The 72,089-nt window shown below is 40.8% G+C and overlaps 1 protein-coding gene and 1 pseudogene across 1 annotated transcript; one reads left to right on the top strand and one right to left on the bottom strand.

Annotated features, from left to right (window-relative positions):
- Positions 1-1,231: 1,231 nt before the first annotated feature.
- Positions 1,232-1,748, bottom strand: LOC140251635 (histone H2A-IV-like; annotated as a pseudogene).
- A 21,712-nt stretch (positions 1,749-23,460) lies between these two features.
- Positions 23,461-59,290, top strand: LOC140252830 (ovostatin-like). The gene is made up of 35 exons (XM_072337970.1): positions 23,461-23,525; positions 25,046-25,229; positions 25,853-26,009; positions 26,805-26,857; positions 27,305-27,325; positions 29,280-29,448; positions 30,644-30,728; positions 31,406-31,523; positions 32,289-32,409; positions 32,642-32,751; positions 33,282-33,440; positions 35,543-35,770; positions 35,989-36,046; positions 37,213-37,358; positions 37,772-37,921; positions 38,842-39,012; positions 39,595-39,727; positions 41,624-41,711; positions 42,079-42,307; positions 42,896-43,022; positions 45,045-45,166; positions 45,836-45,887; positions 46,185-46,268; positions 47,190-47,366; positions 49,022-49,103; positions 49,975-50,131; positions 50,617-50,691; positions 51,857-52,022; positions 52,859-53,079; positions 53,519-53,734; positions 53,866-53,990; positions 54,279-54,369; positions 56,289-56,360; positions 57,869-57,971; positions 58,921-59,290. The coding sequence occupies exons 1-35, from the start codon at positions 23,461-23,463 to the stop codon at positions 58,971-58,973; spliced, it is 4,368 nt and encodes a 1,455-aa protein (XP_072194071.1). The 3' UTR covers positions 58,974-59,290.
- Positions 59,291-72,089: the final 12,799 nt, after the last annotated feature.

Raw genomic sequence — 72,089 nt, 5'->3', positions numbered from 1 at the left:
GGTTTCGTTTGCTTTAGATTCTGTACTCAGAGTCTGTTTATATGGAGAGGGTTTGGCAGACTCTTGGAGACTCTCCCAGTTGTGCTTTAGTTGTTCTGTCATCACAGCTAAGTACAGCATCGCTCTCATTTCAGCAGTCTTCAGAGAACAAGGCATGTAAGGCATGATGATGTAAGGCATGATGATGTAAGGCATGATCAGGCTTCTGTCCCTGTCTCAAACACCATATATCATATCCATGGAATTTGGCTTAAAGTAACAGGATTCACTCTGAAAGCCAGTAAGGCTTAATTGTGCTAAGCTTAAACTTTAAGAAAACTAGGAATACAGGAAGTCTTGCTAGATAAGCATTTGCAACACTGTAATCACAGTGGTAATGGGGCCATTCACTGACTCTGAGACAGAATTGAACCTCATCTCTCTACAGTGTGTACCTTTCTCCTTGCCTAGTTTCTATTCCTGATTTGTATATTTTGGAAAAAACCCAAGAAAGATATGGTACCCTCTGTACCTCACATCTCACTGTGGTTGTTCTACACTTCAGGTGTACTTCCACCTTCTGCACCAGGCCCCCTCCCTCTCTTCCTCTGGTTCCATCCCCCTCTATCTCTCTCTTTCTCTCCATCTCCCTCTGTCTCCTTCTCTCTTACTCCCTCTGCTGCTCTCTTTATCTCTCTCTCCTTTTCCCTCTCCCTCCGCCTGTCTCACCCTTCCTCCCTCACTCTCCTTGTCCATCCCTCTCTTTTCCTCCATCTCTGTCCCTCTCTCCCCCTCACCCCATTTCTATCTATCTCCCTTCCTGTTCTTCTCCTTCTCTCCCATTCCCTCCCTATCCCTTTCTCCCTTCTTTCTTTCCCTGTAGCCACGCTTAGGCTCCTGTACAGGAACCATTTGGACAGTGAAGGCAAAGCAGCAAGAAGGCCCTGGAGGCTCAGCTGCTGGCAAAATGCCAGAAGGCAGTCATGGGTCCTGAGCAAACTTTCTGCAGGGTCTTCCCCACTGTGACACTGCCAGGTTCAACAAACGAGTTCACTGGCAGTGTGCCTCCTGCCCCTGAGGTAATTGCGGTCACTTGGCCTTGCTCTCCCTATGTTTCTGCCTAACACCTGCAAGGCATGCTCCATCACAGTATGGTAGTGCAAGGGCTTTTATTCAACTGTTAGACTACAGTGGATAATTTGACAAATGGGACAGCCCTTGACATGCCAATATAGGACAGGAGTTTCTGCTTTCACTTGACATTGACATCAGCAGTGGCGTGAGCAGGTGCAGCCTGTTGCCTGTCGCTTCTCTTCCTCCTCTTGGTCTTCTTCTTGGAGAGTGCCATGCACTGGCTTTGGGGGACAGCCCTACTGTGGTGCTTGGGCCCGCTTCCCAGAAGGTGCTTAAGTACAGAGCTGTTCTTCACAGCCATCTGCAAGTGGCACGGAGTTGCTCTTTTTGGAAATCCTCCCAGCCATGTCTATGGTCTTGTATGTCACCCACTGTAGCACAGCAGCCAGGTAGACAGGAGCCCTGGCTCCAAAACGCTCAGCAAACTGGCCTTTGCGCAGCTTCCTGACTATCCGGCTCACAGAGAAGAGCAGCCCAGCCCGGGAGGAGCGAGAGGAACGACTCTTTTTGGCCTTTGCTTCCTGGCTGTTGGAGGGCTCCCCCGAGTACATTGCCTCAGTCTCCCTCTTCTGCTTGGGTACAGTGCAGACCCCATCTGTTCTGGACCCGCTCCTTCTTCCCATAGGTCTCTCCATGCTGGGCAGCCTGATCTTCCTGTGCCTCTGCCTGCCTTTCCTGCCTGCTCTTGAAGTATTTGCTGGTCCTTGCTGGTGTTTTCTGCCTGCTGTGCTCCTACCAGCCCAGCCTAGTGGGGTCTGTGGCAGAGTGACCCCACGTGCTCTGGCTGAGCTTCCTTTTGGAAGGGCTACAGCTCAGGCTTTCTTCTCTGCAGGGTGATACCCTTTGCTCACCAGCCCAGTGGAAACCAGAGCACCCCTTGTGTGGTGGGGATCAATAGGAAAGAACTTCTTCTGTGATCTTATCTCCCCGCTTGTGACATCATTCCTGCTGGCCTCGCCACTTAGAATGAGCTCAGGGATGGCCTCTGATCCAACCTCTCCCATTTTCCCACGTCGGGGCTTTCCCAGTGTATGACTGTACAAGGCCACAGTGCTGCTAGCTAAGGAGAATCTTGAACTCTTCTCTTTCCCTGTTGTTTTTTGTGTTTTGTTTGTTTGTTTGTTTTTTCTTTTTCTAATTATCTACTGTGTATTCTCATACAAATCAAGGGATTTAGTGATACCCTTGGGAGTGTTTGTGGCAGCCTAATGAAATATAGAGGCTGTTCATGTCAAAGAAAGGATAGCTGGAGTTGCTTTCCATCCTTTCAGGCTACCTCTAGCAGAAGACCATGAATCAGGGACTCTGATATACATGATGTTCTCTTGAGCAACAGACACTTCTTAACCTAATAAATGTTTGGATGGCAATATCCTAAACTTACATTTGATTTTATTTCCTGGATTCCCTTAGCATACTGTAAAATAGAAACCTACATCTACAAGTAATAGTCAACATTCCTAAGGTTATACAATTCAGATAGTTCAGGTAAAAGACTAAATTTGGTAGTTTTCTTACACAACAGTAGAACTTGAAAAGATGTTTTTGAATCGCCACAAAGGTCTTCTGCCTATTAAGGCTATCACTACTTTATAGCTGTTAGGAGGATAAAGGTCTGAAACTTAGCTTTTGCCACAGCTTGCATAGAACTGAGTCCACTTGTTTGTCAAAAGCACTACAGGGAGACAGTGGCAGTGCTGCTTCTCTGAAAAGAAAGCTGGCACCTGATCTCTTGCTCTAGGAAAACAAAATCTCATCTCATCTGGGGCATAAGAGTTCAGACTTCCTCTTCTATTAATCATTCTGGAAAACAAACAAACAAACAAAGACACAAGAACCATAACTCAGTGATGGTTTCAGGGAACAACTTTGCTACATGTGAACATCTGATACCTCTGAATGGCCTAGCAAACAGAAGGGTGGCAGCAGGTATCACTGGGAGCATACATGGACAGCTCATCTCCTTCATGAGATTCAAGTGGTCCATGTCTGTACTACAGGCAATTATAAGCATGGAAGAAGAAAATGCTTATTTTAAAAATTCAGTTCCTTCTCCCTCACAGACAGACATCAGGTCTGGGAACATTAACACTCTGACCTCAAAGCTAGTGACTTCTTGACTTCTGCACTCAAACTTCTAGCCGTTTTCTATTTGTCAGTTACATCTTTGCTCTTTCTTTCTATCAATGTTTTGGTTTTGTTTTTTTAAGTGTTTGCCCCACACTAAAACCACAGAGAGATCTCTTACAGTGTTAAGGTTCAATGCTCTTTATGTTCCTCCCAGGAGCAGCTGGACATGATGACACTTCTGAGATGTCAGAAATTCAGCCCCCTTTCATGGAGGTGACATCACTGTGAAGCTACACAGATTGTGTTTTGAGATTTTCTTGCCTTGCTGCCTATGGTCAGTGGCATAAAATGACTCCTAAAGTTGGTCTAAGTAGGTCATATTCTCAAACCATTTTAAGCATAAACAAGTGCATAAAAACAAAACCTGATTGACAGAGGGTTGAAAGGCTGGAGAGCAGCCCAATGGAATGGGATCTGGGGATTCTAGTTGACAGGAAGTTTAATCTGAATCAGCAGTGTGTCCTGGAAACCAAAAGGGCCAACTCTGCCCTGGGGTGAATCAGACCCAGCAGCACAGTTAGCTGGTCGAGGGAAAGGATTGTCCTGCTCTGGTCTGTGCTGATGCAGCTTCACCTCAAGCCACTGTGCTCAAATTTGGGTGCCACAGTATGAGAAGGACATAATACAGGAAGCCTGCTGAGGTTTGTTCATCCTAGAGGAGACTGAAAGGAAGCATAATGGTGGCCTACAGCTTCCTTGTGAGGAGAATGGAGGGGCATGCGGGCAGGCTTTTCTCTCTGGCAATGGTGACAGGACCTGAGGGAACAGTGTGGAGTTGAAAAGGTTCTTCATCAGAAGGTTGCTGAGCACTGGAGCAGGCTTCTCTGGGCACTGGTCACAGATCCAAACTACCAGAGTTCAAGAAGAGTATGGACAACACTCTCAGGCATGGGGTTGGAATTTTGGCTGGTGTGAAGCCACAAATTGGACTTGATGATCCTTGTGGGTCTTTTCCAACTCAGGATATTTTATGATTTTGTGATTCTAATCTGCAGAGTACTGGGATGGAAATACTAAGTCAGGAATAAATGGAATCTGAATGGAAATAGATATGAAGAGGCAGCTGAATAACGAGTGTGGTAAGAGATAAAGGCATGTCATCATTAATGGGTGCAGAAATTTGTCATTAAACTAACTAGAAAACAAGAAGACTAATAACTTAGACCCATAAAAATACAGTGACAAAGGGCTGAGAAACAGGTTTGCAGCCATGAAGTACCCAGTCAGGAAAAGAAGGAACTCTGAGAGTCAGCAAGCTTTCCTCAGACTTTCAAGGGAAAAGTCAGGAAAAAGTCCTTATGAAATTTCTACTCATCAAAGATGTATAAGGCACAACCTAAACTCGGCTAATAATGATTAATATTTACTGCCAATCAAAAAGATGCTCCAAAGACATGATGAGAACTCAGCAGCTGCTGTCATCTCTTTCGTGCAGCAATACTGAGCCTTCCCAGAATACCTGGACACACATACCTTGGGAAGTGTAGGTATGAGAGCAAAATGAGTGAGCAAAATGAGTTTTGCTTAAGACAAACATCTTCTTCCACTTCTAGAAGGATTCACATTCAGCTTTCCTATAACAAATATAGTAGAAATAATATTATTTTTATATCTCTGGGGAGCAAAGCATAAAATTTTAGAGCACAGCTTCTACCCATTAAGTTTATAATGTTTTCTTTAATTTTTCAATTTCATGCTACACCTCTGCAGGTGCTTTCATTTTAAAAAGCTACTCTTTCAATGTGTCCATTTATAAATTAAGATTGATTCTTCTCTGGAAGAAAACTCAGAATAATCTAGTTCATCCATCTTCACTACCTTCATTTTACCTATTTTTCCCATCAGTTCCCTGTGGTTTAGCACCCAAAATTCCATACACCAGAAAAGCCCAGGAAGATTATGTCAAGGTGAAACAAATAAATAGCAGGAAATATCTCCTAAAAGCAAATTTTAATACAAGGTTAAAAAGCATCAGTGTTTGATCTCTACTAGTTTTGATTTAGTTTTAGATTCCAGCTAATTCCAGGTGGTGTAAAGCATGCAGATGTATGAATATTCCTACTTGAATCCTACAAAAATGCGCCTTTTCTTTTTCAGCTGAAAGTGAAACAAACAGTGTTAAAATCTCAAATAAACCACTGAGATTCAGGCACAACAGATGTTGGTCACATATCCAAATTCTTGTTACATTTAAAGACATCCACTTGCTTTATCTGCAGCAGTCAAGTCTTCCAATACCTCCTCTTCCTCCAGTTCATCTGAGACTGCAAACCCAGCCTATGTCGTTAGCAATTCTCAGTGTTTGCCAGGAGTGACCTAGAGTTGTCAGGACAAGCCTACCTCTGCCCCAACTTGTCCTCTAAACAGGTGCTTTGAGATGGGAGTGGTGTGCATGAATGTCCCCTGCCAAGATTTTTTCACAATTGCATTCAGAAAGCTGGAGACAAAGGGCAGCAGCTTCTGGAATGCTGAAACGTCCCTTTTCAAAGGAACCCATGCCACGTACAAATTTTCTCTCTATGAGTCTGCTAGAATCTCAAAACTGAACCAGTTACTTGGTAAATGCCACACATGCTTGCTTATGTCTTTAGATGAATGTTCTCTTTCAGACAGGAAGAACACTCAGAGCATGGGAAGGCTGGGAAATAGTATTTGTTTTTTGTCTTAGAGCTGATGAGGAAGAGAGAAGGTCAATAAAGGTAGAGCAAAATCAGTACCGGTGAATAGCTCCATCCAATTAGAATCAGTGTCAACATTAGCAGTTAGAGTGATCTCTGAAAATACCTGGCACATGCTATTCCAGTGAGTCCTGTTATTATTCTTACAGTGGCCTGGCCCTGCCATAAAAATAGCATAACCTTCTCATGCTCAGTGAGCAAGGAAAATGGATGTTTCTTGGCTGATATCTCAAGTTGTAACAGACAGGCCCGCACCTCTTCAACTTCAATATGTCCTTCCTCCTGTCAGGTTTGGTCTTTTTTTTTTATTTTTTATTTTTTTTTTTTTTCAGAAACTGATGCCAATATATGCTGTTGGTCAAGATAACAACTGAAATTTCTTGCACTGAAATTTCATACAAAACACCGGTCTTTTAATTAACTACATGTGGTGCAGACTAGCTCCAGGAATACAGAAAGGTTTGGCAACTCTGTTACTGCTCTCCCAGTTTGATGACGGAGCGTATGATTCAACTTAAGTCAGGCTTTTTTTAAAGCAAAGTTTGAATGTTCAAAAAGTTAAGATGTGCTGGGTGTTGCTCATGGGCACGATAGATCAATCAGTCTTAAAGAGATACCAGTCTGCATCTGATGCTCTAATTCCTGTCTCAATGAGTCTTACTCAGGATTGCCTTCTGAAAAGCAGCCTATGCTATTCGAGCTTGAGAAAATAAAAAGTCAACTGAAATGCAAATATTTCACAACTGTGAGCTCCCAACTTCAAATATTTTTGTGGTTCATTTCCATCAGTCACTCAGAGAGGAGGTGAGATCTCTACAATCAAAAGCTACGTGTGTAGAAAGTGTCATACATTTGAGCCTGGTATGCTCTTGCCACTGTTCCTTTTCAGGATTATTTGAAACCAAAGACTCTCTTAATGTCCCCCAACAGTGAAATCCCTGTTCCACTGCATTAGGAGTATTTGTAGGTAGAGTTCTCTTTGAGACTTGCCTTGTCGGAGGTACAGAAGCAGCTTGTTGATGGCTGGAACAGAGCAAAAGGAAATGGTCTTTGCTTTGTTCAGTGCCCATGTGGAAAAACGGGTCAGTCTCACCTAGCATTTGACCCTCTTGGGTGAGGTGAAACAAAGCCTTTCTTGTCCATGTTGAGATCAGGATAACAGAAATTTATCTTCATGGGAGAGAAAAACCTGCCTGTAATTGGGCAGGCTTCCTAAATGACCACTTGTCACCTGTCTACTTCTGGCGTCAGTTCTGCAGGTGCTGTCAAACCACTATGGTACTCTGCAAATAACATCCCTGCAAGATTATTCTTCTTTCGCTCAGTTCAACCTAGGGCAAATATTTCTCTGTTGTACAAGGAGACAGCATAAGGAAAAATGACAGTCTGAGTATCACTAAGCTCATAGCTATAAGAAAATTAGTCAGTCCAGCACTTCAGACTGGTGAGAGCCATTGCCAACAGCTTAGAGGGTCTCTGTGCAATGATGTGTTAGGTCTTCCTGGAACCTAGTCTCAAAATTGAGACCTGATTCTAAGCTGCATCAGAGACTTTCTAGATAACTAGTTCCTTTCTAGATAACAGCTATGCCAAGAAAGAAATTAAGATGATGATGTCTGGTAGCTGGCCTGCTGCAGGTAGTTTGCCTACAGCACTGTGATTTCCACAAACTTATGGCAAAAGTGGGATTCAGTTGCAAATATTGCCTCTAGCATAATACATAACAACATAAAATAATACACATTTTCAAATGGAATAAAACCACATGAAATGGTGAAACTACTGGAGCCACATCTTTCCCTGATAGGTCATACTGATACATAGTCACATACTTGCAGCCTCAGTTCTCCTGCCTTGCATAAACACAAGTACAGCTCATGTCTACTGAGAATTCTGAATAGTAAGTGTAATTCAGGTGTAAGTCAGAATCCTCCCAAAGATCAAGCAGCAGAACAATGGAACAACCTCCTTTTGTTGGGTGACAATACTTTAAAATCGTGACAAAGAAAACTCAGGTGAGCAGTTTTGTCACAGGGATATTGTTTCAAAGCAGATGATCATGAGTGCCAAACGCAGGTAAGAACAAAGGCAAAGGCAGTTCTGTAGAGATTGCAACACACAGAACAGCTCTAATTTCAACAGACTGTAGGCAGCTTTCTTTTACTTATAAAACACTGTCATTTTTAGATAACTGGCTACTTTAATAAGAATTTAAAACAGGAGAGAGAATTGAAAACCCAGTGTTAGATAGATGAGCCAGGAGTTTGAGAAGTGTACCCCTGTCCACCCTTATTGTAGTGCTGAGTGTGTTGGAGTTACCATGACCCTCTTGCATTTCTTCTGTAGCTCACTGAGACTGCAATTTCAATCAATGCTGCATGTCAGCTAGTTGTCAACTAGTTCTACTTGTTGGAAACAGGTACAGTGACTTGGACACACACACTTGCAGTGGATGTTTAAAGATCAGAGCTCAACTAATTGACATTAACATTTTTGCACTCCAGCAGGGTGAGGAAACCAAACTTTCAAACACAGTATCACTGAATCCCTTGGAAGCCATATTTGCAGCATCTTTTTGCTGCATGTTAAACAGATCACTGAAGGAGACTCAAAATGCACTTTGAATCAGCCAAAAGGCAGCACATCAGAATCCAGGCTGTCCAAAATAAAGAAGTTAAAGAAAAGTTTTAAAGACTGCAGGCAGAGAGCCACTAAGTTGGAAACCTAGCCCATGCTGCAAATCTCTTCCTTGTCTCTATCCAGTCATCTTGCAAGTCCCAGGGGATGCTGGATCACCACAACAGCTGCTTCCCACTTCTGACCAAGCCATGGCTCATCCCTCCAGGGCCTGGTGCTTTGGTAAGGGCACAGCTCAGGGACAAGGCAGTCCACAGTCATGTCCACCAACTTTCTGCCAATTCATCTCCCCTCTTTTGTTAGTAGTTTTTCTTGTCTACCTCCTTTTCAGCATTTGTCTTCAATGTTTGCCAGTATTTGTTTTTGACGCAGTATTTGATGCCAGAGTATATATTCTGTGACAGCTTTCCATTTGGTTTCCCTTTGCTTCCCCTTTGCTTGTCCATGCATCTCATGCCACGCCTGTGCCTGCCACTCCCGATTCCTGGCAGTTGCAGGATGTCATCCAGAGAGCTGTACATTATAGCTCCTTAATTATGGAGTAGTCATCCACGGATTGTGAAAACTGTAATCAGTTTTACAATTACAATATTCCTATACATTCTATAAGGGTGGTTTGGCTCTGTTATCCAAAAGTCTGAGGGGAATATCCAATGGCTGCAGCACCATCTCTGTACTAGCTCTGCTTTAGATTGTGGTAGGAGGGTCTTATTCTTCTCGTTTTGGGACAGTCCTGAGTTATACAGTAGGACTAACTCTCATGTTCCCTTGAGGACTGCAATTTTTGTTTCCACCTATGCAGCCTGAAAGAACAAGGGCCAGGTGGCTAACCCCACAAAAGTGTAATCCAGGATTATAATGGTTATGCTGATGATGGCATTCATGGTAGCTTGGGAAATCACGCAGTGACCAGTGTCACTGGAGTCATAAGGACTTATTCCTTCAGCTGTAGGATGTCCTTTTACTGTCTGACTATTGCTGTGGCATCTCTGAATTAAGTACTTTTTTTCCACGGCAGCCACAGTCCCCAGGCACACCAGAAGGTGACACAGTCTGCTCTAAGATTCTTCAGATTTTCCTTCAGTTGTCAGTGCACCTAAGTGTTTGCCTTCAGCAGCCTATGAGTGTTAATAAATTCTTCAGATTTACACTGGGGAGTACAGAGAGACTGAAATGATGGTGCCTGTGTTTTCCTTTCCTCTTAATAAGGCATGAGTTTACATGGCAGTGGATTGCAAATCATGTAGCATGCTTAAAATAAATAAATAAATAAATACAAATAAAAATAATTTAAAAAATTGATCACAATCTTGCAATATTTTTTCTTTCAAGGTATTGCATTACACAGAAATCACATATTAACACTCTGAAGCATGCTTTGTGCAGTGCTCAGTGTATCTGCATTTTGCAGGTAAAACCGAAAAGCAAACTCTCACCTTTTGCCTCGGTAGTCACAGAAGCACAGCTATGTAACTTAGATCGATTTCTACTTCTTCTGCTATTTTGGGTGAATTTTCCAGTCTTCACTGAATCCCATATAACTGCCATACACTTAACATTTTCTGAGGCAGGTAATTCATGTCTTTGATATCTTCTTTTCTGAAAATATCTTCCGTCATCTGTATACAGACCCTTCTGCTTGTGTTTGAATCTTTGAATATACCTTATACTGGATACACTGTGCAAAGTATCTCTTAAAGAGTGCAGAAACTGGCTGTCCAGCAGAGGTGAAGTTATTGCAGCATCTTGTTTCCAAGTGTAACCAGTAGTGAGGTTTGCTAATTCCAGTTTGCATGCAAACAGCCTCATTCACCACAGTTGCACATATGCATATCCATACATGGCTGCTACATAGAGCTACACAGATGTGCAGAGGGCTCTTGTGAACACAAACAGCAACAACAGCCTCCCTCCCACTTCTGTCTCAGTCTGAGTAGGTTAAAAGTTTACTAGCAGAAAACACAGTACACAATTGTGTACTCAGACGGCACCCCCAGCAGCTGGACTCAGACAATCAGTCTGCCCAACAGTTGCCCTAGTCTCTTAATTTCCTGGCAGGGGGATATATGAATCTCCAGGGCTGAAGCCCTGCATCTGATATTGATACAGACCTTCACACAAACACACACACACACAGCTGACTAGGACTCTTCCTTGTCCCTCCTGAGGCACACACACACTCTTGACATTGGTTGGGAGTCCAGAAAGGCTGGACATTCCTCAAGAATGAAATCTTCAAGGTGCAGGAGAAGGCTGTACCCCTGTACCATAAGATGAGCTGGCAGGGAAGACTGGCCTGGATGAACAGAGAGCTTTTCCTGAGACTCTGGGAAAAAAGGAATTTACCATCTTTGGAAGAAAGGGCAGGAAACTTGGGAAGAGTACAAGGATGCAGCTAGGTTATGCAGAGAGAAAATTTGGAATGAAGAAGCCCAGTAAGGACTTAATCTGGCCACCATTTTTAATGATAATAAAAATATTTTTACAAATATATTAACAGCAAGAGGAGAGCCAAGGAGATTCTCCATGCTTTATTGGACGTGGTGGGTAAATATTACCACTGACAGTGAGGAAAAAGTTGAGGTTCTCAATGCCTTCTTTACTTCTGTCTTCAATAGTCAGACTAGTTATCCTCAGGGTAGTCAGCCCCCTGAGCTGGAACACAAGGATGAGGAGCAGAATAACCCCTCCCTCCAATTCAGGAGGAAACAGATGGTGACCTGCTACTCCACCTAGACTGTTTCAAATTCATTGGGCCAGATGGGATCCACCTGAGAATACCGAGTAAACTGGCAGAAGTGTTTGCCAAGGCACTTTCCATCATTTATCAGCAGTCCTGTTCAACTGGGGAGGTCCCTGACAACTAGAGACTTGCCAGTGTACAAGAAGGGTCAGAAGGAGGACCCAGTGAACTACAGGCCTGTCAGCCTGACCTCAGTATCACCTGGAGTGCAATCACAGGCACAACCAGGGGATCAGGCCTAGCCAGCATGTGCTCATGAAAGTCAGGTCATGCTTGAGCAACCCGATATTCTCTTATGGCCAGGTGACCCACCTAGTGGAAAATGCTGAGGATGATGACTCTGTCTCTTGTGGTATTCTCCTGCAGTCCATAGCTTGTGCAGGTATACACTTCCCTGGATTAAAAGCTGTCTGGATGGCTAGACCCAGAGGGTGGTGGCAGCTGATCATGAGTGGTGTTCCTCAGGGATAACAGTACTGGGGACAGTCCTGTTTAATACCTTTACCGGTGATCTGGACAGGGGAACTGAGTGCCCTCTCAGTAAGTTTGCAGGTGACACCAAGCTGGCAGGAACTGTTGATCTGCCTTGAGGTAGGAAGGCTGTACAGAGGGATCTGGATTGGCTGGATCATGGGTGTCCAACCTTGTGGCTTGCCTGGACCTCTCTGAGTGAAGAGGAATTGTACATAGGTCACTCTGAAAGGAATGCTTCCAATTTATTTCCAAGGAAATGACAACTTGTAAAAAGAGCACAATAACACTACTTGAAAGAGCAAATTCTTGGCTACAAAATGTTGTTTTTCAATATAGCCACCACCATTAGCTATGCATTTTTGCCAGCAATGAGCAAGAGCCTGTTCCTCAAAATCTGAACCAGCGGAGGTGACCCACTGCCATCATCACCACTGCTGAAACGGATCACTCACCACCTCACTGTGCTAACATCCACTCTTTAGTCTCCATAAACATTCAGCAAACATTGGTTCCAGTTGTTCCGCATGGAGGAATTCAATTACACATCTTTGCTTCATTCATACATCCATGTCAAACACCAATTTGTCAGACTGCCCCTCTGCTGCCATCTGTCACATGGAAGCAAAATGTAATGAGATATTGGTGGGGAGGTTTAACCTCTACTGCCATGCCACTGACATCTGCTTCTGATGCTGTGGGCAAAAATGATAAAACTTTAGGAGCAGCTCTCATATAATATGACTCATGCATGTAAGTAACAAAACTTATTTTAATCTTGAATATTTTTCTATTCCAACAAAAATAACAAAGGAGAGCAATAAAAACATTCTACTAGTGGGATATTTTACCTCATTTTTGTGAAACTAGTGCATCAGTCTATTTTAAAGGAAATTGTTGAAATTCTCAGTAAGTTCCTAAGGTGTTAATCAGGGACTTTTGATGAAATTTTACTTTTCCTGTATTTCATCCTTGAAAATAATTGCTCACAAATATGCATACTGCCAAAAAGCCATGACATGAATAAAGCATAAGCGTGAAGGGAGGGATGCTTTTCTCTGGCAAGATAGGTCTTATAAAAGCGTAGTAAAGAGTTTTCTTTGAATTGAGTGTCTGATTGCAACTTTATACACTTAATTGAAAATTCACAGGTAACATATAAACACAGGCCACATATTAACAATCTGAAACATGCTTGTGGTGGTCAGTGTGTCTGTATCCTCCAGATAAAACCGAAAAGCAAACTCTCACTTTCTGCCTCTGCAGTCTCATCCAAAAGCACACACATGCAGAGCTTCTTGTAATGGAATTGTCTCTTCCCCTTAGTAGCCAACTCTTCTGTTATCTCAGAGCAGAAATTCCCAGAGCCTTTGGCCTCTCTGTCAGCTCTGTAAGTTGTGAAAAATCCTGGAGTTTGAAAGTTTCAGGTTCCACATCTGTTCTCCTCTCCTCCGTTGTTGTCTGGCCCATAGCTTGAAAAGTTACCCAATGATTGTTTTGTGTGTGAGAGAGGGAAATGTGAAGACTCCCCATGTTGAATAGAGGCTTATGACATTGTGTCTGAGAAACTTCACTTCTATAATACAAATTAACAAAGATCTGTAATCAAGAACTGAAACCACACTTGATTAATGTGAGCAATATTTACTCTTCAATATACTTCCCAGAAGATAAAAGCCCTGGTCTGGTTCATATTACCTCTATTATTATTTCTGGAAGCTACCCATTTTTCACCTTTCTATGTAGAAGTTCACATTACAAGGTTGTTAGGCACAGGTCTTAAACCCTTAGCTAGGAAGTAAGTAGGTAAGAAGCTGAAGTACTGTCATTATTCTTACTCTTGTATGAAAGGCTGTTGAAATGTGTAAGGTATTTTCAGTCCTTGTAGCACTGTGAGGTACAATGAAGTTTTGGGGAAAGGGTCAGTTTTTCTAACAGACAAAGCTGTTACAACTCTTATGATGTTATTATTTAACTCCTTTGTCTTGTGATGTTTCTCTGCAGTAGAACAGTTTTACATAAATGAGATAAAAAAATAACCACTCACAAAGTAATTAATCCTGTTCAAATTGCACAGTTTTCTGGACGTGCAACTTGTATTCTACATGTTGCTTGCTATCACAGATATGTTCATACTTGCCAGAAATGTCACCACTATGATGATGTTAAGGAAATAGTGTACTCTTCAGTTTCCCATGTATTTCTTTTCTTTTACTCCTTCATTTTTTTCAAAGTTTGTTATTCATTAGTCATTGTCTCCAGAGTTTTTCCAAATTTTTTAAAAAGAAATCAATACCATTACACATTTATTGCTTGTCTTATTGAGCTGTGCTTTTGTCATTCATTCTCCACATCAGTTCACTCCCTTCTATTAGTAAGAAGTTCTGATTGCTACTTTGCAGTTTACGAACCTTCAAACTACCATGTTCTCATGAATCCCAAGGTCTGTACTCATCTGATGGGCATTTCAGCACTGGTTGGAATTGTGCCATCTCTGACAGAGATGACTTCCCTATTTAACTTAGGTTTCTGTGGCCATAAGATTCTTTTTTAATGTAGCACCTGTAATTAATGTGGTTTGCATAGGCAACAATAGAACTGAATTTTTTATTTTCAATTGTACTATGTCAGTTCTGTTTACTTAATTCCTGTTCATACTGCTTTCTTATGGCTTCATTATAAAGAAAATTACCTCTGTTGAAGAGAAGCAAAAGCTCCTTTAATATGTGGCTCTCATTTCATTCCACTTTCTACGCAGCTTGATTGCAAATCCATGATGAATTTGAGGCTCAAATGCAGATCTATCTTTGAAGAGGAACTTTTTTTTTCTTTTCTTTTTTTTTTTTTTTTTTTTTTTTTTCTAAAGAAGAAGAAGAAACTCCTTTCTTAAACTGTGTAATTTATAACCTAAGAAACAAAAACATGCAGCTGGCCCCTAGAAAGACCCTAGGCAGGAAACAGTTTACTGAAAGCATGCTCAAGGCTCTTAAAGCAGTTAGAAAAACAGTTTCTTCCCTCAACCATGATATAAGCTGACTTAGAGCCATGGAAGTACAGGCTGTGTTACCAATTGCATTATGGGATAATTTTGCCTTTTCAACAAGTTCTGTGAATTAAGTGCTGCTTAAGGCACCATTCTCATACAATAAAGTCCTCGGTGAACAAAGTGGTAGAAAGATGACTTCACAAATCCATATTGGTTCATACCACCCAAAGAGAGAGAGACCATAAGCATTCAATATTTTGGAGGATAGGGGATCAAAGCACAACTTTTTTTCTTCTATACTGGGTCTTATTTATTTATTTATGAATTCAGCTATAAAAACAATACATTAGGTTCTCAAAAGTTATGAAAGCACAGAAATTCTCTGCAAGGTAAAGTAAGAATGATTTCCTCAGAAGCTGAGTCAGCACAGAGGTATTTTAGACATACCAGGTGAATCACAGGTGCCATGAAACCTGCGTGACAGGGCTTGGAGATGTTGTCACTGTAGAAGATGTTGGGGAAGAGCCTCTGAACTGTCCTGGGAACTCCTCAGAAGAGGTGATGTTGCTGACTCCCTGTCTGGAACCTTTTTGTGTCCCTCCAGGAAGCCATGGGGGGAAAGCTAAAGATTTCTTTCAGAGGATTCAGGGAGGACCCCTCTAGAAAGACAGTGTGCCAGAAAACCCAGATGAAGCGCCTTTACACTCGTAAGGGAAACTATTGATCACAGCCTGAACCTCTGATTAACCATCTGAGACAAGTGATGAGTTGGCTGTGGGAGCACAGGTGAAGGTAATTCAGCTGTGCTTTGGAAGGGGTGGAGCTTGACTCTATTTCTCCTAGATCCCATTTAAGGGTTGACCATCACTAAAGTAGCATCTCTTTCTGGAGATTGCTCCTTTGTGGAGTTTTTGTTTGTTTGTTTGTTTTGTTTTTTTTTTTTTTTTTGTGAGCCTTGACATCAGTGAGCACTTATCTTGACTGAAGGTCTCGGAGCTGGTGAATCCTTTTCCTTTGGTACTCTTTGGCTATTCATTTCCAGCTATATTTGTATTATTCCAACTGTATGCTATACTTGTATTATTTCAACCATACAGCACTAATGTCCACAGCATGAGAAATAAGTGGGGGACTGAGAAACCATGATATGCTTGGAAAATTATGATCTGGTTGTTATCATGGAAGTGTTGTGGAATGAGTTCTACAACTGAATGCTCTAATTGAAGGCTACAGGCTCTTCAGAAGAGATAGACAGGGAATGAAGGGAGAGGGAGTTACCCTCTATGTTAGGAGTTGGAAAGACTGTGAAGAGCTGTCTGAGGAAGAGCCATGACCAGGATGAGAGCTTATGCGTGAAAATCAGAGATCAGCCCAGTAAAGGGCATCTAGTGGTTGGGTTTGCTACAGGTCATCTAATGGTGGGTGCCTGTTGATGAGGTTTTCTTGCTTCAGCTGCAGCAAGTGTTGTGCTCATGGGCTCTTGTCTTGATGAAGGGTATCAACCACCTGGATATCTGCAGAGATAGCAGCATGTCAAGTGGTAGACAATCCAGGAGATCTGTAGACTTAGGACAGCCATCTGAGGGTACAAGAGTGCTCAGTGCCCCAGCAGAAGAAACTGAGAGGAGGAGGCGGGCCAACTGGTACGGTGTCATGGTTTTTGGTGTTGCTGTCAATATTCTACATCATGACATCATGTGCAGTATGAATCATTAACTGAAGGTACAAATAGTGGCGAACTGTTTTGGTGGTATAAGAAAGTGTAGTTGTTAATGGCATACAGAAGTGTAACAGACGGGTACGTGGAAGTGTAACAGACGGGTACGTGGAAGTGTAACAGACGGGTACGTGGAAGTGTAACAGACGGGTACGTGGAAGTGTAACAGACGGGTACGTGGAAGTGTAACAGACGGGTACGTGGAAGTGTAACAGACGGGTACGTGGAAGTGTAACAGACGGGTACGTGGAAGTGTAACAGACAGGTACGTGGAAGGTTCATGCTCCAGTTCTGTGGAATGGCAGCATCCCCAGTACTCAGCTCTTGGAGGAGAACTACATATCCCAGAGGAACGACGCAGCCAGAGATGAATCACCAGAGGAGGACACATATCTTGCTCCCAGGCTGGAACGTTCTTTCTTTCACTCTGTCTATCTCTCAGAGTGCTTCGGCCCTGTCATCTCTCTCTATCAGCAACGTTCCAGCCCGTCGCCTAGAGATCACAGTAGGCCTCCCGGTTCTCGGGGACTCTTTTTCTCTCTTTCTATCTCTCTCTCTGTCTTGTTCGATTTAGTAGTCGCAATTATATTGTATTGTATTGTGTTATCTTGCATTCCAATATCATATTTAGTAAAATAAGTTTTCTGCTTAGACTGTTGCCACTGTTTTTGTCCATTACCCTCCTTCCAGGGGCAGCAGCCTCTATCACAGGTAAATCTAGATAACCCGATTACATACGGCTGTGCAGGGACCTAGGCAACCCTATAGGCTTGGGACAGAGTGGCTGGAGGACTGTGTTGAGGAAACGGACCTGGGAGTACTGATTGATGCACGGCTGAACATGAGCCGACAGTGTGCCCGGGTGGCCAAGAAGGCCAACGGCATCCTGGCTTGCATCAAAAACAGTGTTACTAGCAGGAACAGGGAGGTAATTGTCCCCCTGTACTCGGCATTGGTGCGGCCGCACCTTGAGTACTGTGTTCAGTTTTGGGCCCCTCACTGCAAGAAAGGCATTGAGGCCCTGGAGCGTGTTCAGAGGAGGGCTACGAAGCTGGTGAGGGGTCTGGAGCACAGGCCTTATGAGGAGCGGCTGAGGGAACTGGGATTGTTCAGCCTGGAGAAGAGGAGGCTCAGGGGAGACCTTATAGCTCTCTATAACTTCCTGAAGGGAGGTTGTGGTGAGCTGGGGGTTGGCCTCTTCTCTCGTGTAATCAGTGATAGAACTAGAGGGAATGGTTTCAAGCTGTGACAGGGGAGGTTCAGGCTGGACAATAGGAAGTATTTCTTCTTAGAAAGGGTAGTCAGGCATTGGAATGCACTGCCCAGGGAGGTGGTAGAGTCACCGACCATGGGAGTGTTCAAGAAACGTTTGGATGTTGCGTTGAGGAATATGGTTTAGCTGGGAAGTATTGGTAATGGTTGGACTAGATGATCTTCTAGGTCTTTTCCAACCTGAAAATTTCTGTGATTCTGTGACCTGCAGCTTAAACTGAGGGGAAAGATGGAAATATACAGGAAGTGGGAGCAGCTTGAAACTATTGAACAGTTTACTTATTTTCCATGCCATTTTCTTCAGCTTCTTGTTATTCCTCTGCCTACTCAGTCAGACTGCATTACATGTTTCTTTTTTCTCCTGTCACAGGCAACCTCTTAGAATACCTCAACCAATGCTCTGCTGATGGGCCAGCTCTGCTGCTGCTGCCCCAGCCAGTGGGGCTGGGATTACTAGAAATTGTATTCTTCACATGAAAGCTTGCTGCTGAACCATCTGATGAGAATGTTATAGTGAGAAGCAGTAAAGCATCTCACTAGGCTAGTTTGCCCCCTTACTGAGACACTGAGTTGGAGCAAGAGACCCAAGTCTAGCTAGACAAATTGAAAAGGGCACACAGGAAGCACGTTTGGATGGAAGGAAGGGGGAGAAAATAGTCTGGATGAATTAGCTTGCAATTAGCATGGATGTGGATGAGACTGAGCAGCAACAGGATCACAGTGAGAAAAGGTGTAAAGTACTACAGGTGGGCAACTGTGTGGGTTAGAAGCAGAGGCTGTGAAGAAAGAGGGCTTGGGGACAGCAGTAAAATGAATATGGAAGGCAGATAAAGGGAAATCTAGGAATGTAATATGCTTAGTGCTGGAAAGAAACAAGAAGGATTCAGCCTGATTCCCTGCACTGGTAATCTTGCTAACAATGTTCTGCTTGCTCACGCTTTCTGCCTATGTGAGCAGTAGAGGACAGAAGCACTTGCAACCTCCTTTTCTTAGCATTAGCTTGAATGTGCTCTTGGTTTTCCTTCCACTGGACCACTTTTGTCCATGTTGTGTGGTCTTTCTAGGATGTCTGTATCTCTATAGGGTTTTTTTAGGAAGCAACAAGGATGTTGACACATTCAGCGCTCCTTGATATAGTGATCCCAGTGTGCTTGATATGGAGATGGCTGAGGTACTCACTCCACAGCTTTTCTGTTTCAATCTTCGCAAGCTAGTGCTGTCACCAAACTGCAGAAGGCTATGGCAGGGTCAATAAGAATGAAGAACTACCCACTGGCAACATGGACTGTAGGATTTGAGGAACCCTGAGAAAACTCCAGGCTGAGTGTTGTGCTCAATTTGCTGGAAGAGAGGAATCACCCTGTGATGGTTTCACACTGAAGGCTAACTGAATTCCACCACACTGCTCTGTTGAGCCTCCTTTCCAAAGGTAGGGGTGGGAGGGGAGAAAAATGTGATGAACTGAGATAGGGATAATCTAATGAATGAGAAAATAAAAATAAGAACAGAGGCCATGTGGAAGCAAAGAGACTAAACAGTTATTTTCTATTTCCTGTGAGCAAGTCACGTTCAGCCACATCTTGGGAAGCAGGGCCGCAGTATGAGCAGCAGTTGTTTGAGAAGATATATATTTTCATAACAAGATCCTCCACTTTTTCTTCCTGCACACACAGAAGTTTCTTCCTACTACCACAGAAGTTCTTAAGATTCTTTTTTTTTTTTTTATATATAGTCCAGAAAATTTCCTTCTATTTCTGTATTCTGTTCCACTTTATTTCTTTTTCTCCTCTTTACAATACTTTTCCATCAAGCATCCATTTGTAAAGCTTTTTCTGGAATTCACATTCTCTTTTTTTTTTTTTTTTTTTTCCCTGTCCCTTGCATTATTTTGGGGGTCATTCTTAAGATCCTTTTGAGTAGCTGACATGAGAGATTTGTGAATCTCTACAAAGATAAGAAGACATAAATATTTTAAAGTATTGCTGATCTCTGGAAAACTTTTACAGATTAAAAGATAGCAACAAACAACCGAAGCCCTAATTTTAAGATTAGTTTTATCTCCAGAGATTTGTCTTTCATTGGTGGCAATTATTTGCACAAACTTTTAAAAGATATCCTTGTATCCTTGTTCAGGAGAAATGTCATCTGACATTTCACTTCTTAGGTTTACCATTTATTAAACAGATCATTGTTTAAAAGTAAGCATTTACTGCTTGCTCAGTTGAAAGAACTCAGTGATCCCAAGGTCCCTTCATCCCACTTTGCTAGCCTTTTACAGAACTTAACAATGATGTGGGATGTAAAAACTGACTTGGTCAATTTGGAGTAAGTATTGTTACCGTGTCGTATTGATGTCAGCTTTTACAACCAATTGTAAATTACATAGGATTAAGAAATATAATAGTATTTATTCTAATTCATGTTTTATATACTTTTCTATCTGTTATCATTTTAGCATAAATCAGCTAAGAGATTATGATGATACACACTGCAAAAATATTTAAAATATAATTGGACATACGTACATTGCACTGTATCAGACAGCAACATATGATCTAAATTGTCAAAAGTATTCTGAAAGCTATGCTTATAGATCAGAGAGCTACTTGATGATTTGTTGAAGGGCAGACATCAGGATCATCATTGCATCTGTATGTATAAAAAGAAAGTTCATTTCATGGCCATTTTTGTGTTCTAAATAATTCCAATCTGATTATGCAAGAACTCTATCTCAAACATCAGTGTTATAACCGTGTCAAATAACTGTTGGCCATCAGTGTGTGGCTGCTGAATAAGTGATTTGATCCTCCCAGAATTGTCAATTAGTTCTATCACCTTATGTTCCTATGGGTCCTTTTAGGAATATCAGTGTTCTCACCTGGACTTTTGCATCCAGATGTGGAATCTTCAGAATGGGAGAGACATGGACCTGTTACAGTGTGTCCAGAGGAGGGCCACAAAAATGATCTGAGGGACTGAACAGCCCCCTGTGAATATGGGCTGAAACAGTTGTAGTTCTTCAGCCTGGAGAAGAGAAAGCTCTGAGATGACCTGATAGTGGCCTTTCAATATCTAAAGGGGTATCAGTATTGATGTATCTTCTTCTATCTTGTAACAGCTGCTTAGCTCCTTTATCTCCCTCATGTTAAATTCTGATTTTCGTACTTCCAAATGATTATTCCTCTCCTGCTCCTAGATTCTCTTTCATACAACCCAAAGGTTCTTTCGTCTCTCCTACCAAAGGCAACTGGAACACTTTTTCCAATGCACTATAGTCTTCTTAAGAACTATGCCCAATATCATAGTGACATGCTTGAAGATATGATCTTATGTTTTTTTTAATCACAACATTGGTAAAATAAAGATGCCCTCTGGGATCAACAATTTCTCTAAAGTAATTAATTCAATGGCAAGTTTTCAGTGAACCATATGCTCTTTAACTGATCAGAATGTTTTTTTTGTTTTGTTTTTTTTTTTTTCCAAAAGCTTTATCTTTTCCTTTTTAGCATCCCTGTTTCCACAACTAAGACCACTTTCTTACAGTCATGCTGAAGGCTTGCTGAACTTAAGTAAAAGGTGAGCTTCTGGAACAATTTGCAACAAATTCCCAGAACTGATTTCCTCTTGTTTCTCATTCCTTAAGTCCTTTGTTCCTATTGCTTAGTGGCTATGGCCTATTTGAAATAATACAGGGTGTGTAAAGCATTTCAAAAACTGTAAACACAAACTTAGGCAATCTGTTCCTAGCATTATTTTGTCCTGATTGCAGCCAGTGCATCTGCTTTCCTTGCAGCATGTCTGCCTTGTGTGCACATCTGCCAAGCAGCCATATCACATTAACAACAAGCCATTCTGGGAAGATTTGTGTAATATTTTTTACTAGCAGCACAGTGGGAGTAAACAGTAGCTCCAGCAGTAACTTCAGCACTTTTGCTTTTGTCCTAGCTTGGTAATTGTAAGTCTTCTGGGAAAGTTGGGTAGGTAAGTGGTTAGACAGGAGTAGTTCAAAGTATTACTTATGGTGACAGAAATAATAACACGTATGACCAAATCGTTAGCATAAATGTATTATACAGTGAGAGGTAGACATGATAGTCAGTCTTTAATAGTCCTACAGTCATTTTTACAACGTCGCTACAACAATTTTCATTCTTTATATCAGTTACTACTGAGATAATTGCAGGCCCACTCTACATTGACTATGTCTTTGTTTCAGCATCCTTATATCTTTTCTTTGTCCCTAATTACTTTGACAGTATACTCAGCTCTACCTTCCTTTTCATCATCTGTTTGGTTGAGGAAGAGGAGGGGAAACTCTTGCTTCCCCTAGGCTGCAGTTACTCGCATGTTGATCAGACACCTTTCTTTTTTATTTTGTTTTCTTTCTTTTTTAAAGAAAAGTGTAAATGCTACTACTACTACAGATAATTTAGTTTTCTATGTTCAGGCTATATTAGCAAGAATGTAGCTATCACAGGATATAAACTGACACTTCTCATTTACTCAGCAGTTGTGAGATCACAGGTGGAATTCTATATCCAGGTTTTACTCCCTGATACAAGAAATGCAATGGCAGATTGGCGGTGGAAGGTCAACAGAATAGTTACAGGCTGGAACAAATATCTGAGACAGTCTGGTTTAATTCAGCCTGGAATTAAAAAGGCTAAGAGGGAATATAGTTGCGGTCTTCCACCATGTAAAGTGGGTTTATAGAAAAGACAGATTCTTCTTCAGGGTGCACACTGAAAGGACAAGAAGCAATGGACACAAGGTAAAACAAAATGAATCCCAATTTAAGGCAAGAAAAAAAAATCACACAATGGATGGTGAAGGAGATGTCTTGAGCTTATGTGGATTCTTCTTCCTTGAGATATTCAAAACCTGACTGGATGTGCTTTGAAGACAGCCATGCTTAAAAAGAAATATTGAACCAGACAATGTCAACAGGTCCTTTTCAATCTAAATTATTTCATGATTTCATAGCTTAATTATTCTTTCTTGATCATATTTACTTAAACTTTGCCAAAGACTTAAAATTTATTTAATAGGAACTGCAAATTTGAAGGGAAATGGTGACTAACAAACACATGAGTGAACAAATAAAATAAGGTTATAACATTCCTTTTCCTTCAAGTATACTTATCCTACCACAAAAATGGTGGACAACTAGCAAACAGCATTCCTTGATGAATGTTATTGTGTTCAGTAACAAAACCAGATTAGGTTTAGGAGTTTTCTTCTGGACTATATTGAATGCAGGTACTGTCTAATGATGTATTATTACTGCCCAGATCGCACTGCAGGCATACAGTATCACTGTGTTATGGTTACTTCTGTTTGGTGAGATTTCTGTAGGGAAGATCTTCATAATACGAGGAAATACCTTGGCAACATAAAAAATTAACAGGTTGAAACATTAAGCAAACTTCAGACAATGACACGATAGTCAGAGAGGTAAGCATCAGTAAAATAAATGGACAGGAACCGGTTTGGCTAGTTCAGAAATCTATCTGAAAAATGAGAGTTCACTTAAGCTGTTGTTTGAGAGTGTGAGAACAGGCAGGAGAGAGGATGAACCTATGCAAATTTTATGTAGATATCTTTTGTTAGAATGTGACTGAAGCTGTGGAGGAGGAGTGTCATTTCAGTACAGTTTAAAAGCCAGAAGGCAGTCTGTCCATTTGATATCAAGCTCTCCTCCTCGAGGACAGAGATGTGGTCAAGAATTCTTCTGAGTGTCGTCACCTTGAGCTGGATTGTCACAGTGTCTTCTGAACTGTAAGAGAACATGTCTTGTGCTTTTATGACATAATAGTTCAGTTTGTTTCACTTCAGTTAATTTATTCTGGGGCATCACTATGTAATACACTGAGCTTTTAAGAACTAGATTCTGAAATGTGTTTGAAATTAAAATATCTAATATTGAAGCATGGCTTGGAATGATGATCCCCATTACAAAGCTTCTGCAAAATCTGAGTGACAGAAACTTAGAGCTGGAGTAGATTAAATCTGAAATGCATGGGTAGGACTGGGAGGAGATTCAAGGCTAGGTTAGCAAGTGATTATCAGGTTTGGAATGCACTGGAACTACACAGAGAGCATGGCATATAAGGAGGTCCTCAAGACAAATAATGTCTGGTAGGGGGGAGCTATGCTGAACCATAAATCTGTTACTGTTATTCTTAACATCGTTGTTACACCTGCTGTGCTGTGGATGTTTGTAAAGCAATGTCAGTGTGGATGGCTTTATGAAAACAGAACATTTCAGTCACAGTTTTAAAAAAATACACCAACATGAGATCTTAAATCCCCTTTTCAAAAGTGCTGATGAAAAACACTGGGAAAGTCAGATGGTTTTGATTTCTCAGATACACTTTTGGTTTCAGTAATTTTACTTGTGGTGTTTGCATATCATACAGCCAAACTTAGGCAAGTGAAAATAACAGTAGGTGTAATACTAATAGGAAAAAGTATGGAGGGAAAAAGGGAAGCCGTCATATTACCTGGAAAATTTTATGTGATTCATGCACTCCAAACTCATCAGTTCTGTCATACATTATTTGGAAAGACCAGTTTGGACAGCAGAGAACAGTAAACCAGCAATAGAAACTTAGTCAGGTATTGCAGATCTCTAGGTATGTTTTTTTTCAGAGGAAGAGTTTGGGGAAGAAAGGCTGCACTAATTATAGAGGGCATTGTATCTTAAAATATATAATGGAAGAAAGAAACAAAATAAAAAACAGAAAAGGAGTAGAGAATGCAGGCTAGATTGAATATGGGACATCTCCTGGAATGTTCTGCATTATCTGGAGGGAGAGCTATCCAGAGAAAAAGAACTTAAAAGATTATTGCAGCAATTAACTAGCATTTTTGCCAATGATCTCAAAAAATAGTTGTCACTTTTTTATGGGAGGTTCCAGAAGCTTAAGTATATACGTAAGTTGTCAGAGGATAAGTGCACACCTAAAAGTATGCCTTTTAGGTGATTAGACATATTACTAATTGAAACTGTCTAAATACTTGGAATGGAAAGATGCAGTATCATACTGGATAATAGACTGCATAAAGTGATGCCAATCCTTCAGCTCACAAAGAAAAATGAGGAACAGAAATCTGTCATTTGTACTTGGCATATTATCCAAAATCAATTGAAATAAATAGAAATCCTCCCAGTGGTTTGAGCAAGTCTTGGCACAGGTCCCACATCTTCTTTCACATGTATAATATTTCTACGGTATTTTCCTCTCTTGTTTGTCTTCACTTTCCTCCATGACTGATTTGTTCTCATCTTCTTGCAGTCAGTATGTGCTGCTGGTGCCAACTGTGGTGCGGAGCAACTCTCCACAGACTGCTTGTGTGCAATTTCAGAGTCTCAATGAGCCTCTGTCTCTGAGTATTGTTCTGGAATACAGCAATACACAGACAACTCTCTTCGAGGATTTTGTGACAAAAAGTGATTACTTCACGTGCTGCGAGTTCAAGGTATTTTCTTTTTTGGGAACACTGCAGACAATGTAGAAGCTGGAAATATTTCTGAGTGCCGCAGTCTTTGTCAGTGATTGCAAGAATGTAAAGAGTGCAGACATGTAATATGACATAATGAAGATAACTAAATGAAAAAGCTGCCAATAAAGGGAGGAAAAAGAAAGCCATGTGGTCTGTATGCAGGCACTGGAAAATGGCTTTCCATCCTCATTCACAAATAGAAAAATGCTTTTGATTGCTGTCCCAGGTGCATGCCCTTCCTGCGACTCTGCAAAATCAGAACAGGTATGACAAAAGATAGCCAAGGTCAGGTCTTCTAGAACAGGGCTATATGGTTGGGAAACTTCCCTCTAGGCAGGTAGCTACAAGAGATGATGAAATGCTTAGGATAGAATTTGGTTTAAAATCTTGTTGCCTGATGACAGATTAAGGGATTTCCAGAGCATAGATACAAATGCTCTGTCACTGGCAAATGTGAGTTTTCCCATGACTTTGTAGAAGCTATTAATGATTCATTGGACAGTCAACTAAAGAACCTGGAGCATCAGGACAGCTCAGCATGCCTCATTTACCACTTTTCTTCTGCTTTTCTTTTTTTTTTTTTTTTTTTTTCTCTCCAGGTTCCTCCTGCTACTTCTGATCCTCTGGCATTCATATCCTTCTCTGCCAAAGGCAACACAGTCAATTTAACTGAGAGAAGATCGGTGGCAATTGAGAATGTGCATAACACTCTCTTCATCCAGACAGACAAGCCCATCTACAAACCAGGGCAAAAAGGTTACTGGGGAGCTGGAGTCAGCTAGCAAACTAGAAAACTGAGTGCAAGAGTGTGTCAAGAATAACAAGGACTTCTCCTGTGGAGAAGTCTGCAAACTGTAATGGCAGTGTATAGCATATAGTGCATAATTGTCATTAGATAGTATATATCGTTATCTGACAGTGACCTTATCGAAAGTCAATAAAAAATAGAATCAATTAATCAAACTGCAAGAAATTAGTAGAGCTCATTGTCTTTTCTCAGTTAATTTCATTACAGAATCTTGAGTTCTGTTGGGTTTACTGAGATCAGTCATATAAAGAATATCCTTAAAAATACAGAAAAGAATAGGTTAAGCTCAGAATTAATAAAATGAATAAAGCGTGTAATTTCATGTCAACAGCTCTTCACTAGTTTAATTCATAGAGCTGATTACATTACTATATTTAAATAACTACGATCTGTGGTATAGTTAGTTATATCTTTAGTATAATCATGTTTCAGTGCTTCACAAGGTCTTTCATTTTTTTCATTGAATTGGTTTGTAAAGATAATTTCTTAGAATATGCTCCAAAGTACTGTGTCCTAAAAGACATTGATCAGTATTAAAGACACTTCAGATAATATGGCGGTTGTTGTTGTTTGTTTGTTTTTTCTTTTCATTAGGTAAAATAATCAAGTCCTTTCTAATACCCCAGTTCTCTGAGGACTCATTGGTTCTTCCTAAAAGCCTGCACTAATTTTTTTTCAGTTATATGTTGAAACAAACTTACTACAAAAGTAAATAATTCTCTTTTGTCCTGCATCTTTTTCAGTGATGTTTCGTGTGGTCACTTTGGATAGCCAGTTCAGACCTGTTCAGGAGACAGTAAGTAAGAGTGTTAGTCAAGATTTTTTTTGAGCATGACCTTGGAATACTGTTCATAGAGATCCTGTCACTCATATACTGAGTAAAAATGGAGCTAGAATCGATCTCCCAGTGTTCCTAGAGAACTGCTATAGCTTCATACTCTATTCTTTTCCTGACTTTCTAGAAGGCAAAGTTTCTGAAAGTGTTACTGGAAATCTCTCACAGTGCTCAGATTTTGTATTCACTTCAACTGCCCCTGATATATATAAAGAGATTGGAGCCATAAATAGATTGTACCCTAAAATCGGCTCTTAAATTACAGACATGAATTTCAAATTGTTTCCTTAATTCAGTCTTCAGTATTCAGAAGGGTTCAACAGGTATTTTTCAAGCTCCGCCTTTGATTTATTTATGACTTGATAATTTTTTCTTCTTTCTCTTTCTTTTTTTTTTTTTCTCCTCCAGTATCCCCAGATCATCATTAAGGTAAGAGATGCTCTGTCATCAAAATGACTGTTTCTTTGGAAATGCCAATGCAGTCATTTCCGAAACATTACTTTCTCATTTGCCTTTTGAAATGCATGTTCCTCACTAACTCTTCTATCAATACTGGGCATCCAGAACAAGTGAAACTGATGTGTCCAGTTCTGGGCTCTTCAGTTCAAGAAGGATAGAAAACTACTGGAGAAAGTCCAGAAATACTACAGAGATTATTAAGGGCCTGGAGCCTATCTCTTATGAGGAAAGGTTAGGAGACCTGGGATTGTTCAGCCTGGAGAAAAGAAGATCAAGAAGGGATGTTATCAACACTCATGTCTAGAGGACAAGTGTTGAAATGATGGGTCTGGCCTCTTTTTTGCCGATACTTAGTGAAAGGAAAGGGGGCATCAACCACCAACTGAAACATAGGAAGTTCCATATGAATGTGAGAAAGTTTTTTACTTTGAGAACGACAGAGCACTGGAACAAGATGCCAGGGAAGCTGTGGATTGTCCTCTGCAGATATTCAAAACCCACTTGGATGCTTTCCTCTGTAACCGACTGTAGGGAACTTGCCTTAGCACAGGGGTTGGACAAGATGATCTCCAGAGGTTCCTTCCAGTTTTTATGATTCTGTGACTCTGTGATTCCCATCTTCATTTAGGAAACATATCAGGCACTGAATATAGCAGAAGGTTCACAGAAAAATGTTCCTAGATGATACCATGCAAGAACTGTGCTTCCAGATGCCTGTCACTGTATGAAATTCATTCATGTCTAATCCTTTGCAAGGATATTTACCAGAACTGTAAAGGAAATACAAATCATTCATTCTTAATAGTAGTGTATTAGTTTCAAGAATCACAGCACAGTCTAATGTCTGATTCAGAAGATGTGGGGTTTTTCCACCTCTGTTACAACTGATTTATTACAATTTTGACACTGAACATATTATTCCAGAGTTTTTGGAACTTAACATTCATGTATTCCAGCACGACTTAATATCTTCAGATGGTGGAAAATGTATTTGTAAAGCATAATAGTAGTAAATACATTTTCCCATTCACTGTGATAACCTGGATAGAAAATAAATATGCCCTGCTGCACAGGTTAAGAGTGGTTACTTCCCATATAATTTTAATAGTTAGGTAAACCACAGAATTTTAGTTTATCAATTATTTATTATTTACTTACATAATTAAATTACATCTTCAAATCCAGACCCTTCTCTCTTTACAATTCTGTCTTTATGTAATCTCTTCCATTTGCTTTCACAATACTGCTTTCCCCACTGTGCCACAGCAAAGTGTGCATGCAGGTGCTGGCATGTTTAGGCATAGCTCATCTGGGTGTCAGTATCTGACAGAGACTCATTCAGAACATGTGATATAAAGTCAAGGGACAGGAGAAGGAGTCAGCAGAACCAGAGATGTTAGTTAGAGGTGGTAAAAGGTTGTTCTTTTTGTTAGGATTCAAACATGGGTGTTTAGTATGGTTCTATGTTGGTATGACTGCAGCAAACTGATTATTTAACTCACCTGCATACAGACAAAAAATGGTGTCTCTGAAATGTCATCTTCTGCTAGAAGCATGGCAAACATTAAGTCAGTGTTCTACTGCATTTCATTTCAAGGAAGGTCAGCATAATATTCCCATTTGACATATGGAAGAGCTGGATAAAAAATACACTAGGAGAGCTACAGATAAGCAACCTGAGTCATAATCATGACCTGAGATCATCTGGCAGTGTAGGTAATTTTCAGGTAAACACAGACTTGGACCTGTTTAAAGCACAAAGAGATCTGGAAAACTAATGGTAAGTCATATTACAAATACCATCAGCTCAAACTCACATTCATATAGTAAAGCATTATGCCAGTGTACCAGGACAAAAAATATAAAATAAGTCAAGGAAGAGGGTGAGAAAAGTTTTGACATTTCTCTTTCTCCTACTCCACAGGACCCAGAGCAAAATCAGATCTTCCAGTGGTTGGATGTATCATCTATTAATGGCATTATCCAGCTCTCATTCCCATTAATTGAGGAGCCAATTCTGGGGTCCTATCACATCATTGTGGAGCAGAAGTCAGGGGATAAGGAATATGAATACTTCACAGTGGAGGAATATGGTAAGCAAGCACTGTGAGCTACCTCAGCACCAGCAATGAGGCTGGCTCTAAGTCTGATAGGAACAGTGAGTGCAGAGTTTAAGTGCTTTGAAATCTCTTATTTATGTTCAGAAAAGAAAGATGTGGTAAGAGCTGAATGAACAAGTGAAAGCAAAGAGGAAAAAAAAAAACAAACAAATGGTGAGAAAGACAACATTTTTCAGGAGTTCAATTAGGAATTAAATTCTTTTTTGGGCTTGGTTCAAAATCACTGTGTGAGTTTGGGATCCATACCACACATGCATTACATTCTTTATCTGTTCAGAGTTAAAAAGAGTCATGAATCATTCCTGTCCTGCTTCATGGAGATCATCAACATAGGAAGAGTGCTAGAATAATATATGCAGCAAAAATCCTTAAATGTTCTCTGTCAGAGATTAGGTGATGGTTATCAGCATGTTACTGAAGAGGCTAGATAACCACTGGAAGAACAAGAAGGAAAACAACAGGCAGTAGAGGTAGCTCATAATAATCTGCTTACTATGTGTATAGACCACATCAAGGGAGTCAGACTATTCATTTCAATACTACATGTTTTAAAACTTGTGATGGCAGATTTTCCTTAGCATCCTGGATTATTTATTTGTTTGTTTGTTTGACTGTTTGTTGTAAAGCACCATTCCTGCTTGGCCTATGGAGTTTCTTCATACCTCCCAGTCCTCTGTGTACAGGTGCAAGAGAAAAATTCTGTTCTGGCTGTGTTGTCATTATTGCTGGTGACTTGTGACAAGAAAAACAGGGTGTGACAATGCGCTGGGACTTGTTTGTTTCCACTATTTTACATACACTGTATGTACAATACATGTTTTTCTACTTGAGCAGGGCTGGACTGCATAACAGCTTTTGCTCTACAGCGATTAACTACTTTCAGACATCAACATCACTCCCACATTTCCCTTGAAGAAAATGTTCTTACTGTGACTGTTATTATTAGTATGATTATCCTTGCACTTTAAAGAAGGTTTTCATTTTACCCATAGAGGTATTGTCTGATAACATCCTACAGCTAACTCTTAGATAGACTTTTCTCTCTCAGCCATTTCAAAATGCTTCTGCCAACAGGCATTGTGTGTTGTTTTTTTTTACTGTCTTCCTCTCATGCACCTGTTTATGCATATACTACTGCTGATCAGTCATATTCGCCTTATATTCCTAGTTCTGCCAAAGTTTGAAGTGACAACCAGCATGCCCAGGAGGATCTCTTTCTTTGATGAAGAAATCAGGGTGAATGTTTGTGCCTTGTAAGTATAAGAGCTGAGAATAGCAGATATGTTAACAAGAAACACAGGAAAGAGGATAGTGTGAAATGTTGGGAACTAGGGAGCCCAGTGATGATCCATGCATAGACTGCAGCAATTTCTTTATCTATGACTTCCATGACATGAAAAATGATGATAACTCTGCTACATAGAATTTTGTGAGTTTGTCTTAACAGTCTGAAGGTATTAAGTGGTACAAACATACTAGCAGTTGATTTTACTATTACCGAGAAGAAGAGAAATAGTAGAAGACTATGTGACATATGTGACACTGCCAAAGGGCAGGGTAGTGTAAGCCCGAGCAACAAGGACTGCCACACATCTTGCTTCATGTAAGGTAATAATAAGAAAAACAAAAAAACAAGCAGAAGGAAATGATATCCCAAACACAAGCCAAGCATCCCTTTCCAGCTTCTGTCCATAAAGAATGACTCAATCAAGACAATGGTAAAATAGGCTTTTTAAAGTCTGCCTAAAAATAATTGAGGAGAATTCAGGTAGGACTAAGAGGTTCTAATTCCCAGCTACTTTTCCGTCTGTACTCTCGGCATTCCTTAGGGGTTTAGAGTCTGCACTGCTTCGCAGTCTTTTCTGGTTTCATGCTAAGTCCACCTTTGCAGTTGGTCATTTCTGGATTCTCATATCTCATCCTCTCCTAGGTACACTTATGGCCAACCAGTGCAGGGGAGTGCCCGAATCAATGTGTGTCAGCAACACTTTTATAATCCACGATGTCAGCAAAGCCAGAAACCAACATGTGAAGCTGTCACTGGACTGGTATGATACAGGGCTAAGCCTTTCTTCCCAGTGAACTTTACTACTCAATACATAATGCAGGGTTTGGAGACCTCATTTGTTTCCTGGAGAACATCAGACAGATGATCCCAGAGGCATATTTTTCTCACTGTTCTACAGATAATTCTGAAAGACCATGAATGTAGTTTTTACCAATGACCTTATTAGGAGACTGGTTTTTGACCCTTCTCCTCAAGAAAGCAGGAGAAGAGAAATTATTTTTCATTAGAAATTTGAGTTCTGTCTCAGAAGAGTTAGTAGGAGAGAGGGGAGCTCTCAACAATGAATACTTGATCATTCCTAAAACACTGGATGTGTATACTTACCAAGGATAATCAGCAGAGCTCTACTGGGAGTCTCTGAGGACAATGTTAAATTGATATTTGATTTTTCATCTAGATCAGATTCAAAATACTTTAAAGAACTAAGCTCCTATCAGAGAGCTCAGACATTATGCTAAACATGTTTAAGAAGGAATGTGAGTACTAGGGAAAGGGAGGATAAAGGATTTCAGGTGTGTGGGTGTATGAGATTGCAATAATGAACTGGGAGAGGTGCCAGAGAATAAGAAGCTTAAGATAAGAGGAGAACAAGTAGGAGATAAAAGCTAAAGGAAATGTAAGCAGAGGCATGAAGTTCTTCAGAGGCCCACTAATACTACTAATACACTAATACTTAGGAACGCTTAGGAGCGTTTTTCCAAATCTTGAGGAAAAATAAGTATTTTTCTTTTTTCTCCTTTCTCAGCTGGAAAACAATGGTTGTCTCAGTACTGTTGTCTCCACCAAAACTTTTCAGCTGTACCGCAGCTATGCCAGGATGTATACCAGCTTCAACATAGAAACCATCATCACTGAAAATGGGACAGGTAATACCAAGTGAAAAGTGGGAAGTAGCTAAGCTGGGAAGTACCCTAAATCTCACATGTGATGCTTCTTGGGAGGAATCTCCTGCATTCTGATCTCTTCATCAAATAACCATTTTATCTGTGTAGTTCTCTGTCCAGAAAATCACACCTCAATACAGCTTTTCAAAATAAGCTGTTTTCAGCACATTTCTGATTTCTGTTTCCTTCCCTTTCTCCTGGGTGTGTCTCACAGGTATCCAGATGAAAAACTATGACTATCTTGCAGTCAGCCAAGAAAATGACAGAGTGATGTTCAGGAACATGGATCAGTACTACAGGAGGGGAATTCCTTACTTCGGTGAGGTGAGTAGCTGAGAAGATACATTAGAGTAGAACATTCAGCAGTGATTAGAGAATACCTGAGAAATGAGCAAGTGAAAGGCCACAGGTGGTGAAGACAAATATACAGGAAGCTAAGCTAGCAACAGCAGTGCCTAAGCTTAAGGTAGAATATATCCTCATTGTATCACACCATCCTATGGATGTTTACTTAAAACAGTATAACTGCTGGAACACATCCAAATTCTTCCCAACCTGTATGCCCAGAGTAAACCCTGGCACAGAAAGGATTAAATGTACAGCACTCTTCTGATTCAGAGAGCAGAAGGAAGATCTCAAAAGATGGGAGGTGTTACCAAGTCCCATGTTACACATTTACTTCTTAAATACACATACACTTCACTCTTGAGTTCTACTCGCTGCAGATGTCCTTAGTGATTAAGATATTATTCTCTAGTGAGAAGAATATTTATCATCCTTTGCTATTTTTATTTTTAATTTTATTTATTTTATTTTTTTTTAACCTGAAATGCCTATGTTTTCTTTGTGTTTAGATCACTGTGACAAATGCAGATGGAAAGCCTGTTGCCAGTAGGGTTGTTGTACTGGAGGTCAATGGAGAATACCTGGCCAACTATACCACTGATGAGAATGGCACAGCAGCCTTTTCCCTTGACACATCCAACTTCTTTAATCCCAGCGTTAAGTTGAGAGTAAGTTCAAGCACTAGTCTAATTCTTGAAAAAATTCTTCAACAGAAAAAAGAATCAGAAGCAAGCAGTGGATGCTGGCAGGTTTATTTTGGGTGAGAAAAACAGGCAATTAGACCAGCAACACCTGCAACCTCTGTGAAACTGGTATGAGAAAACACTAATGCTGAGAAGCAGAAGACTGTACCTCAAAAGTGATCTTCAGCACCACTCTATGTTTATTTTATTTTTTTCCTCAGCTCTGAAGCCCTTTTTTTTATCATAGAATCATAGAATTACTCAGGTTGGAAAAGACCTTGAAGATCATCAAGTCCAACCGCAGCCTAACCAGTAGCCTATCTCTTAAAAAAAAAACCAAAAAACAAACAAAAACAAAACAACACCACAACAACAAACCTCTGCTAAATCATATCCCTGAGTACCACATCCAAACGGCTCTTAAACACATCCAGGGATGGCGATTCAACCACCTCCCTGGGGAGTCCATTCCAGTACCTAACCACCCTTTCTGTAAAGAAGTTCTTTCTATTATCCAACCTAAACTTGCCCTGGCGCAACTTGAGGCCATTTCCCCTCATTCTGTCACATGTCACTAGTGAGAAGAGACCTGCCCCACTCTCACTGTAAGAACCTTTCAGGTACTGGAAGAGAGCGATAAGGTCTCCCCTCAGCCTCCTCTTCCTCAGACTAAACAGCCCCAGCTTCCTTAGCCTCTCCTCATAGGGCTGATTCTCCAAGCCCTTAACGAGCCTCGTTGCCCTTCTCTGGACCTTTCTGCAGTCATCTTCCTTCTTTTCATTCCATGAACTAGAGAACATTTCTCAAAGCCTGCCCTGCTTTACTGACCCAGCCTGGGTACATGCCAGACTGTTCCCTACATTTCAGCTGACACTCATGCCCATTACCATGACATGCTCTTCCCAAGTTATCATGTTTTTTCTCTGGTGCTATGGGAAGAGATGAGAAAAAGCGGGCTACTTGAGAACAAAGCAGTTCCAAATCACATTAAGTTTTAAGAACCTGTTTCAAACCACAGAATCACCAAAGTGGGAAAAGACATCCAAGATCATCCAGTCCAACCATCCACTATCACCACTATTTCCTCACTAGCCATGTCTCTTAGTACAAGATCTAAGCATTTCTTGAACATCTCCAGAGATGGTAACTATCACCTCTTTGCACAGCCCATTCCAGTGACTGGCCACTCTTTTGGAGAAGTTTTTCCTGCTGTCTAACTTGAGTCTACCCTGGTTCAACTTGAGGCCATTCCCTCTAGTCCTACTGTTAGTTACATGAGGGAAGAGACTGACTCCCATCCCACCACAACCTCCCTTCAGATAGTTGAAGAGAACAATGAGGTCTCCCCTGAGCATCCTCTTCTCCAGATTAAACAATCTCAGTTCCTTCAGCCACTCCCCAAAAGACTTGTGCTTCAGACCCCATGCTAGCTTCACTGCCCTTTCCTGGACATGCTAGAGAGCCTTGATGTCTTTCTTGTAGTGAGGGGCCCAAAACTGAACTCAAGTTCAGTACTCAACAGTACTCAAGTTGAGGCCTCTCCAGTGCTGAGTGTAGAGGGACGATCACTTCCTCACTCCTGCTGGCAACACTACTTCTGATACCAGCCAGGATGTCGTTGGCTTTCTTGGCCACCTGGGCACGCTAATGATTCATGTTCAGCCGAGCATTGACCAGCATCCCCAGGTCTGTTTCTTCTATGCAGTCTTCCAGCTACTCTACCCCAATCTTGTAATGTTTCCTGGAGTTATTATGGCCAGAGTGCAAAAGCTGGCAGTTGGTCTTGAGCTTCATCTCGTTTGCCTCAGCCCAGTGGTCCAGTCTGTCCACATCCCTCTGTAGGACCTTCCTACCCCTAGGAAGATGGACACTTCTACCCAGCTTGCTGTCATCTGCATGTGAATAGATTGTGTCCTGCAATCCCCACGCTCTGGATTACTGAAATATAAGTTTTTCACACCAGCCTAAAAAAATTATGTTTTCCAACAAAGTGTTTTAGAGGGAAGATGCTTTTGCCTCTCACTTACTTGCCAATCTTTTAATTTCTGCTTTGTTGATTCCTCATATATGTCTCTCCTGTATCATAGGCCACACAAGCACCAGATGAATGTGCAGATTCCTTTATGTGGAGAAATGATCATGAGTCCCAAGCCTTGTTCTTTGTCCGTCGTTTCTACTCACGGACCAACAGCTTTGTGAGAATTGAGCCAGTGGAGGAGAAACTAAGCTGTGGCCAGCAGAGAATGATCAATATTCACTATGTCCTGAGTAAAAAGGGATACAGAAATGCCACCTACACAGACTTCTGCTATGTGGTAAGTGTTACCTCAGTCCCCAAAACACATATTTTCTTCCACCTTTTCTTGAACACAAAATGAGGCAGAAATTCTCAGATCAGCCAGTGTCTACAAATCACAGCTTGATTCAGGCTGCTCAGAATACCACAAAATATCAGTGATTTTGTGGGAGAAGGGAGGAGTTGCTTTTGATTCCTTCTTGTGATTTTTTTATTTTATTTTTTTTCTGTTCTTAGGTGATGGCAAAAGGAAAAATTGTTCTCGGCGGCCAAAAGCAAGTAAGAATAACTCATGGTAAGTTCTCGACTGTGTTAATACTGTTACTTCAGAACATCATTCCTAGCACAAGAACATTAGTAGCTTATATAAGATGGGGTGAAAGCAGAGAACTGTGGCTAAATAGGGCATTAATTCTTTCACCACTCACATTATTATTTGCTTTTGATGCAGCTCCTAAACATATAATAATCAAATTGATCTTCTGAGAGCTGGAAACCTTGTTGTGATTGGATAGGAGGAAAGTAACCATCTTCTGTGTTGCTTCTTATTTATTTATTTATTTCAAAGAGTATTTAAGGTTTCAGATACTGTGTGACATCCAGGTCTTCGCCAATCAGAAGACCAAAATTTTTTAAATAATGGGTGCCTCGTTTGACAGAGCAATTATATGCTTGGAATTCACAGGAACTTCAGAAGATTCCAAATATCATCAGTGATTCAGTAAACTGAATTCCATTTTTTCATTTCAAAAATGTATTTGCTTGCAGAACCAGGTCTTCAGGAAGTGACTTAAGTGACTCCACATATAGGTCTTATTTAATATTGGCCATCTTCGGTCTTGCTCCAGGTATCTGCACACTGTTGCTGCACAGTATGTGCTTCCCTGTGGTTTAGTGAGGGGCATCTATTCATGAAAAGGCAGCTCTGTCATACAATTTTCCCTTCATTAAAATATCTTGAGGCCAAGTGGTATCTCCGTATTTGTCGTGTGATAGTGTGACTTGACAAAATAAGATAAGAAAGCTTAGTTTCCTGTCTATGCTCTAGGAATTGTCATCTGTATTGACAAGAATTTCTTTCCCATTAAGAGAACACTGTCTTAGCTCAGCTAATTGTTTTATCTTATCTGGTACAGAAGGTTCTAGGTTTGAGCTCCAAAGGCAAAATATTACTCTTCTTGTAGCAGTCATACACAGATTTCCAATTTCTGTCCAATTTCTGCTCAGCTCAGCTTCCTCTCTGTGAAACACCCTGCACTCAGTATTGTCCAGTTTGCATCTGGTACCTTGATGATTGGAGTTTTTCCTCAGTCAGTGAAAAATGAATCTTCCAGTAGCCAGCATCCCTTTTTTAACAGTGTAGATAGGTTATGAACAAATATGTAGTCCTTCCACCAAAGCTGAGGCTTATCTAGTCTCTTTTGTTGGCTTTTCCTCCCCTGTTCCACGTAGCATCCACAGCTCCCGGGGGTACTTTTGCCATTACGCTGGCTGTCACTGAGAAGCTCACCCCCAGTGCCAGACTGTTGCTCTACACAGTCCATCCTAATGGGGAGATAGTGGCTGACAGCTCTTGGATACACAGTGATGTATGCTTCAAGAACAAGGTGAAAACTTTTGTTTTCTTATCAAGGGCTATATGTGCTAGTTTTTGTTGTGTTTTTTGTTGTTCTTGTTTTCATGCTGAGTGAAAAGATAAGGAATGACTTCATTGCAAACACTGTTCTCATGTTGGTGTTTAGGAATGGAAAAGATACAGGAATGCCTGATGATACAAGAATCTATCCCTGGAATTCCTGCATATACTCAAATTCAGATTAAGTTGTGAGTGGAGTGGGGAAAAAATGATCAGGGGATTATAGTGACTACGAATTTTTGCAGAACAGGGATTCAGAAGGACTGTTAAGAAACAGGAGCTTTGCCCAATAGAGAGTGGCCAGTGAAAGATGAGATTCAGATATATCTGCCAAGCTAATTCTCCTAATTCCTATTTTATGGTTTTCAATTTACTCACTTCCAGCTCCAGCTTGAATTCTCTGAGAAGCAGGCTCTTCCAGGCTCTAAAATCAACATCCACCTTGAAGCTGCTGCCAACTCCTATTGTGCCTTGCGAGCTGTAGATCAGAGTGTCTTCCTTCTTCAGCCTGAGAGAGAGTTATCTGCTGAGAGCGTAAGCCACATGCCCAGTGCTGTGTTCTTTCAATCTAGGGACATCCAGAATGACAATTCCAATGCCCATCTAACACTTCTTCTGCTGGCTGTGTTTTTCTTTTTGCCATGTAAACAGACATTTTAGTGATTTAAAAAAAGGTCTATAGCAGCTGTATACTTTGAAGCTGATGGTGAAATATTTGCTTTTAGAAAGCATAGCAGTGTTAAACAGAGTATAACTAATGTAAAACTTTGAAAGTATCTGAGAAGTGGCTCAAATAGGCCTTAGACCCAGAAAAAACACTGCAAATGTCAGCTAGTAACTTATCAGATGCAAATATTCTCTCTGAATAACTCAACAGTATCTCTTCATGCTCTTTGTTCAAGTTCACCCTACAAAGCCATTGCAACTCAGAAAAAGAGGGCTAGAATCTAGACCTTGCATAACATCAGACAAATTGCTTATTAATCTGTGTAGACATTGGTAGGTAAACACACCATGGTATATGGGACTGTCCACACGTCACCATAAATAGTGAATACAAATGAAAAAAGGAGCATGGGAAGAAAGTAATCTTTGTGATTAAAACTATATATATACACTATATATACTATATATATATATACTATATAACTATGTATGATATATATATATATACATACAGTGCTTCTGAAAAAAAAAATGACAACAAACAATAAACAGATATCCTGCTCATTTCATGCTTTAAGAGTGACAATTTTGTCTTGAAGCAGGAGAGTGGATATGTGCTGCACAATGAGGATGACAGAAGGAGCTGCACGGCAAACCCAGTCACACAGTTTTCACTGAACTTTCCTCTTTTTCAGTCTACAGCCATGAAAGCTTTTAATGGTGTGGCATAATTCTGGACCTTCCTGGGAGTTTTCCTTGTTTTTACATCAGCTCTTCTCACTTCCCAGATGTACTACCGGCTTCATTTGAGTGATTTGTATGGCTATTATTACAATGGACTCAGCCTGCAAGATGACCAGCCAGAGGAGTGTACCCCAGTCAAAACCACTTTTTTTGATGGCTTGTACTATGAACCTGTCAATGTCAGCCATGATGGTGATGTCTACAGGATTTTCAGGGTATGTGTTCTGTTTATTTTTTCACGTATTCAGAAGAATTCATACACATCAGCATTAAACTTTCTAAGGTGATGGTTCTGATCCCTCAAACTGCCTTCACCGTCCAGTCATCCATATCTACATTCTGATATCCACCTCTTACTCTGGAAGACTGAGAATTACTACTTGATATGTTCATTGGAATCCAGTCCGTGCTTCAGGAGATGATTCTTAAGCAGGACCATGAAATTTGTTCATGAACTCAGGCATTCCTAGTAAAGGTCTGAGAATATTATGCAGACCACTGCTTTCCTGATACATTTTCCTCCACTCTCACTCATCATGTGTCTCTGCGACTCTCCTTGCCCAATTGCAAAAGACCTAACAGCAGCACCACCACTACTGCTCGTGACATAACAACAGTTGTCGCTACCTGGAAAAACCTGCAGGTAGCAGAAGAATAACTTGTGACATTCAGAGTTGAAAGGCTGGAATGTGAGAAGTGAGGAGAGAGATGAGTGATGTTAAACCAGATGGGAGATGTGGCATGCACTGGTTGCTACTGCATGCACCAAATGACATGATTGATTCTTTTACATGCAGGAGATGGGCCTGAAGGTTTTCACCAACTCTATGCTACGGAAACCAGTTCTGTGCAATGAAGATAAGCTGGATGGGGAAGAAGACCGTATCTATTTGGAACATGGTGCCAGTGGTGGCAGTGCCTTTGGCAAAGGTAAAATAATCAGAATCAAAGAATCATGGAATCATAGAATGCCTTGGATTAGAAGAGACCCCAAGGATCATCATGCTCCCCACAGACAGGCAGGGACACCAACCTTCAGGTCTGGTAGTAGACCAGGTTGCCCAGGGCCCCATCCATCTTGGTCTTGAACACCTCCAGGGACAAGGCATCCACAGCCTCTCTGGGCAGCTTGTTCCAGCACCTCACCAGCCTCTCTGTAAAGAACTTCCCCCTGACATCCAAATGAAACCTTCCTTTCTTGAGCTTGAAACTATTCCCTATCATCCTGTCCTTGTCTACTCCTATAAAAAAATGATTCCTCTCCTTCTTATAATCCCCTTTTAAATACTGGAAGGCTGCAAAGAGGTCTCCTCACAGCATTGCCTTCTCTAGGCTGAACAAGCCCAGCTTGCTCAACCTGTCTTTGTATGGGAGGTCTTCCAGCCCTCTGGAAGATCCTTCCCCTGGATCTTCTTCAATAGCTCCACATCTTTCCTGCACTGGGGGTCGTAGATTGGATGCAGTATTCCAGATGGGGCCTCATGATGGCAGAGTCGAGAGGGACAATCACCTCCCTGTCCCACTGGACATCCCCCTTCTGATGGAGTCCAGGATACCATTGGCCCACCCAGCTGCAAGAGCATGCTGCTGATGTTAAATTTTTCATCCACCAGAGCCCCCAGGTCCTTTTCTACAAGGCTACTCTCCCAGCCTGTATATATATCTGGGATTACTTTGACTGAAGTGCAAAACTTTGCACTTTTCTATGTTTAACCTAATTAGGTTCACTTAGGCCCAACTTTCGAGTTTGTTGAGGTCCCTCTGAATGTCATCCCTTCTCTCTAATGTGTCAACCGCACCAATCAGCTTGGTGTCGTCAGCAAACTTGCTGAAGGCACACTCAAGCCCATCATTGATGTAACTGATGAAGATGCTGAAGAACACAGGTCCCAAGACAGAAGGTTCATGCTGTGTCTCCATTTCCAGTATGTCTGTTCTTCAAAACTTGTGCATGTAGAAAATAACAAACAGCATGTTAAGGTTTTAGGGAACAGATCTCCATCTCACATTTTACCTCTAGTAATCTTTTGCTGACAGTCCTGACAGAACTGGAATCGGTTCTCTCCCTCTCAGGTACAGGGTGGAAAAAGAGGGAGAATATGGGGATGCTACTTTCATAAACTGATATCAGTTTTTCAAGGTTTTCTACAAAAAACCTCCAAGCAAATCACAGTTCAATTATATATTTAAAGTGAAATATGAATGTGGAAAAATTAAGCAAATTAATGATGTTAAGAACTTGCACATCAACTAACATACTTAGCACATAGTTTTGAATGCACTTCATAAATCAGCAAGACTCCTCCAAGTCAGATTTTATTAACAAAATAACTAAAATTAGCAGACACTTGTATGGTCATTTCCATGATATAGCAAGCAAGGCTGAGGAGATCTGTGGCACCTCTGTACTAAGCTGATTGCTTGACATCACAACGGAGGCCATGAAGTCATGAAACTAAGCCCTAGGTTCCTAGTCTTGATCCAAACGGCTTTCCAATGGAACAAAACTTCAGCTCCAGTTTTTTTGTTTGGACAGGGTAAAATTATTGAGTTCTGAGGGGGAGTTTTTAAAGCAATATATACTCTGGTAACAATTCTGGCCTAGCCCTTTTGCAAATTTGAACAGATGTAGTGATAGAAGAGAAATTCAGTTCTATAAAATCCCTTACTAATTCATAGATAGGACTTTCCCTGTGGGAAAAAAAGAAAGGTAAATGGTATTGTGAAATCCCTAAATTCTCAAGTATTTTCCCATCTGAAGAGAGAATTGATAAGACTTTTTTTTTTTTTTTTTTTTTTTTTTTTAATTCTCATAATCTCTCCTAGGATTTTCGAAGATTACTGCTGCTGGTGCTGTTAACACTGTTCGGAAATACTTCCCTGAGACCTGGATTTGGGATCTGGTTCACACTGAGTGAGTATTTTCACCATCACTTCTCACCTCTCATGTGGATTTTTTAGCTGCTGCTGAGATGAATGCTGGAGGATAGAACAATAATCCAAATAATGTTGGTTCTATTCTGTATATTTGGACTTTGTAGTATTTAAACAAATGTTATTTCTAAATGTAAAAAGCCAAGTATTCTTCCAAATGTTGTTTTTTTTTTTAACACATAGTTCATCAACACCTTCATCTTTAGCTCCAGTTTCATAATATCTTTTTAAGTATAGAGGAGTATCTTGAAGAAACTGAGGTGAAAAGTCTGTCATGGGCCTATTCTTTAATTTGCTCTGAAAATTCCAAAGATATTTTCTCATTCAGATTTTCTTGTTTTCCTCAGTTCCATGGGAGAGGCTAGTGTCGTCTACACCATTCCTGATACCATCACAGAATGGAAAGCCAGTGCTTTCTGTTTGCAGGATGATGTTGGGTTTGGCATCTCCTCACCTGTTTCACTGACAGCATTCCTACCATTCTTCGTGGATCTTTCCTTGCCATACTCTGTTATTCGAGGGGAAAAAATTAATTTAATAGCCAACATCTTCAACTACCTTGACAAGTGCATCCAGGTACATCAAGTTCCCTTTCAAATTCTATATGATTTGTCTGTTCCCCAGAGTTCCCAGCATTGTTTTTCTGTCCTGCATGTTGCATAAAAAATGCAGAAGCAAGTATTATACTATATCCTGACACAGTACTCTCTCACCCTCTCTGATAGGATTTATTCCTGTGTCATTAGGAAAGCGTGGCTAGTGATCACTATGACTGGTACAAAAAATTCTCTTTATCCCTACATATTTCAGTTATCTATCTTTGCTCCTGAGAGAGAAATTTGAACAGAGTATATGGGTACCATGCTCTCCCAAAAAATATGTACTGAGTATGTAGCACACAGCAGAAAATCATAAGAAGATGTGACTGATAAAATGAGCACAGACATCTTGGCATAATTCTGTCAAATGCAGCCAGTAACAGCAGGCACAAATCAGATAGGTTTGCTATTTCCTCAAATAAATGTCCCTTTCTTATTTCCAGTTACCTTCTTATAGAATCAGATAACGGTTTCTCCAGCAAGTGACTTTTTCCTGTGCCCTGGAGCCTAACTTCAGGGGAAGCATTCTTTGTTTGTAATTTCTCTCTTTCTCTCTGCATTTCAGGTCAGTGCCACTCTGGCAGAGTCAAGCAACTACAAAGCAGAAGTCCTTTCACCAGAAGGAAACACAGCAAGGCTGTGTGCCAATGAAAGAAAAACCTATTTTTGGGCTGTTAGCCCACTCAGTCTTGGTAATTTTGTCTTCTGGTCACCCTAATTTATCTCAATTTTATCTTTCAACTTTTGTCATTTCACTCTTTAATGAAGGATCAATAATCTACAGTTAGGCATTTCTGGACAACTCCACTAGTATTGGACTAGCTCCCCCATGCATGAATTTATGCACTGAATAAGTAGCTATTTGTTCTGGTGTCCTATCTTTTCTGATTTCAGTAGTTTATTTCTTGTCTATTTTAGAATTAATTGTTCGCTTGCCTTGTTATGCATGGATACTGGCAAGATTTCATGAGTCTGTTATAATTCAGTTGACAGTCCTACATCAAATCAATTCTATTCAGTAAGAATGAATGAGTGAAGAGGACATTGTTCCTCCCGAGTTTTACAGTTGTGTTAATTTACACTATCTTTGAGTGTATGGGAGATTGGTAATCACAGCCTGAACCTCTGATTAATCAGCTGAGGCAAGTATGGGGTCAGCTGTGGGAGCACAGGTGAGAGTGATGTAGCTGTGCTCCCGGGAGGGGTGGAGCTTGACTCCATCCCCTCTGAGACCTCATTTAAGGGCTGACTCCCACTGGAGCAGTATCTCTTGGAGATCGCTCACCAGGGAGGACTGCCCCAGCTGCTTCAGTCAAGGCACCACCATTGGTGAGTTTTTCCTTTACTTATTCACTTATATACCTTCTGTACATTTTGTTTCCATCTGTACATTAAAAACCAATACATTGAGTCAGTACTGTCTTTAAAAAAAAAAAAAAATAGCATTTACAGTAGCTTGCATGTGTTAGTGCTTCAAAAGTTGAAGTATATAATAAAAAAAGACACAACAAACCACAAACGTATTTAGCAAAGATTCTTCTGAAAATGAACAACAGATAAGCCTTTTCATTAAAATGTTGATTCTGAATTTGTGTGACAGATTTCCTTCAAACTCAGTGGAAATTTTATAGCAAGACAAGAAGTGGGTATGCAGTGAAATAGCACTACAAAGCTGGAAAAAAAAAACAAAAACAAAAACAAAACTGCTGTCTCTTCTAGCTATTTTGTCCCAAGAGGAAAATTCCTTTGGATCTCTTTTTTGCAATGACTTCAGGGGTAAAGTGAGCAATGTCTGTTGAGCTGCTCACTTTAGAGTTGTTCCTAGAGTGTTGCAGCAGCACTGAGGCAGCTCTTAAGCATGGCCTTCAGTTAGAAAATTCTGTCTGAAGGAAAGAGGCAGTAGAGAATTGCAAGTATTGCAACACTGTCCTTAGTCCAGAGATAACAAAAGGCCGAGAAGAGATAGAAATTGTTAGTGAGTACTGTCAGTTTTTTGGCATTCATCACTGTTTCATTCCTTGTACCAGACCCTGTCACGGGTTCAGCTGGGATAGAATTGTTTTCTTCATGGTGTCTGGTATGATGCTATATTTTGGTTCTAGGAGAAAAACAATGTTGATAATACATCAATGTTTATAGTTGCCTGTTGAGCAATGTTGTATAGACCCAAGGCCACTCATAGTGAAGGGCCCAAGGAGCTGAGAGGGAATGGATTACTTAAATTGGCCAAAGGGATATTCTGTGCTGTATGACATCATGCAGAAGGAGTACTGGAGATGATGGGAATTAATCTCTTTCTCCCACTGCTTGGGGAACTAGCTGGGCATCCATCAGATGGCGGTGAGAAACTGCTCTTGTTATACGCATTTATACACACATATAGTCAAAACTATTTTCCTTCTCATTTTCTCTATCTTAGTAAATAGTTCTATCTCAACTCACGAGTTCTACTTTGTTCTTTTTGTTCTCTCCCCCATCCCAATGGGAAGGGGAAGAGTGAACATATGACTATGTGGTGCTGAGACCCTAGGCAGCTGCTCCTTGCCATCCTTGGAGAGATATGGAGCTTTAACTAGATTTGTTTCTACTGAGCTGCCTTTAGAGAGATAAATTTATCAACAGTCCACAAGACTAGAAGGAGGCAGTGAGAGCCAGAAGTAACTATAGACACAGAAAGTAACTTTCTTTTCTTGGACTGGTGGTTGGCTCTCCAGGTGAGGTGAAATTCACAATTACTGCTGAAGCCAAACTGAATACTAAAGCTGACCAAAGTAGTGCACCAGCAGAAGAGGAGACAATTCACACGGACACCCTGACTCAAACACTACTAGTTGAGGTACAGTACAAAATATGAATGAACTTTCTGGTTTTTTTCTGTTACCTGTGATCTGGAAGAAATTAGCTGGTGTTAAGAGACAACAAAGCTGACACAGATGGAGCTGTGTACAGTAGGCTTTTCCCTATGCAGCTGAGAGTGGAATTCACAATTTGGCATCCACTGTTCTTCTCTCCGGAACAAAGAGTGAAAATGCCCTGACATGGGCATGGCATCCATGGATGTCAGCAGAGCTGTATTTAGAGGGGAGGAGATTCCATTCCTTATCTACATGTGCCTTGTGCCTACAACTGTAATACTGGGGAAAGGAGGGCAGATGTGAAAGGAATGAGATTTGTCTTGAGCAGCCTAAAGTAGAAGAGACACAGTTCTCCCCAAGTCCTCCTCACAGGCTGGAACTGTCTATTTAATAAATGCTTTTTAAGAAAGACAGTACTCTGCACAGGCTATGGGGTAATAATGAGAGTAGGACATGGACAAAGAGAGATTCTAATGGAGATGAGGCAGAATTAGGTACAGGGGGATGCACCCTCTGGATAGCCACATCCATGTAATACCTTACGCTGTTTAATTGTTTCTGGTTTTGTGGTGATGTTTTGGTTTTTTTTTTTTTTTTGTTTTTGTTTTTTTTTTTTAATTCTCTCTGACCACCTGTCTGTAATCAAACAGCCTGAAGGTGTTAAAAAAGAATTGACACAGAGCTCCCTCATCTGTACAAAAGGTAAGGCAAATTTCTTCATTCAAGATGGGAAATTAGTGGAAATAATTCACTTCTTTGTTGTTTTTGTCCTATGAAATTGGAGACCCTTTCAGAGGAGGAAAAATGGTCTCAAGGTTAAGGAGATGGGCTACAGCTCAGGATTTTCAGAGATAACTCAGACTCATTGGGCATGGAGTCTTCAGCCTGTCTTTACCAAAACAGGAAGTAGTAATTCCAACCGTAATCATGCTTAGGAAATAAAAACTTTTGGAAAAAATGTTATTTTCAACAATTACTGTTGTTATATTTTCTTGTTAGGCACAACAGTTTCTGAACCAGTGCTTCTCAACCTGCCAAGAAATGTAGTGCAGGGATCAGCCAGAGTTTATTTCTCTGTCATTGGTAAGTGTAGTACCTACACTAAAATTAAAGGTGAAGTACTTTTTTCTTCTGTGTGGCTTCCAGTGCTATACTGTATACCTGTGCAAAACTAAAATAAATTTGAGGAGAAACTTCATCTTGATTTAAAAAAAAAAAATGTTTCCTACTTTCTGAAATGAATAACTTCTGTCTTTGCCAAAATTCTCTCCTGCTGTCTCAAAAAAGGATAGAACAGAACAGTCAAATTATTTCCATTTATATTTCATTTCAGATGATATTCCATTAGCTATTCTGTTCTGTGTAGTAAAACTGAAAAGTAAGCTAAAGCAGGCTTCTTGAAAAAAAATCCACATTGTTGGATAGAAGACTTCAATATGCTGACTGCATAATTCACATTATGCTTTTGCATAATGAAAAACATTTGTCTGTTTACAAATATTCATAGAATCAGACTTTCACATTCCGGTCTGACCTACCAGTCTTAATTCATTAAGAATAATCGTTGTCCTTAATGAAAAGTTTATGAGCTTCTGAACACAGTCTGCTTTCTAAAAACAGTTGTTTTCCATGCCAGAAACAGTGTGGAATGACCTGGTACCGTGGAATACAGCGTACATAGCCCATCAGTAACATAATAATCAGCTGTCATGTTCACATATGCACACCAAAAGGGAAGCACAGTGGAAAGGCCAGGGAATACTAACTCAGAAGTGTTGATAGCTGATTCTCAGGAATCATTCCAGTCAGTATCAGTGCTCAGTTCCTTCTCAGATTTACAGTTTCTCAGGTGCCCAGCTTCAAAATAAAGAAGTCATAATATTCTTTGATTACTATGATTATTATGGACTCAAAGACAATGGGGTAATGTAACATAAAGCAATATATAAGATTGTGTAATAAAAAGATATGTTTGACCTGACCCCTTATATCTTTAATTCTCAGGAGACATTTTGGGTACAGCCTTAAGGAACATGGAAAACCTCCTCCATATGCCTTACGGCTGTGGAGAACAGAACATGGCCTTGTTCACACCCAACATCTATGCCCTGGATTACCTGAATAAGACTGGGCAGCTGACTGAAGAGATCAGAGTCAAGAGTACTGGATATTTAACAACAGGTGATAGCCTTTCACAGTCTTTTGTCTAGTATTGAAATTAAACTTTAGAGCTCTAATTGGTGAGCACAGAACTCCAAATTCTAGCACCACATGTGCTAGTCTTTGAAGAGATCAGCTCCAGAGCAGAGAGTTGCACTGGGGGTCCTTTCCCTGCAAGGCAAAACCATGGCTAAAACTGCAAAATCAGAAGGGTGGAGTCTGTAACAAGAGGCAGCTCTGACACGGCAAGGACAGAACCAGGAGGAACAGCAGCACTATAAAAGTCACAGTGACCTCCGCTTCAGCAAAGACTTCATGTGGGGACTAGTTCCAAAGTGCAGGCTTGTGCTGGAAGCCCTTTCCCAGCAAGACGAAACCACAGTAAAAACCACTAACTCAAGAACCACAGAGCCTCTGGGGAGAGGTAGCTATAATACAGTGTGGGTGGAGCCAGGAGAGATGGCGGAATATCCCCACACATACAAAGGTAGCCCCTAGGAACAGTAGTGACTAAGCACAGGCAAACAGGATACGGTGCAGCAGTATGGAGTGGTGTAGCACTTTCAAGGCAATTTGCTCAGGCAGAGTGAGTAAAGGGGGCCAGAACCCTGCCTGCTAGAGGGGTAAATTCAGTAGGTGATTATCACCCTTTAAGTACAAAATTAACACCTTCCAAGACCCTAGTCAAGGTATCCACCCAACCAAAAGCTAGAACATCAGTACCAATCAGGAGGGATGCCGAAATTCAGATTGATATCTAAGGCAAGCATAGGGTCATCTAGGCCTCCAGATGCATGGAGTGTGTGAGCCTTTCACTGGCATTGTTTGGCAGCCATGAGAACAGCTGTGTGAGTTGTGAGCAGGTGGATAATTTGTTCATCTTAGTGGAGGGGTTACAGATGAAATATATAGGTTAAAAAGTGTCATGTGGGGAGCAAGAGGACCGAGCGGAGGAACTACACTGCCCTTGTAGAAACAGGTCTGCCATAAATTAAATCAGAAGATGCAATGAAAATGGTATCCCATCACTGTAAGAAGGTAAGAACTCAAAGGACAGATGGAGAGGGCTGCAAGCAAAACTCCTTCTCACCCACTCTACCTCCCCCCTGCAGCCCCCTTAGTGCTTTTGTATAACAGGTACAAGGCTCTGGATACAGAATGTCTGCCCATTTACACTGGAGGAATTAATAAAATCAAAACAAGAAAAGACTTCCACCATTATCAAGGCTACATCTTCAAAGAAGTAAAGAGGGTTATTAGTTGTAGACAGCCCTTCCCTGCGGGGAACTGAATGCCCAATACACTGGGCAGATCTCTTTAGAGAAGTCTCCCTAGGGCTCAGGTGAAGAATATGTAACATGCATATGTTCCTCTGTGATTCATGTTCTGTTGTTCAGTGTCTAGTGGTCTGTGCACACACAGAGAGAACTGACAGTCCCTCACCAAGGAGAAGAGTTTGAATTTAAAAGGAAACCATTTTTTCTGTATGCAAGTTGCAACAGATTTCATGTATTGCACAGAAGCTTGCAGTGAAGGCACGCCAAAGAAGCATTTGGTACTATTAGGAGCAACAGGGGCTAGAATCTTAGTGTTAAAACACAAAGTGTGCTTCAGTTAGATTAAGAGCATAACTAGTTCTTATCTGTGATAAGATAACATCTTTATTGTATTTTCAGGGTACCAGAAACAGCTAACATACAAACACCAGGATGGGTCCTACAGCTCCTTTGGGACACGAGACAAGGAAGGAAATGTATGGTAAATGACAACACTTTCTATTTCCCTAGCTCAGAATCTTCAGGCTTAAGATGTTTTAGGTGATTCTTACTTTTAATGGACTAAATGGACGTAGTTCAGTTAATTTGGATCTCCCAATAAGGGAGACGGGAGTAAAACTGCAGAGGTTGCAACAGAATGATAATGAGGTGGTCAGGGTCTGGAGTACATAATGTTCAAGGAGAGACTGAAAGAACTAAATTTATTCAGTCTGTAGAATAGGAGGCTAATGGGGAACCTAGATATAGCCTTCTACTACCCAGATCAGGACTGTAGAAAAGACAGTCAATCTCTTGTTGGAGGTGCACAGTGTAAGGAAAACAATTTTCCTGTATGCAAGTTGCAACAGGAAAAACTGGATAGAATGAAAACCTTGCCTAGAAGAAGGGTGTAGCACTTAAGCAGGTTCCCAGAGAGGGTGTGGAAACCTCCATTTCCACAGATTTTTGCCATGTGGCAGGGCAAGATACTAAACAATCTGAGCTTTGATGTTGATCCTAGTTTAAGCAGGTGATGGGACTGGAGACTTCTAGAACTCCTTTCCCACCCAGTTTATTTCATAATTGTGTTGGTTGAAGTAAGAAATTGCTACTGTCAGTCATCAAGCGGCATCTATGCTTTACACCAGCTTTGAAAGAAAGGTTTCAGCACAGTAATGGAGAAATCTCAGGTCAGTTTGTAATACTAAAGATTTAACTATTTATTTAATAAAATGTGCAAAGCACTTGTTTCTTCTACCACAGACATTATGGATTTCATTGTATATCCATTTCTATTCATATCCAGTTACTGGTATGCCTTCTCTTAATCTTGTTCAAACTTTATCTGCTTTCTGGTTCTGGTTCACCTGTAGGCTCACTGCCTTTGTATACAAGTCATTTGCACAAGCAAGACGGTACATCTACATTGATGAAAATGTCCAGTCTCAAACTCTGATCTGGCTAGCAAGAAAGCAGAAGTCTGATGGCTGCTTTGAAAATGCTGAGTCACATTTCAACAATGCTTTGAAGGTAACTGAGTTCAGTATGCTTTCAAACTTCCAGCCCTGCCGTTGGTATTGATTTGGATAATTTCAGCTAGACGCAGGCTAATTACCACACCCATACTCTCCTGTTCTCTAGTGTCTCTCTTATAAAAGGAAGGCATGAGTATTGTCTCCCATTGATTATGAGGTAGAAACTAATAGAAGATTTTAAGTTAAATATCTCAAGTTTTGTTTTCTACCACTGCATTTAGCTGCAGATTACATGATCTATAATATAATATGCTTTATTGTGGTGTAAAGCCCAGAAAAGTATGAAATAATTTTGGCTCTATCCTGACTGAACTTTCTTTTGCTTGTGTATGCAGGGAGACAGAAATTGATTCTGATGTCTGTTCTTAACTACTATCTCAACTATCAGTGAAATCCTATTTTTTGCTTCCTAGGACACCTGTACTGACTTCTTTTTTTCTGGCTTCTTCTTTTTATTTATTTATTTATGTATTGCTTCAGGGTGGCGAAGAAGGTGAATACACACTTACAGCCTATGTTGTGGCAGCATTACTGGAGGCTGGACACTCTGTTCAGGTAGGTAGTTGATGCCGTTATCCTTTTTTAGTCTGGTCAGCCGCATGTCAAACAATGAACAAGTCTTTGTATTCACATGAATTTGTTTTTAATGTCTTAAATTCTGATGCAGTATGGTCAGCACAGGAATCTGTTTCCAGAACTCTGCAATTGCTAGAAGCATGATTGTTGTTTATTTGTCCAATTTGTATGGATTCATCTGATTGCATAGAATCCTTGAGGAATCCGATTGTGATAAATAATAGTACATGCATAATCCATATTGGATTTACCTACTCCATCTGAAATTCACTATAGAATTGCACAGTCCCAAATCTAAGATATCCCAATCTCCAACTCTAAAGACCATTTTTGTGCATTTATATATCCCTGTTGTGGGTCATTGCTAAAACTGAAAGGAAATGATGAGCTGCTAGTTGGAATACTTACTATGTGTGGGAGAATGAGAACTGAGTTTTGTTCTCTGTAATATACTTCTTGAATGTCCTTGAGAACTTGACCTGATTCTTTGTTATTCTGCAAAACAGGGATGATAATAATTGTTCCCATTCTAACAAATGTGTTCTAAACATGCTGAGTTTTACAAGATCCTCAGATATTGTGGGATGGGGCATAATTTACTACTTCAGGTAGACAAGACAAAAGCATTGTGCAGCACTAAATCATTCTGCACCACTGAGGGCTTAGTTCCCAGTATCATTTATAAGAAACTCCAAGGCCTGGTGCCAATTTCTGTAAGTGAAACTGCGTAGACAAACTGCTACTATAGTTATTAGAATGCTTGTGGTAACTCAGGGCTCAGAAACATAATCTATATGGATAAAAGGTTGAAAAGTTATCTTGATAGCTGTAGCTTGCAAATGAGTAATAGCACCCGTATGAGAAAGCTTGCTTCATCCTGAGTTTTCAGTACACTTTACATAACTCTATAAAACTGATCCCATTCTCTAAGCTCTCCAAATGAAAGCAGAAACAAAGTAGCAACTGCTGCAAGATCATATTTTAGAAGAGACACATTGTAGGCCATTAAACATAGACCAGATTCTGTATATCATAGTGTGAAGAGTCAGATAGTAGCTTGAGAAGTGATGAAGGTCTTTAAAGAGAAGCTGAGACTCAAACCAGAGTATCCAATGACCCTACTATATTTTGTGTTTTGTCCTAGCATCCTGTGGTTTCAAGTGGTATGAACTGTTTGGAGACTGCATTTAGCAATGGGGTCCACAACCTGTATAACCATGCCCTCTTTGCCTATGTTTATGGCTTAGCTGACAAACAGGAAAGATACCAGTACTTTCTTGAGGAGTTGGATAGAAGAGTTACCAGAGATGGTGAGTGCACAGAAAAGCTTGTGGAAAGGCCTGTTTCCTGATGTAATTTATTCTAATGTACATTTTTCTCACTCATGCTGTTCCTTTCCCATTTCATGTCTGCTATGCTACTGAACTTATTTCTATGAACTTCTCTCTCTGTGTTTTGGCCTCACTATGGGTTGAGCTGTGGACTGATGTTCTTAGAATTATTAAATAATCTAGGTGAGAAACCTCAGGAAGAGTCTAACATTATGGAAGACTGCATTTAGTTTTCCCATTATCCTTCTCTTCTATAAGCTCGATAAGTTCATTTTACTGGGTCATGTACTCCAACTCATGACCATTTTGGCATCCTTCTGCTGCACTGCTTTCACATCATAGAGTCACAGAATAGCTTGGGTTGGAAGGGACCCCAAAGATCATCAAGTTCCAGCCCCCCTGCCACAGGCAGGGCCACCAATCTCCAGATCTGGAAATAGACCAGACTGCCCAGGGATCCATTCTGCCTGGTCTTGAACATCTCCAGGATGGGAAATCCCCATTTTGAGTTGTACTGCTCCCCTTTTAGTAATTTTCTTTCCATCCCTTTCTGTTTTCCTTCCTGAAACTGACATTCACACAGCTTAGAATATTAGGGGCTAAAAAACCCTTTTACACAAAGGAAGGGCGGGAATTGTATGCCTGTCTCCCATGTGACTGTAGTGACCTAACTAGCAAGTATAATTTTAATTTTTAATGCTTTTCACACTATTGTTTTTCTAGGGGATTTGTTGTTGTTGTTGTTTTGTTTTTGCTTTTTTGTTTTTCTTCCTTTTTTCCTTTGTATTCAAATGCTCCTGTTTTTCTGTTTTCAGATGGTTTAATTTACTGGCAGAGAGAAAAAAAGCCACCAGCAGAACATTTCCCTGCTTTCTATTCCCGTGCCCCTTCTGCTGAAATTGAAACGACCAGCTATGTGCTTCTGGCTTTGCTCAACAAAGCTGAACTCACACCAGATGATTTATCATATATTTCTCGCATTGTGTACTGGCTCGTGAAACAACAGAACCCGTATGGTGGTTTCTCCTCCAGCCAGGTGACAACTGGGTGTGGGAAAGAGAATACCTTCTGGGAATAGTGCAGCCTGCAAGGTGGATGACATTTCTTCCTCATTGTACATCCATTTGAACAGTGTTTGATAAATTGTTCCCACATAAAGCTTTCCAGAGCACACTGAGCTCTTTGTTGGCAACTTTGTACATACGTACATACATACATACACACATATTTATTAGGAAATAGAAATTCATCTGATTTTCAAGTTAGCAGAAGACAACAGTAACTGTTGATATAGCATTAATCCTGGAATAATTCATGCCTGTTGCCCCAGAATTTGTAGCTTCTCTCCTTGTCTCTTTACAAAGTCCTCCACTATTTATGTGCACTGACAAAGGATAATAGCAGCTTTGCTGATCTCATGTACTATTTCACAGCTTGATATCTACCTAATTAGGGATAATATTTTTTCTTTTCAGGACACTGTTGTTGCCCTCCAAGCTTTAGCTAAGTATGGATATTACACCTTCTCTAAGGAGAGTCGTAATACAATTAAGGTCAACTTCATGGAAATCCCTAAGAAGGCTTTTGAGGTGAATGACAAGAACCGCTTCTTACTGCAGCAAACTGCCCTACCCATTGTTGCAGGGAATTACAGTGTGGAAGTGTACGGCACTGGCTGTGTTTATATGCAGGTAAATAAGCTGGAAGCTCACCACCACCCTGCTGAGGACTAAACAGGAGTAACCTCTGCCTTATTCCCTTCTGTACCTCATGGAAAAGCCACCAGAATTCGTGACCATCTCACTCTTTCCATCTTTTTTAGGCAACCCTGAGATACAACATCCATTTACCAAAGAAAGCTGCAGGATTTTTTCTCACCGTAGAGCCAGCCAATGTGTCCTGTACAAGCAACTTCCCACCAAAGTTTGACCTTGTCTTCTCTGCCAGGTAACTTCCTTTTACTGATCTACCCTTTCGCATTCTCGTTTTGGTGAAGCATCTCGGGAAGGATTTAAGTATACACAGTTAACTGCTACTGTGCAGGAAGACAAACAGGATCATATCCTGAAACACTCTCATCCTTCATTGCTAAATTTCTCCTGTATTCTGTACATCACTGGGACACCAGGACCATCCAACAAAGAGATTATCTGAGTTGTCTATGAGTTGGAGCTGAAAATGTCATTCACTGGTCTCCTCTCCAACTGCAGATTAACAGGGCTTTTCTCATTTCAGTTACACAGGAAGTCGTAATGTCTCCAACATGGCTATTATTGATGTGAAGATGCTTTCAGGATTTATTCCCAATAGATCTTCCCTGAAAGAGGTAAAGAATGAGAGGAAAATGATTAGTAAACCCTAAAACTATAGGAAACTGATAAAAATATGTCTGATCAGTAAGTTGCAGTCCCATGGAACTTTTAGAAAGCCCCTGTCTTCTGTCATTAACTCCATGTCAGACCTGCAGCTGTTCATCTGATGAAAACAAATTTGTTAGGAGCTGCAAAGTCCAGTAGCCCTAAAGAGAAGTAAATGCTATTGCCATGTCCAGCCAATAGTAAGGCTAAAGGTGCATTCCCAGTAGGTACACAAGCACACAACAGACATATACATCTATATGCTTATACACAGCTGACCATACAGATCAACTGAGACAGAAAAGAGCGTTTACACAGATGTATTCAGCACACACTAAACTCATCATCTTCCCTTTCTCTCTGATCATGATGAAAGATCATCTGTGGAAAATATATTTTCCACATATGCATACATGCAGTATGGTTCTCTCTAGCGGCTGGCTTCAGGTCAGTCTACCCAATAGCTGCCCTTGGATTCTTGGTCTGCCACATATTGCCTTATGTTGACACCTGCATATATATGCACCCTTGGGGCTGCTCCAGCCACTCCAGTGGCTGCAACTGAGGTGCCTTGCACCTACATATATGTATAGTGGGTAACTCCATCAGCTGGCCTTAGTCACACTGATTCAGTGGGTTTTGGATCCCATTTTCCCAGTTGTTTTACTCAGACATACAAAAATTGGCAGCTAGTCCAAATGGTTGGTTTGACCAATATGTGCCTCAAGAACCTGCTGGTTTCTCCAGTAACGGGCTCAGACATCCTCATAGGTGACTCAAATTGTCTTTTCTTCAGCATTTGGCTCATACTTGCACCTGCTTCCATATTTGGTTGCCAAGCCACCAAATGTACTCATACACTAGTCCATTTTTCTATCCACTAGCAATCTCACACTCATTTACACACCTGCGCACTCTAGACATGCAGTCTGGACTATTGGAACTGCATGCGTATGTTCTTCTGTGATCCATGTTCCCTTCTTCAGTGTCTAGTAGTCTATGCACACACAGAGAGAACTGACAGTCCCTCACCAAGGAAAAGAGTTTGAATTTAATAAGAAGGCAGTGATCTTAAAGAGGATGCTGTCAGACAAGTGTACTGAACAGCAACCTGTTTACATGTAACTGGCCTCTTTTGTCCTATTTTCTTTCTATTTCCCCAAACTTTTTCTTTAACTTTATCCCTTTCCTTGTTACTCCATTTCCTGAACATTCCATGATAATTCTTTCTCAACCTTCAGAGTTCCATACTCAGTCCCATGTCCCAGCAGCATTTCCTTCTCAGTCTGTAAGGTGATCCAGCAATTTTCTGCTGTTGATTCTTCTAGTATGTCTCACTCCTGCACAGTGGGGTTGGTCACTCTCCTGTGGCAGCCCTAGGAGCAGCCAGATCAATTTTTGTCCATTCCTTTGCAATCCTCTTTGTTTGTGAAGGTGAGCATTTCATCACACAGCCTAATAGAATCCAGGTAGGAAGAACTGCTATAGTGCAGTAAGGGAGCATTTTACAATGTTAGCTCTTTGATTTGTTTATTTGTTCCTACACAGCACAGTTTAACAGGCAGAAAAAAAGTGGATATTCCTCCTCCTTCATCCATAAGTTTGGTCATGAATTTGATAACAGTGCAGAGAGTATTGCTGATAACTTAATTTCACTTCCTGGAGTGATTTAGGCTTTACAACAGATATATCATCTTCGAGCCATGAAACTTACCCACAGAGTTGATAAAAAGAAGAATGCAATTCACTGTGCAATCTTCTTATAGTGTGGTGCATTGCTACATTTAAAACCAATAATTGTTCAGTTCTGAATTCCTCCCCTCCCCTATAGAACTCCTTCTTGGCAAGTTACCTATGTTAAAACTGATATAATTTGTCTTATTTATAGCTTCAATACCAAGCTTCAGTTGTGGATCACGTAGACATCAAGAATGACCACATTTTCTTCTACCTTGAGAAGGTAGGTCTGGAGATGTTTTCCTTGGTTTTGTTAAACTGGAAGTTTAAAACAGGCTCCCAAATAACAAAAAATGTCATCAAAAGCAGATTAGGAATATATACCTTGAAGATGGGAAGGGCCTTAATTCTGCCCAACCCTCAAGTAAAGAAAAAAGCTTATAGAAATGTAGTAGTTGTAGGCTACAGTGAAGAGATCTGTTAACTGCTTTCATGAAAAATACTACATGATTAAATAGCATTTCACCAACATAGCTAAGTTGCATCCTATATTGCAAAATTTCACAGTCTACTCAGCATTCTCAGCATAAAAATTGATGCTTTTCATCAGTAGATCTGAGAGTGTTTCACAGGTTGTCAATTAATATCCCCTCCCTTTTAGAGAGAGCGATGTATAAAAAGAATATTTGTCCCACATCAGTGAAATTAACAAAAGAAATCAGAAAGATGAAAATCATAGAATGACTTGGGTTTGGAAGGGACCTTAAAGACTGTTTAGTTTCAGCCCCCTGCTCTGGACATACATGGCTGCCACACACTTGATCAGGCTGCCCAGGGCCCAATCCAACCTGACCTTGAGTGCCTTCAGTGATAGGGCATCCACAGCTTCTCTGGACAACCTGATCCAGTGCCTTACTACCCTCTGAATGAAAAATATTCTCCTAAAATCCAAAATATGTCCTCTTTAAAACTGTTCTCCTTTGTCTCATCACTGTCTGCCTGTGTTTAAAAAAACAAACAAACCCAAATAAACAGAAGGGATACTCCAGAAAATAGAAGGAAGAAAAAAAAATATTAGTGATATCTACCTTTCAAGTATTTCTTATCAGTTGATTGGACTGGAGTCAATATTCTGAATTCACAGACAACCTGAGATTTTTGAAATGTAAAAGCTTTACCCAGCACAACACAAGTTATGCAGAAAGTTCTCCAGAGCTTCTGTCCATTGCTTCATTCCTATAATGAGATCAATAAGTTAAAAACAAGAATAAATGGAGTAGAAAAAGCAGAGGCACAGCCCCAAGCATGCAGAAGAAAGCCCAATGCATAGAAAAAATGAACAAGAAGGGAAGTTTGGATCTGGCTGCAAGAGTATGAATGAGGAACAAAATCATAAGGGAGGTTGAAGATTTTGAATTCAATGTGATTAGGGAGAAAAGTGGGAAGCAGGTTTGCGTAAAGGTAGTTTTATCTCTGAAAGGCCAAGAAAAGAAGCTGTCAGAAGCTTTTGGAGAGGATGAATAGTTGTATGTTGAAAGCCTCAGTAGATATATAATGGTTGAGTGTAATTAGCAATGGAAATATGAAAAAGAGAAGAACAGAAGTTTTGCAACATAACATATTTAGTAACAGCATTTAAAGTTATTAGATTTGGCATGAAGTTTACAGTCTTGAGAGGACTGTAGAATGGTGCTTTGTCACCCAGTCTGACCTGAAAATGCAACTGAACCTTATGCATGGGAACAGAAATGAAAAGAAAAAGTCTGCATCTTTTTGTCTTGCCATTTCCAGCTCTCCCAGGAAGAAGTCAGCTTTTCCTTCAGTGTAGAACAAAGTCTACCTGTGTCAGATATCAAGCCAGCATCAGTACATATTTATGATTACTACGAAACAGGTAGGTGTCCTCTGTAGACCTTACAAAACCTATGAAATCAAGGTATTTATTTCAGCATTTGCTAGGTGAGGACAGTGGATTTTCCTTCACTGCTTCTGTGCAAGCATCTGTTTATATTTCTGCATTTGCTGCTTTTATTTCTCTTTGTAAGAGAGCAAGCTAGCAGTTTTTCTGCTTCTTGTTACTGGACTACTAGGTGTTTGCAGAATCTGTCCCCCATCTTTTCATTTCTTGCTTCATTTAGGCATAAAGCAGAAAGAAAGTGATGCGTCATGATTTGCTTTCAAGCAAACTACATATGGAAAGGAGTGTGGTTCAACTTTCTTTCCTCAGCTTAGACATGATAGTTAAGATCAATAACACAAAGGCAGCAGTGTTTGCAACTTCTTCAAAATAGCTCATCTAGTATTTTTTACATTGCCACAATAGGCTGTGGTCAAAGAACTAATCTGGACTTTAATTGCTTAAATAAGAATGACAGTTCCACTGAATTCAGCAGGAGTTTGAGCACCTAACTAGAATATGAAGTGCCTGACCACCTTTCTACATTTAGCCTCGAGGAACTATAAGTGCATCAGACATGTATCAACTGTGACAGGTTTGTTATCAAAACTGTGCTTTGAGTTTCCATAAGCCTTTTTCAAGATTGGTATAGCTTCTCAGCAGAACAGCAATAATATCCAGAGAATTCTTCCTTAATGCCTATTCAGCCACCTTATCTATACACCATGTGGTCACAGCAATGTTGCATCCTAACAAGTGTTATCAGAGTTGTGCATTATGCACTGACCATGTAGACCTGCAAGTGAGTACCTTGAAACTGGAAGAACACCACAAAAGCTATCAAATATTTTCTGATTCAGTATGTATTAATCACAGGTACACATGGACTGGGGTCAGAATGATTTCTTACTTTAATACAACTGCCAGATTTCTTTTTTCTTTCCAGATGAATATGCCTTTGCAGAATATAAGACACCTTGCTCTCCATCTTCCAACTGAAATCAGATACGTGCCAGAAGTAATGGGACGGAAGGTATCAGACAAACGTTTGTAGAGGAAGAAGATAAGAGAATTGGTTGTTTCTGGAGGGGGCAATAGAAAGCATATAGAGGAATAAGGAATAAGCAAATACCAACTTTCAGTCTTTTAAAGTGACTCATACTGGCCCAGGCTTCAAAAGAAACCTTTGGGTCAGTGTGGATCTTGGATCAGTGTGAAGGTAAACTCCTGAAACATTCATTCTCAGCCACAGGTTATTCTTAAGAAATCTAACATTTGGAGAAAAATCTGCTGCTGCTGCTTTAGTAGATTTTGATTTATTTTGGTTTTTCTATTCATCCTTTACTTTCTTTACTCAAGAAATGACACTGATTTCCACATTTTTCTCTGATTGAACTTGTAGAGCATTGTTTGCAGATTCTAGTCACAGAAAGACAACTTTTATGCAGTTTTTGCTTCCATTTAGAAAGATTATCTCTAGATTAACATCCCATAATTCACTGTTCTTTGAAATAAAATGATCTGATTGGTAATATTATTTTTCTCAGTCTCCACTCTTTGTTGTATGGGTACTTTAAATCTGCCATTTGAATTGTATCACTGAACTACGTCACAGGATGCCAAACATTGTCTTAGTCCCTTTCAAGCTTTCTTAGTCTCTTTCAGGAGACTTCATCTTATTTATCAGGAAGATAGGCCTATCAAATACTATTCCTACATTTATTCCAATAGAAATGTCTGCTCTGAGCCAAACCACATAACACACAGGAAGTGGTAAGGGGAAAAACTTAAAGGTCAGTAAAGATTTAGGGACACCATCTTTGTTGCTGCATCCCGAATGACAGCATGCCAACTGTCTGTGAACAACAAAACTAGCGCTGATCTATGTTGATCTTCCATCCATATTACACAAAACTGTAGTTTTTTTCTGGGGTGGGCTTTCTCCTTTCAGTCACATATTAACATGTGCATAAGTAGACATACCTACAGACAAAAAGCTTACTGTAACTCCCACTAAAGGCACTTAGTGATTTGTTGAATGCAGTCTTCTGTAAGTTCATACTTGCAGTAGGGTTCATGTCCTTCAGCACGGCTGGGTTGTTACAACTTTCTTCAGTTTACTTCATGGTTGTCCAACCTTTTGACTTGCCTGAGCCATATATAAAATATATAGTAAACATAATGTAGATAAGTAACAAAACTTATTTCTTAGTGTAGTTTTTATTATAATGTAAAAAATGGAGAGAAAAAGAAAAGTAAAATTAGTGGGATGTTTGACCTTGTTTTTGTGAAACTAACGCATCAGACTGGTTTGATGGCAATGGTTGCCATATCTAGTGAGTTCTCAAAGTGTTTGTCAGAGATACTTGAAGAAGCATTGTTTTTTCTGTGCTTCATCCTTGACATGCATAAGGTGTCACTGTGAAGCAAAGGGTATTTTTTCTCTGGTAAGACAGGGCTTATGAAAGTATGGTTAAGAAATATGACCAAACTTTTCTTGAGTTGAATGTCTGATTGCAACTCCGTACATTTGTGTGTAAATTTATTAGTATGTATTTTTGTTGACTGAAAACGGAGTTCCAAATATACAAAGAAAAAAGATAATTATTTTTGAAATCTTAAAACCTATTCCCAAATTTCTTTATCAAAGTGGATAGCACAGCTGTGTACTTTTCACTGTTTGCAGGACTGTGTTTAGCCAGTGTATCAAAATGCATGAAATAACTTGAGCTTGCCATTATTTAATTTCAAACACTGTTATTGTCCGAAACGTAGCACAGATAAGGTGATTTTCACCGTGAAAATGTGTGTTTAACACCTTTAAATGAGCAGCCAAATCCACCAAAAATGCTAAATCTGTGATTTTTAATTTAATTTAATTTGTAATCTTCACATTCTGGCACAAATTTTCCTTTTGATTTCATAAAGGAGTTGATGTCACTTAGTTTTTGTCATCAAAAAAAAGAAAAAGTGATGACTCCATAATTGGCATCCATACTTTTAAGGAACTCTTGGAGTTGGTGATGATTCCATTCCTTTGACTTCATGAAATTCACAGCTTTGATGACGATTTGCATGACATTATACATTGTTAAGGCTTTTGGACATAAATTTTCCTGGTGTCAGTTGTGGTGATGTTTCATCAGACATGAGTTACCAGTGATAACTGCATCATCTTCTATTCATTTTATAAATCCCTCTTTTCTTTACCAACCATTACTGCAGCACCATCTGTAGCTATGAAATGTATGTTGGCAAAGGTTAAAGGAGATAGCTTTAATTTACTTTTTTTCTACTTCATACAATTCAAGAGACTCAGCTGTGTCCTTCAGTGGCACCAAAGAAACCACTTCTTCAGTGACATTGTATTTATTATCAATATCTCTAATGAAAATAGCAAGTTGAGCAGTATCAGTAGCATCTATCTGTTGATGAAAGCATCTTTTGCCAAAGCATAAAACTTGAAACTGGGAGCTTTACTCTCTATTTCCTTTTTTTTTTTTTTCCCCAATAGATTTTCCTTTTTCTTCACCTGGTTATACTCTGGTTAGACAAACTGATTCTAGAAAAATCTGTTGTTGTTTTGTTTTTATCAAAGTGCATTACAGCTGTTGTGCTTTCCATACATTGTTTAACAAACTCACCATAAGGATATCGTTTTGGTGTGGGCTTTTTTTATCTGCAGTGAGATTTGTAGTCACCGAACTAGATTTTAGAACAAAGTCTATTTGAGGCTTAATGTTTTTAAAATTGACTTTGTTGAGATGTTTTTCCAATTCTGCTGTTTTGTCGTTTACAAAGCATTCCCTGATCTGCATAGAATTTGACAGCATATTTCTGCATATAATATCTTGTCAGATTGTAATTATGAAAACTGACGCGATTTCCTTGCAAATTAAGCCCAGTGCTGTATTATTTGTCAGCAACGCACTCCACTCCCCATGTCTCGAATCTGGGACGGGCCACTTGCCATGGCAGAGCTACTGCCATGATAACACAGCAGAAGGGGGTGCAGGACGCAGTGCGAGCTGGGTTGGGTTGGGAGCAGCCCAGCCTCACTTCACTATAGGCGGGGTGGGGGTTGGGGGTGGGGGAGAGGAAGGTGGGAGGTGCAGTAACTTTTCTTGTATTGAACAACACTAGGAAGAAAGCGGGAAAATATGCACTGTCTAGTTCAGAAAGAACAAGTACTGAAAGGCCATCTCCCTGGAGATGAGGGGAGATGACCAGTTCTCCAGGCTGAAGAACTCTAGCTCTATCAGTCTGTTCTCATAGGGGAGGTGTTCTGTCCTTTGGATCCTTCCTTGGATCTATGTCTCTTCTGTACTGAGCACTCCACATCTGGATGCAGTACTCCAGGAGAAGTCTCACCAGCACAGAACAAACAGGCAGAATCACCTCCCTTGACCTGCTGACCATATCTCTTTTAATACAGCTCAGGATATGCTTGGCTTTCTGGGCTGCAAGGGCACACTGATAGGTCACGCTCAGCTTACAGTCCACCAGAACTCTCAAGCCCTTTCTGGCAGTGCTTTGCTTGACATTTTTTGTCCCCCAGCTTGTATTAACAGTGATGTTGCAGTAAACCAGGTTCAAGACTTTGTGCTCAAATCTGTTGAATCTCATTAGGTTCTCCTGAGCCCACTGCTCAAGCACATCTAGGTCTCTCTGGATAGCATCCCATCCCCCAGGCACAGCAACTGTACCACAGAGCTTTGGAGTCACTGGCAAACTTGCTGATGGTGCGCTCAATCCAACTTTCAGTACAGTTGATGAAGATATTAAAGTGCACTTTAATACTGATCCCTAAGGGGCAACCCATCTGCTTGAGGTGTGTGAAGAGCAGTCATTAGGGTAGACTGAGGCAAAAATATTGTTGAGTACTCAGCCTTGTCTGTTGTTATCAGCCTGCCTGTACTGGTCACTAGGTGGAGGTGTGCCTTCTTAGACTTTCCTTTTCTTGGTGTAGAAGCCTTTCTTATTCTTTGCATCCTTTGTCATATCCAGTTTCAGTTGGACCTTGGACTTCCTGACCCCATCTTTACACAGCCTAGCAGCAACTCTGTACTTTTTCCCAGGTTATCTGCCCCTGATTCCACTGCCTATGCAATTTCTTCTTGCTCTCCTATTTGACCAGCTGCTCCCAGCTCAGCCATGCCAATTTCTTGCCTCCTTTTCCTGACTTCCTTCACACAGCAATGGAGTGATCTTTTGCCCTAAGGAAAGCTTCCTTTAAAGATTTGCTGGTTCTGTTCAGCTCCCTTGTCCTTGAGGGCAGTTCCCTAGTGGGTGTTGTTGACTAACTAACTGGAAGTTGTCTTTCCTAAAGTTTTGTGTCCTGATTTTACTCTTTGTCTGTCTGATGTCCCTCAAGAGTGTGAACTCCATGATTGCAAGGTCACTACAGCTCAGTCAGCATCCATTCTTGATGTCACCAGTCAGTTCACTCGTGTTGGTGATCAATAGGTCCAGTACTGCATCCTCTCTGGTGGGGCTGTCTGTTACTTGGCTCAGGAAATTATCCTCAATACATTCCATGAACTGCCTACAGTTCACTCTGCCAATTTTCTAGCAAATGTCAGGGTGGTTGAAGTCACCTAGAGGGATAAGAACCTGTGAGTGCAATGACTTCTGCATCTGGAGGAAGAAATCTTCATCAACAGGTTCCACTTGATCAGTTGGCCTGTAGTAGACACCAACCACAAGGCTCCCTTTATTGTCTCAGCCTCTAACTCTCACCTATGAGCTTTCAACTCACTCATGTCCATTCTTTAGGGATGGCTCTTCATACTATCTATTCCTTTCTAGATATAGATGGCAATGCCTACTCCCCTCCTTCCTCACCTGTCAATTTCCTCATTTGCTCTTCATTTTTATGAAGAGGTTTACAACACTGGTGAATGAGGGAAGACCCACTGACATCATCTACCAGGGCTTATAAAAAATATTTGACGATGTTTTGCACATCTTGAATATTTATAGACATTCATCAGATCCCCTCTCTGCCTTCTTTTCTCATGGTAAAACAGTCTGAGGTTCCTCAGCCTTTCCTCATAGGCGAGATGCTCCAGGCCCTTTGTCGTCTCTGTGGCCCTCCACTGGACTTCTTCCAGGATATTCCTGTCTATTTTTGTGCTGGTGAGACCAGAACTGGACACAGTACTCCAGATGAGGCCTGACCAGAGCAGAGTGGAGGGAGAGGATCACCTCCCTTCACATGCTGGCCATACTCTTTTCAATGCACCCCAGGAATAAAAGTATAATTCAGAGTAATCCAGCAGCAGTAGGACCTGCTCTAAACATAGGAGGCATTGGGAATAGGACACTGAAACAACACAAGCTTTTTATGAATTTAAATGCAGGCTGATGTAAAAGAAATGCCTCAACACACATAAGAACTTGAATTCATGCTCTGACTTTGTTTTCATCTTTCTAAATACACCACCTAACATTTTACAGTGTCAGGAATGCAGCAGCTTTTCATGTGGTAGCACTGTTCATGCAGGTAAAGTCCCTGGTGACTGGAATAAAGAAAACATCATACCCATTTTTTATAAAGGGTAAAAAAGATTACCCTGGGAACTACTGACCTGTCAGTTTCACCTCTTTGCCAGCCAAAATCATGGAACAGATCCTCCTGAGAGCTACACTAAGGCACATGGAAGGCAGGGAGATGATACAGGAGAACCAGCATGGCTTCACCACGGGGAAATCCTGCTTAGCCAAAATGGTGGTCTTCTATGATGGTGTCACTTCATTGATGGACAAGAAAACAGTTGCTGATGCCATCTATTTTGACTTCAGTATGGCCTCTGACGTGGTATCCAACAACTCCACCCCTCCTCTCCAAATTGGAAAGATATGGATGTGATGGGTGGACTGTTGAATGAACTAAGAACTGGCTGCAGGACTGAGTCCAGAGAGTGACTCAATGTCTGGATGGAGTTTGGGGATGAGTGGTGTCCCACAGGGATTGATGCCAGGGCTCATACTCTTTGATATCTTCATCAGTGACATCAACAGTGGTGACAAGTGCACCTTCAGCAAGTTTGCTTATGACATCAATCTGTGGGTTGTGGTTGACACACCAGAGGGATGGGATGCCATCCAGAGATACCTAGACAGGCTTGAGCAGTGGGCCCAGGTGAACCTCATGAGATTCAACAAATCCGAGTAAAAGATGCATATCCAAGTGCAACAAATCCAAGTGCATCCACCTGCACTGAGGAAACCCCCATTACCAATACAAACTGGGACACTAAAGGATTTAGAGCAGCCCTACTGAAAAAACCTGGGAGTACTGGTGGATAGAAAGCTGGACAAGAGCCGGCAAAGTGTCCTTTGAAGCCCAGAAAGCCAACTGTATCCTGAGCTGTATTAAAAGATGTGTGGTAAGCATGTTGAGGAAGGTGATTTTGTCTCTCTACTGAGTGCTGGTGAGACCTCACTGGAGTACTGCATCCAGATGTGGAGTGCTCAGTGCAGGAGAGACATGAACCTCTTGAAGCACATCCTAAGGAAGGATTCCAAAATGATCCAAAGGATGGAACACCTCTCCTATGAGAACAGGCTGAGAGAGCTGAGGCTGTTCAGCCTGGAGAAGAGAAAGCTCTGAGGTGACCTGTTTGTGGCCTTTCAGTATCTAGAGGGAACCTACAGAAAAGAAGGGAACACACTCTTCAGCACTGTCTGTGGTGATAGAACAAGGGGGTTTGGCTTCAAGCTCAGGGAGTGTAGATTTAGGTTAGATTTAGGGAAAAAAATCTTTTACATTGAGGGTGGTGAGGCACTGGAACAGGTTACCTAGTGATGTGGTTGATGCACTGTCCCTGGAGACTTTCAAGGCAAGGCTGGATCAGTCCCTGGGCAACCTAATCTAGCTGTGGTGTCCCTGTTCATTTCAGGGGAGTTAGACTAGATGGCCCCCAGGAGTCCCTTCCAACTCTAAGGATTCTCTGATTCCATGATTCTAAACAAATGCCTTTGTTTAATGCTACTATAATGAATGGCCAGTTGCAAGACTGGTCAGATGGAAACTGGTACAAAATGCAGTTTATTTCTAAAGTGCCACACTTAAATTTTTCTACAGATTTCCAAAATGCATGGCTGAGAAGGAGTGACAATGCCAGTGGTATTTATTAAAATTAGCATTTTATAGCCTTTTAATGCCTATAACTTTACTTTTCTACCTCCAGCACATACTAGTAACATGAACTGAATCAGGGACAGTTAACAGCTTTTCACATTACTTGTGTGGACTTGGTGAAGGACAGATTGTTTGTGTAAATGTGAGCTCAAGAACAAAATGCAGAGGCTGTGAGAATTTGTTGTTAAGGAAAGATAATAAAAGAGGGTGAATGTCTTGTTAAAGACAGGGGAGGAAGACAGATGCCTCAGCTCAACACAGCAACAGTGAGAACCGGTTCTTACAACCCCTCTCTCCCCCTCCCCCTCCCCCTCCAGAAGCTGGAAGTTCACTGTGAGGATGACTACTAACCTTCATCCAATGACCACCATAGACCCTCACCACATTTTAGGACACACGCTCAGAAAGGCAGGAAAGTATGTTAATTATTTCTTGGAATATCAACCCCTTTTCTTGGAATGTAATAAATATGTATATGCTATGCCTTTAAGTATGTAGTCATTGCTTCCCTTGGTGTACATGTTTAGTGGAGTGATCCCAGCACTGTAATAAATGGAATGCCTTCTTGACATAATTCATAAGCTCGTCAGGTTACTTTGTCAGTTTTCTCAGCTTCATAGCCTTCTGAATTTTTTTGATGAATCTTGCAACATGTGAAGTTGCTGATACAAGCACTTGGAAGATTCCTTAAACAGAATGCAAATCAGGCAAGTTGAACAAACATTTTATTTGCTTGCCACAACTTAAAAGTAGTGCTTTGGTGCTGTTTCACCTGGTCTCACAGTGATGCATTTGAATATGTTTCTCTAGATCATGCAGTTAATATGGGAAATTTATCTACCTCCATGCTATGCTTGTGCAGAAAATCTTGCTTGCCAGAGGTTTATGTTTGAAGAGGAGACAGAGGTGTTCTGAAAAAATAATTTTATTCAAATAAAGGGAAGGGCCCACAGCCATAAATTCCAGTGGAATCCCTCAAAAATTCTAGGAGATGCAACCCCTTCTGCTTTTGAACTCCCAGTCATGAGATCCTTCCTGTTTCCCCAGTGGCTGATGTGCTTGGGGATTACAGCCTTCCCGGTTCACCTACACAACTATACATCCTATGACTGACTACCTCCATGGCAGCCTTGGTTGAATTTCTTTTTTTTTTTCTAATTTCTAGTTTGTTCTCTCAAACAATTTAGACACTTTGTTAAACTAAACTATAAGGTCACCTTACAAAGCTGAGTGGCATCTTGGTTTTGTAAAGACACGTCACTCTGCCCTGTCAAGCTGTTTCATGTTTTTTGTCCCCATATTTCACAACCTAAGATATTTAATTACAAAGTGACTTATGAGCTCTGTAATCAAGTTTTGTTTATTAAATAAAGCAAGAAATTAGATGCTGCTCTGAAAACTATGACAGTAAGAAGAGTGTCGTGTTACTATTATTGTTCAGTCAGTCAGTTGTCCACTAAAATAACTTTCCATTTTCATTCCATCTCTTCTCTGCATGGCTGAGCCACCAAATTCCTAGTAGAGCCTTAGCAAAAAACAGTCCTTCCTGTAGATGAGTAAATAAATAAATAAACATGTATGCAAATCTTACTTGACAGAGTAGATGATCATGCTGTTTCACTCTCTGAATATTCTCCAACAATTAAATGTAGTCTTGTCTCTTCTTTAACTTTTATTTCTTCCTTCTTGTTCACATTCTCTCTGCCTTTATTAGGGAAAGCCAGCTGTATTATACTGGCAGGAACACCTGGAGTCAGAGGCTAAGTAGCCAGAGAACTAGGAGAGTGACAAGAATGAAAGAACTGATAAGAGGAAACCTCTTCAACATTTCTAAAGAAGATCTCTAAGTCCCTCCCAGGCAGTCTTCACAGCCTTCATTATTGTTGCATCTTCTTTAAAATAGGACCAACCTGAAAATCAAGGTGGTACATCCCTGAGACAATTTTTCAGGATTGAGCTGCAAAATTCTCTATGTTGTCACCACAGTGTTTTTTTTTTTTTTTGTTTTTTTTTTTTGTTTAAATTTCAGATCTAATCCATAGAATTTATTCTTTTTCCTCTGCAGTAAGCATGGTAATTGACTTTTGAAGAAAGTTATTTTGTTCTGACCACAGCCAATATGGGCACCACTGAACAAAACCATCGAACCATCATTTGTATTGTACTTCTTTGTATGGACTAACCATGAGAGGAAATTTTTTGTCTCATGTATGTGCTGATATGGTACATTATTCTGTGGACCTTGCTTCTGAAGAGTAGCTAAACTGAGGAACTGCATATCTTTTTCATGTTCCATTATATCTGTACATCCCCAGCTTATTTGGCTTTACTAAACAGGTTTTGGGTTTTGTTTTGTCTTTGCATCTATTCCATATATTGTTTATATTTCACTATTCAAAGTAAGGACTATTTTTTGTACTGGAAAGCAGACTTCTGGAAGAAACAAAAAGTCCATGTAACTCCATTATACCAGAAGTCTAGAATTAATTTAAATAACCTAGAGAGATACAAGAGGCTTATGAAGACGTCCTTGCAAACAAAATTATTTGTGTAGAGGCTAGATAACAAGATGTCCATGCTAGCAAACTTATGCAGAAGCTTACAAATTCCTCTCCACTTGCTGTCTGTACACTCTCATCAAATAAAGCTTTAGTTACGAAGACTGAATGACAACTTGAACTTATGAATTTGGACTTGCTGTGCAAACTTAAAATCATGTATTAAAAATAGCATCTCCTCCTTGGGAGGCATAAAGTTGGAATTATTTATTCATGCAATGTATGGTACAAAGAGGGGATCACATAGAAGGGAGAACATGTAATAAGGCAATCCAGGAAGTCTGTAACCTCTACATACTTCCACCAGTGAGGAAAGGAGTGGGCACAGTGCAGTTGGGAAATAAGGATAACAAAGGGAGCTGTAACCTCTGATACTTTGAAAGACCCTACAGGACAAACACTCCTGTAGGCTATCCCTTTAAACAAATAAAGAAAGCTGGAAACTCTCCTCTGTTTCTTTTTAGGATAAAGATAATTGAGCAAGACTATTTGAGCAACACATAGCAAGGCTGCTTAGCCCCAGACTGACTAGATATTATGAAGCACGCTTTTAAAAATGCACCTGAAACAGAATGATAGAATGATAGAATCAAAGAATCACAGAATGTCAGTGGTTAATGGGCTGGTTTGCCCCAGTTCCATGACTAGTGGGGTTGGGGGACGCATGGACCCATGCCCCAGGACAGGGAAAAAGAGAAAAAGGGAAAAAATGGGTAGAGAGATGAGTCTAAAAACAAAACAGCAGCAACTATCTGTGGAGAAACAAACTAATTTACTAAATAAGATACTGGATTGCAAGATAACACACTATAATACAATATAAGAAAATAGAACTGAAACTAATAAATCAAATAAAATGAGAGTGTCCAAAAGCCAAAGACCTTGCTCTAATGCTGTGATGAGATGGCACCTGCAACAGAGATGAACCGGACAATCAAAAAGAACGGGGGAAGTGATCTTCCTGCTTTTATCTTTCCCCTCTGACTGTAAATGGTAACAGAACAGCAAACATTCCTCTGGGAGATATAGTTCTTCCTCTCTTCTGGGACAGGGACCCAGAAGCACCCTGGAGCACTAAGGTTTTAACTGTCAGTGCACTGCATGATGTTATGATGTGGAAGATCGATAACCAAAACCATGACACAGAATCATAGAATGGCTTGGGTTGAAATGGAACTCAAGGATCATCAAGTTCCAACCCCCCTGACACAGGGAGGGCCACCAACCTCTAGATCTGGTACAAGACCAGATTGCCCAGGGCCCCATCCATCTTGGTCTTGAACACCTCCAGGGACAGGACATCCACAGCCTCTCTGTGTAACCTGCTCTAGCACCTCACCACTCTCTCTGCAAAGAACTTTCCCCTGACATCCAAACAAAATCTTCTCTCCCACAGCCTTGGCAAAAAGTAGAGTCAGGACCCTGAGCTTCAGGACAGCTAAATTCCAGCTGCTCAAAAAACTACTGGGTGGGATCTCCTGGGAAACGGTCCTTAAGGACATAGGAACAGAACAGAGCTGGCAGCTCTTTAAGGACAGCCATCTGAGAGCACAAGATCTCCATCCTCCTAGCAGAAGAAATCGAGCAGAGAAGGTGGGTGACTGGCATGTCTGTGAAAGAACCTGCAGTTTAAACTGAGGGAAAAGAGGGAAATATACAGGAAGTGTAAGCAGGGTTGTGTAGCCTGGGAAGAACATACAGATGTTATCTTCATAGGTAGAGATATGATTAGGAAAGCCTAGGCACAGATAGAGCTGATCTTGCCAAGGGATGTGAAAAATAACAAGAAGGAGTTCTACAAGTACATAGGCAGAAGAAGACGGATCAAGGAGGATGTTACCCCTCTGATAAATGTGGACAGAGAACCAGCTTCCTCAGACTTGGAAGAAGCTGAGGTGCTCAATAAAGGCTTTGCCTCAGTCTGCACTGGTGGTCTGGCTCCTCCCCATGTCTTCCAGGACCATGAAGCTCTAGGTGGGGGGTGAGAGGATGGATTATGTCCCACTGTAACAGTGGAACAAGTCTGAGACCTCATCATGAAACTGAATGTATATAAGTCCACGGGGCCAGATGATATCCATCCTAGGGTTCAGAGAAAGATGGCTGATGTGGCTGAGCCACTCTCCATCACATTTGAAAATCATGGCTGCTGGGTAAAGTCTCCAGTGACCGGCAAAAAGGAAACATTACTCCCTTTTCTAAGAAAGGGACAAAGGAAGACCTGGGGAACTACAGGCTGGTGAGCCTTGCCTCTGTGCCTGGAGCAGATCCTTCTAGAAGTTAAGGCACATACAAGACAAAGAGGTGATTCAAGACAGCCATCATGGCTTCACCAAGGGCAGATCTTGCCTGACCAATCTGGTGGCCTTCTATGATGGATTGACGACACTGGTGAACAGGGAAGGGTGGCAGATGTCACCTACCTGGACTTCTGCAAAGCCTTTGGCATGGTCCCTCACCACATCCTTCCTTCTGAATTGGAGAGGTATTGATTTGAAGGATGGACTATTTGGTGGATTAAGAATTGGTTGGCTGGTTACAGCCACAGGGTTGTGGTCAATGGTTCTGTGTTGGGGTGGAGACTGGTCACAAGCCATGTCCCTCAGGTGTTGGTTTTGTGATCGATGCTCTTCAACATCTTTATCAGTGACACTGATGATAGCATCGAGTGCACTCTCAGCAGGTTTGCTGACACCAAGTTGAGTGGTATGGCTGATACAGTGGAAGGAAATGAAGCCATCCAGAGGGACCTGGACAGGCTGGAGAAGCGGGCCCGTGTAAACCTAATGAGATTCAACAAGGTCAAGTGCAAAGTCCAGGTACTTATACAGACTGGGAGAAGAACTCATTGAGAGCATCCCTGCAGTGAAGGATTTGGAGGTCCTGGTGGACAAGAAACTGGGCATGAGCCAGCTGTGTGTTTTTGCAGCCAGGACGGCCAACTATATCCTGGGCTGCATTAAAGGATGAGTGGCCAGCAGGGGGAGAGAGGTGATTGTTTCCCTGTACTTGGTTCTTGTGAGGCCCCATCTGAAATACTGTGCCCAGGCCTGGGGCCCCCAGCACAAGAAAGATGCAGAGCTTTTGGAACAGGTCCAGAAAAGGACCACTAAGATGATCAAAAGGCTGGACTGTACCTCCTATGAAGAAAGGTCGAGGGAACAGCACTTGTTTAGCTTGGAGAAAAGAAGTCTCTGAGGAGACCTCACTGTGGCCTTCCAGTACTTTAAGGAAGTGTATAAACAGGAGTGGGAAAGGCTGTTTACGTGGGTTGATAGTGATAGGACCAGGGATGTGAGCTCCATGGACATGAGAAATACAAGAATCCTGGATGCCAGTGAAGATCAAAGCAAATAAAAAAAAAAAAAAAAAAAATAAAATAAATAAAAAAAAAAATTAGTACCTCATTTA

The sequence above is a fragment of the Excalfactoria chinensis genome, chromosome 1 (genome assembly GCF_039878825.1).
Source record: "Excalfactoria chinensis isolate bCotChi1 chromosome 1, bCotChi1.hap2, whole genome shotgun sequence".
Lineage (NCBI taxonomy): Eukaryota > Metazoa > Chordata > Aves > Galliformes > Phasianidae > Excalfactoria > Excalfactoria chinensis.
The sequence above is the reverse complement of the archived record's forward strand: the minus strand, read 5'-3'. Positions and strand labels throughout refer to the sequence as shown.

Coding starts and splice junctions, on each gene's coding strand:
- LOC140252830 (XM_072337970.1), top strand. CDS start 23,461: ATGTGGTCAAGAATTCTTCTGAGTGTCGTCACCTTGAGCTGGATTGTC. Junction 53,080..53,518: donor GTGGTTTCTCCTCCAGCCAG/GTGACAACTGGG, acceptor TTTTCTTTTCAG/GACACTGTTGTTGCCCTCCA. Junction 53,735..53,865: donor CTGGCTGTGTTTATATGCAG/GTAAATAAGCTG, acceptor CATCTTTTTTAG/GCAACCCTGAGATACAACAT.